The sequence below is a fragment of the Acanthochromis polyacanthus genome, chromosome 13 (genome assembly GCF_021347895.1).
Source record: "Acanthochromis polyacanthus isolate Apoly-LR-REF ecotype Palm Island chromosome 13, KAUST_Apoly_ChrSc, whole genome shotgun sequence".
In the NCBI taxonomy this organism is placed as follows: domain Eukaryota; kingdom Metazoa; phylum Chordata; class Actinopteri; family Pomacentridae; genus Acanthochromis; species Acanthochromis polyacanthus.
Genome location: NC_067125.1, coordinates 39,923,623 through 39,995,711, shown reverse-complemented (window position 1 = coordinate 39,995,711; position 72,089 = coordinate 39,923,623). Strand labels below are relative to the sequence as shown.

The window sequence follows — 72,089 nt, the reverse complement described above, 5'->3', positions numbered from 1 at the left end:
AAATAAACTGACTGTTGGTTTGAAATGAGGAACAAACCATGGGAAAGTCCAGTGTTTTCTTAGACTGAGTGGCTCTGTAGCACTGACTTTTACTTTTACTTCATCAAGAACTGTGTCATTTTGGGGCATTTGCTAAAACAACAGAGGCTGTCTCAGTGAATGGTAACTAAAGTCTTTTCATTTTGTTCCCATCTCCAAAAGTAATTAATGCCATGGCTGTGCAGTTTCACCTTGAAGATCAGTGCATTAAAAACAGCGATTCAGAAATCCATGGCTTCAGTTGTAACAAACTCTATGCATCATTATTTGTCTTCAAATTTGTTTTCCAATGTTAACATACATGGCTGAATTTCTCCAGTACTACAACTTGCCCTTGTGTACTGCAGAGTAGTTTGACAGGCTTTAAGCAGAGTCAGAGGCGTGTCGATGTGCAGCTGCAGACAGTCGCAGAGGAAGGATTTGAGAAAGAGGTGAGGACTTCTGCAATTCCTACAGGAAACAAAGGTGTAGAGATACATCCAAGCTATTTTAAGGAGGAACAGATTATTTTTAATGGAAAATAAAGAATTTACAAATACGTAGTTTTGATACACTGATCTGAACTTTTAGGGGTTTGATCAGTGACCAGAGGGGGGTTTTAACAAATTAAATGTAACTATGGGACACAACAAGCTCTAAGCAATCTCAACCTGTGGTAGGCTGTTTGGTAAATCTCATCCAAGATTCTAAAATTTGGACAGCAAAAAATCACAGAAATATAAATTCTAGAAAGGAAAAACGAGCATAACCAGCGACGGTCTTCAGTCACTTTACCCAGACATAAATGTTTCCTCCCACACACCCACCCTTCTCATATACACACATTCGTGCAGACACGCACCCTTCCCATCTGGCTGCCAGCACAGATGGTGGCACTGGGTGATGCTAGAGGCCAAAAGGACAACTCAAACCAGCTACACACATGCATACATACCCACATCACCCTGTTTGTGAGGACATTCACTGACATAAAGGGTTCTATAGCCCCTCATTTGAACCTCAACCATCACAACTAAGCGCCTAACAACAACCCTAACCTAATCTAAATACACACAAAAAATATTTTACTCTCAAACAGCTCTTTGAAAATCCTCTGATTTTACCATGTATCTGCTGGTATAAAACTCAAAAATGTCCTCACAGAGATAGTCGGAAATCTACACATCCATGACAACAATGTTATACAAATATGCGTCTTATATTACACGTTTGCACAGATGTTTTGTAAAGGGAAGCAGACTGACATACCTGTATACAGACCTACAAGCAAATGCACAGTCATTCACATTCTCCTTTTCCAGTTTTCTGTCTCTCTCTGTCTTTTCTCACTGGTCACACAAACCTATTTGGGCTGATGTTTCATTTATTAGCTCACTGACTTGGTTGCTGTTTGTCAGACAGAATTTCCACTTTCAGGTTGTTGGGTTGTTTTGGCTTTATGTGTGTGTGTGTGTGTGTGTGCAGTGGCTGCAGTCATTGCAGTCACATAAACATGCACTAAATATATATAGTTCCTGTTCAATCTTTCATTGATTTGCAGCTGCTGTGGTCCCATCCTGCAGAAAAAAAACCCCTCTTTCATTATCGATGCCTTCAGCGCGCTGTGTTTTAACATGTGTGGCTGCACCATGAGTGCAGCTCAGGTGCATAGTGAAATCTGCACCGTACGTTTCAGCAGGATGTGCTTTTGTTTTTGTCAGTCAGATGAAGAGAGAGAAAGAGATAGAGAGTGTGTGTGCAGGTTCTCCTACGTGTGCATGCATATGAGAAAAAATATGAATGCATTGTGTGTGTATTATTCATATGGCAGCGTTATGAATGGTGTTCACATGTCCTGAGAGCTTTCCCTCCATACCAGAGTCTGTCCACTGTGTTCTCGAAGCTTCTCTCGGTGAGGGAGGGAGGGTGAAAAAAGCAAGCGGAGGACAGCGAAAGAGAGGGGAGGTGGAGAGGTGGTGATGGAATAAAGTGGGGAGACAGAGGGTAGGGTGGGGGCAGAGACAGGAGAAGCAAAAGGGTATGAACTAAGCAAGTAGGAGTGGAGATAGAAGGAGAGAGTGGGAGACAGAGGCACAGGCAGAGAAGGACAAATATAGAGAGAATGGGAGCATGGGGGGGTAAAGGAGGGAGGGAAATGAGGGAAACAGAGTGGGAGAGAGAGACAGACAGGAGGAGGAGGGAGGGAAGAGGGATGCTGCATTTTAGTGATAGCACAGACTGAGGCTGCAGCAGCAGACAGAGCGATGAGAGAGGTAGAAATTAAAAGAGAGGATTGTCAGACAGAGCACGACAGGATTCCCACAGGTAAAATAGCTGTAAATCAACAAAATATTCATGGAAGGGCATTTTGAATAGCTAAAGACCTAGCGAGGCCTTTTCTTCTGTAACAGCTGCATCAAAGATTTCCTGGATGTCACAGAGGAGCAGTCAACTTGCCAAACCAGTCATCCATCCAGACAGCCGTGCATATGTCCATCTTCCTCCATGCGAGCCTCTAACCACACATCCTTTCATCTCCTCATCCCTCATTACTCCCCCCTTTCGCTTCACTCCATATCCATCCCACAATCTTCTCTCCATTCCACCCACACACAAGATTTTCTCCACAACCTCCCTCCTCCACCCTTTTTCATCCTTCTCCTCCTCCTCCTTCCTGCTTTCTCTCTCCTTCAATATCTCCTCTGCTGTCACTACCACAGATCCTGAGGGCATCTTTTTTTTTTTTCCATCTCCACATCCTTCTTCTACAATTCCTCTATTTATCTCTCCGAGCGTCTTTCTCTGTTGTGCTCGTGTGTTTTCAGGGAACATTTACAGTGTTTTCATCTGTTATTTTGCTTTTTTTCAGACCATCACAAGCGTGTTCTTGAAGAGCCAGCAGCAAGGGTTCAAGAGAGGAGGAGAAAAAAGGAGCAAACTTGTGACCTCAGCAAGGGGAAAGACACTTCTCCAGTAAGAAGAGGAGAAAACAATCCACCTGTGATCAAACTAAGACTATTAGCAACAGCAAGATCCCAGAGAGAAACATCAGAAAGAGTAACTCTGTCTTCCCTTTTTGTTGTCTCTCTGCTTGACTGTCTATCCACAGGCTGTCCTTCTGTCTGTCTCAGCAGGATGCAAAGGCATCATTTTAGTGCCTGGGATGGAAAGAAATGCTGAACGAATCCTGAAGGGTTGTTAGAGAGAGAGAGAGAGAGACGAAGCAAGAAAAAAAGGAGGAACAGAGGAACATTTGCAAGCTTCTGGAAGGAAAAGGGAGGAGAAAGCAGTATGACTCAGAGCACAGCAGCTAGGATACTGTGTATTCTGCATGCAAGAGGAGAGGCAGAGGGAGACAGAGGAACACTGAAGAAGATATAAGGAGAAAAATAAAGAGGACTTGACCAGAATTGAGTCGTCATTAGACAGAAGAAGGACAGGATGAAGACAAGCAACCACACTGGCAGGCAGTGAGTGAGATATAGGCCGAGTGAATCAGCTTGCTAGGGGGAGAGGAAGGCAAGAAGAGTTTAGAAAGTGGAGGGTTTAGTATGACTGAAGCCAGTCGAGGGAAGGTTGAATGAAGGTTTTCTGCAGGGCGGAGAGCGGGAGAAGAACTGCAAAGGACAGAGTTAATGAAAAATAGTTTGAACTCCTACAGAGGAGAATGTCCTGAGTGACTGCCTCTTGCCACAGGGAGAGAACATGACTGAGCTTTGCATGGGGGAGAAGAAGCTTCAAGAAGGTTGAACACAGGAAAGGAAGAAAACGTTAGAAAGTACAAAGGTTAAAAAGAGACCTAGAAGTAGAGTATAAAGACAAGGAGCAAATTAGGCTAGATCAGAGCAAAGATTTAACATTCAAGCAAAAAAGGCAAGGTCTAAGAAGAACAGAAAAGAGAAACGCTGCACATTCAGAACATGGCATCCAACGCGCAACGATGGGGAACATGAAAACTTTAACTGTGACGATAACACGGCAAGAGGTTCCTGTTAAATATTGATGCTGACAGGCCACTCTGGAAAGAACTTGCTCCTTGTACCACAGAGGGAGAAACAGAAGAAACGCAGCTGCTTTTTTATTCTGAGGATTTTTACACCGGAATAGACAAGCTGTTAAATGTGTCAGATGATGGCTGAGAGTGGTGAAGTAGAGATGTTGGCTCAAATTAAGACCAGACCTACAAATTAGCCGACCCCGGGCTTCCTGGAGGTTTTTTTGGACAGCTGTGCAACTTCTCGGGGAGAGTGGAATTACTATAGACAGAAGCACTGGACCCTTTATGTTGCGTGCAAACTGCACAGAGGAAAGCGATCTGTATTTGAGAGAAATGACTGAGACCTCCTGAAGAAATCTGTTCTATTGAAAAGAAGAATACAGATGTATGTTTTGGATTGACAGCCACTCTGCAGCACTGCCACATGAGAAAAGTCGCTGCTGAAGCATACATGTTATTTTCATCCTGGACTGATTGGAGCCGTTTCAAGCCACAGAAAATGGCCTCATTACAGAGATTTGGCCAGTGGAGGACTGCTTGAGGAGATATGTGTGGAGATTCTTTGATGAAGAACTGGAGGCAGGATGCTTACTTTGTTTTTGCTTCTGGGACTCAATAAAGTCATGATGGGTCTTTCCGTGAAGGCATCACGTTAGGAGCTGCCTTCTCTCCGACCTCAATCACCGATTCCTCAAAGATCAAAACAATAACGTAGGAAGACACAATGGCACGGTCTCCATCCAGCTGCCGATAGACCAGCTGTGTGTTTATGTGGGGCAGCGTGGGGGTGCAAGGACTGTCGAGGAGCTCAGCTGTGTTTGCACAGATGCTTGTGTGGGTGTGGATGCAGAGGTGTGTGTGTGTATGTGTGTGTGTGCACTGAGCTTTGAACCCAGCTGTATCTGAGTGTATTTTCAAAGAGTCATCAAGCGCTGTGTGTGTGTCTGTGTGTGTGTGTGTGTTGCCTGGATTTTCCCCACCAGCGACAGAGCTGGACCTGAGCAGCAGCACTAAGAGGGGGGACAGGGAGGGGGAGGAAGAGGCGGAGGAGAGGAGGAAGAAGGAGGCGAAAGGAACCAGCAGGACGGAGGAGAAGAAAAAACTGACAACATGCTTGGATAAAGAGAAGAAAGAAAAGAGTCTTTGGCTGCCCCCCTGGTGCAATGTGTGGTGAGTTCACGTTTATGCATGTGCGGTATGCTTTCATGGCAACCGTGTGTCAGCGTTTGTAGCCTGTTGTGTATCTGCCGATGTTCCCTCAGAAGGCTGGCTGAGGTCAAAGGTGAGAGGTCAGTTAGATGACACAGAGTTCAGGGATATTAAGACAGTTCATGTTATTGGATGCAGGTCACGTGATCTGACAAAAAGCACCTGATATGTAGGTCAAGCCGGTCACATTATGTGTCCATCTACTGATTCACACAGTTTAATGTCGGTCACATGACATCCTGCATGAGACCTAATAACTGAAGTATTGGGTTAAAACCTACAGCATTAATGTTACAAGATTCATCAGAATGTTTATATAGTCCTGCATATAACGATCAAAAATCAAAAAGGTTTTTTCACCTGTCGCCCCACCATCATCTGATAGCCTGATGGTAAAATCAGTCACACTGTAGAGAACTCACCTCTAAGGAGTGAACTAAATTCTATGTATGGCTTGTTTTGCTTGGAGTTTATTTAAATTAACACTAAATGAAAATCAGAAACCTAAGATTTGGGATGTCTGAAGCAGGACTTAGAGGGTCAGTGGACTGACTCTGGGTCTTATCAGTTCATGCTGAAAATGATGGAAACAAAGATTTTGACCTGTTGGCTCTTGAGTCTCTGTGAATAAGCGTCCACTAATGTGTCACATGCTGCAAGGCTTCGCTGTCACATTGTCGTTGCTGAGAACTTGTCAAATTGATACATCCTAACTTCAACAACAGGCTTTATTCACATTTTTTCATGCATATTAATCCGATTATCTCAACAAAAGTATGTGTTTTTATTAATAGATAGCTATAGACAAGTGAGCAATGTAGCTGTAAATGAAAACAGAGCTGTCATTTCAGTGGTTAACACAATACCACAGCTTCAAACTCAGTATCAGTGCTGCTTTTGCTCAGCAGATTGTTGTTATCCCTTCGCTCTTCTCACACTCTCCCCTCCACACAGACGTCTCACTCTTCTCTTGCTATCGTGAATACAAACATGTGGTTGCTCAGTCTTACAGCAAACACACTCTATCCTTCTCTAGCGCCTCCTCACACAAACGCACACTGTAAAAACACACATGCACCGACACAGAGAAAGCAGGACTGTCGGTGAGGAGAAGACGTAACAGTTGCTTGATGGCCACTGGCCTTGTATTCTAGCAACCACGCTAGTAATGGCCCTGAGGAACGTTCTAGTGTCATAAGGATCCGGCTCTCACGACATCGGCATGTAAATGAACTCAGCGTCTGCACGTTTGTATGTGTGTGTCAACAATAAGAAATTTATACAAAACATGAATTACTTTATAGAATTGTTTCTCTACGCAGCAGTAAAATGTTTCCTACCTGTGAAGCATGCAAAAATCTCCTCAGCTGTGTACTGAGAGAGTCTTTGCAGCTTGGACATGACCCAAACATTCTCTCTTTGCACTTATGCGTGTCAATGATCTTTGAAATAGTTCAACAGAGTGCGTGTGTAGTATAGAAACACAAAAGCTATAAGATCAATGATAGAGACTGTCTGTGAAGTCAGTAACACTACCAATCAATGACTCCAGTCGATACTTGCAATTCCTCCTTTCCCCGACCACTACTGGATGTAAAGCCGATAAACGGAGCTCGATGCACCACAGGAGAACCTCTTTCTATTGTATTTCACATTAGTAGCATCTTGTCTTGCTCAACAATGATCACATTGTGTACCTTGAAGCATGAATGTGTTAAAGAGGGGAGATTTCCTCCTCAAGAAACGGAGATCTTATGAGTCTACAATGAGATTCTGTCAAAATCTACACAGAAGTCACACAGAGTCGACTTGATGTTAGCAGTGAACACAACAGAATGTGAGAATCTTAGTAGGAACAGTTTTAGTAGCCTGACTGAAAAGTGTCAAAGAAAGTATAAGAGATGGTGGATGACATGCAATAAAGGTCTTCGGTCAGAACAAAACAATACAGATAAACTGTTAATAAATGGCAGATTGGAAACATGAGAGTTTTGGGAATCCTGAAGGCTGAGAAAAAATTTGGGGGCTAAATTAGATTTTCTGAGGCGGCTTTTATGAAAAAAAAATAGGTCAGGGATGATGTTAGATGACACAATGGCAAAGAGGCTAATAAATGAGATTAGAAACTCTGTTACTGGTGGCACAGCTGTGGCTCAGCAGGTTGTAATCAGATCCATTTAACAGCAAATAGTTGGGCATTTTTATGTTTGTGTTAGGCTAGAGAAAAATTAAGTCAAGTCACTGTTTATATGCCACATTTAAGGCAGCAGTCAAGTGCTTTCCAGTTTTTGAAAAAGATTATGATTGGTGTTGCAAAATTAACCACACCAGTTTACATTGTGGGGTTCAGACACTATAGTGCTATTCAGTGAGATTTTGCCTGAATAATTTACATATATCTAAATGATCTAAAACACTACTTTATCCAATTAGAATACACACGGTATGAAGGCTGATACCCTACAATGCTAATAATTATATTGATTATCCTGGCTAATTTTGAACTACAGTTTTGTCCTTGTAAAAATAAACATGAAAACCTAATAAATCGAAGGATGAGCAAGCTTTGTTTTTATTTTTTGTTTGTTACTTTTATCTTAAACATGTAGAGGTCAGTTTAGGTAAAAGCTTTTTTTCATACTCTATAACAGTATTTAAATGAATACACAAGTAGCAATGACTCTGATCAATAAATGTATTCTGAGACACTAACATATTACTGACTCTTGCATCTATAAGGACATGTCGGGAAGAACATGAGCAATAAAACACGCAAACATCCTATTTCCAGGCTCAGTGATGGCTAACAGCTGCTGATGTACTAGTGGAGTTACAAAACAAAAAGAAAGTCATTGCTAACAAACATAAAACGAAATCAGCAATAATCCAAATCACTATGTGATTGTTGATAGAAAAAGCAGTGAGTTGCTGTCATTTAACCTTCTACAGTGTCTCAGGGGTCTGATTTTTCTTATTCCATGATAAGTTACATTATATAATAACGCAGAGATTCCAGCCATACATCCATTGATGCAGCATCACCTTGGGACATGCTGCTGGGCTGTATGCAGACTCTACAGTCCCTAAACATACGTAACATTAACATACATGCTGGTTGCTGCCATCAGATCATTAATATCCACGTGGACAGACGAAGTTGACAGACGTCTTTATGCATTTGTCGCTTGCACATGAATAGCATTGTTTCGGTGTTAAAGTAAAAACTTCATGACATTCACTGCACGCTCACTGCAGGAGAGGTTACACTGATGTCAATACAAACGTGACATGAAAGTATGTGCATGATAAATGTAAATATAATCCTGTGTTACAAAATGAATGAATTAGGTACGTGGATTAGAAGCACATATTAGAGCACACGTGACATGAAACCCGTCTCTGTGTAATTGCACAACATGGAATCGATCTACCTTTAGCTAATGTTTCAGAGCAAGATCATTAGAGCATCACACAGGGGAAAGTTTGCTGCCATCTGAGACTTTTAATAAAGTTCCCACATGCACTTACATACATTTAAACAACGTCTTTTATCTCCAGTGTCTTTATGACTTCTTCAATCCTCCAACAATCCATTTCACTGCCACCCCTTCCTCCAATCTGTTATTTACCCAAATGAATTACATTTGCTTACAGCCACATCTCCAATTAATACATTTTTAAAGTGATGGTTTGGATGCTAACATAAGAGGCAGATGGAGCAGGTCTACCTTTATTATGTTGACATGTTTGTGCTGTTTGTTTATCATTTTAAGAATTAATTAAAAGGAAGAATGCTAGCAACAGTTTACATTGGTATTAATGTGCAGCAGGCTATTTGGAACAGATTCATAAATATGGAGGCTTATGGAGACCAACAGAAGCGGTAATTAAGTTCCGTATATGACTACGGGCAAAATGCTTTTATCAGTTCCCACAAATGTGCAACCCTGTGATTTTGCCAATCCCCACGTTATCTGCAATAGATTGAAATTTGTTCAGTGTTTGCAGCAGTGAAATATAGTTTAACTCAGACCCTTAGTAGTAACACCATGTCAGCAGAAACCAAACCTCATCTGCAGTGAGCAGCTACATTACCACATTAATATGTTCATGGCTGGGGAATTTTCTTCCCTTGAGGAGGGGCTTTGCTTACTGGACTCTCAGGCATCGTCCTCACACAAGCTCCACTGGCTGACATCTCTGGACATTATTACTAATAATACAGCTGGAACATCAGAAGATGCACCACCTGCAAATTAGTCCTTTAGGAACCCTGAACCTCCTGGTTTTACTGCAGCAAATGCTCATATAGTCTTCAGCTATCACTCAATTAAATCAGTTCATCTAAAAAGATGATTTTTTTCTTGAATGATATGATAATACAGGAATTTAAACTATGCATCTCACAAGCTTTCATTTCCATACGAGATGTTTGAGATTACCTGGAGTTGCTATGTGACCTCACATTCAGGCTCCCACAGCACTGCAGATGGACCGTCTGTAGGGAATTCATATCACATCTTGTCTAAATTAATCTGACAGTGAAATAACGAGAGTAGCTATCTGCACCAATTATGATGAATATTATGCATGAGTTTCATGGTGCAGACTGGGGAAGCCGATGGTGAATTCCCCAGTGCTGCTGTGAGTTTGTACTAACTGCACAGTGTCCTCATTGTTTGGCTCAAAACAAGTTTGGAATAATGGCTATTTGTAAGATACTGGCAAGAGCACATTCTAATTATGAATGTTTTACAATGGCTTTAATCTCATACTTGCTTATAGTGAGGTTTCCTTTTTGCATGAAAAAGCTTAATTAGGGACAGAGAATTCTCCATTTTTTACTTACTTATTTAGCAGGATTATAGTCAAAGTCTGCTTTTTGCTTCCCTATAGTGCAAGAGGAACTTTTTAACTAGACCCTCAGGTTGAAATGGGCAAACATGACATTCCATTAAATAAATATGCCACTAACTGCTTATACTTGCTGCAATAGGCAATTTGTTGGCTAAACATTTGTAGTCACAAATAAAAGTTATTTCTATGCTTTATGGTAGGTTTTGTCATTGATAAGGACAAAAATAATTCGGTTGCAAGACAACTGCATCTGACTCTTCCTGCTCTTTTGTTAAGAAAATAATAGCAAAGAGTGTTGAATGAGTGAAATACAGCACATCGAATTAATTCACATATTCACATTCACAAATTCACTGACTAAATGTGGTTCACTTCAGTTCATAATCTGTGGTCTGGGAAGGAGGGAAGGAAGCTATGAAGAAGGAAAGTAAAAGGAGAAGACAGTGTTCTTCTAGTATCTCAAAATATATTTTAAGCAGTCTACTGTTGTGAATAGATAATAGAATACTGCAGTTGAGATACAGTATGTGGTTTCTATGCGTGAAGTGTTTTGTTTGTTTATGGGGGGCTGCAAGCATTAAACATACACATGCATGCATAAGAAATTCACGACGTACACATATTATACATAAATAATACACATATTGCACTGTAAATGTCGCAAAAGCCCAGAAAAATTCATCAATTTCACACATGTTGATAGGAAAAAATTAAAAAATAAGATGCATGCTCACTTTTGATGAAACAACCAGGTCCTCACAAAGATCACTGTAATTTCAAAGACCTTTTGAGTTTGAAAGGGGGAAAAGAAATGGGCAAGAAACAGCGAGTGAACTTGAATAAATAATAGGAATTTCAGGCATGGAACAGAGGTTACATCAGCTGATCATCAAATCCTCAGATCATTTCTTGCATACGAGTGAATTTCAGCATTACAGGAATTCTATACAATAGCAGCTTTATCCTTTATTCTATTCTATAATACTGCATTTACAAATGAAACTAACAGGAATAGAACTGCCACAACTGATGAGTGGTGAAAATCTCCAAATGAATCAATCTACACCGTACATACATACTTCCCTCCTTCCTTTTCCATCTTCTGTCCCTCTGATATTTGAGGTGTGCCATGCATTCCCTCTAAGTGAGTTGGAAATAATCATGTTACACCACTGAATGGCTAAGCTGCATCAAAAGATTGTGCCATGTCTTCAGCTATGAGTACAGTCGCACACATTCGCTCAGACACACACCCCTGGGCCGCCAGAACAGCTGCTTGATGTTGGGATGTTTACCCAACGCACCAACAAAATGAAAAGACAGGACAACAAGTGGAGGGTAAAGAATAGAAGAAATGTACAGCAGCAGAGACGCTTGAGAGGATGCACTGATTTAGTGTTTACATCTATGTGCACTCCTGCTGCTTCCCTGCTTGTCTATAGAGTCCCTCACTTTGCAGAGAGTCTGTGATTGTTCACAGCAATCCATCATATTGTCTGTGCTCTGCATTTGTCCACGGTTTCATCGGAAGGCAGTGAATTACTGACCAATTTGGAGGAGGTAGTTCACAAGTGGACTTCATTAGAGTCAGTTCAGTGTAGTGGACATCTCACATCCTCTGTGAAATTCATCTTAACACACACACACACACACACACACTTGCACAGAGATATAAATACACAGTGTCCTCATACTAACCTCCCTTCCTCTGTGTGCTCCCAAACTGTCTCAGAGGACTGCAGATAATTCCCTCATCAGCACTAGACCTCATATATTTTTAACACCATTGACACCATTGATCCCACATCAGAATTAATGCTAAGTGACACTGAATAAGAAGGAACAAATGGATGAAGCAAAATAAGGAAGAGGAGTATAATGAATTTAACAGACCATGGTATTTGAAGAACTTTAACGCAAGCTTTAATGGATATATTACGACCAAGATACATACAGATGGCTGCTTATATGATATTGCTTTATCAACAAAAGGGGTTTTATAGGAGCTGGAATAGTTAATAAAAGGATGAAGAAGGAACAGGAAAGAGTCGGGGATTATGCAAGAGGACAAATGTGAGGATAAAGGGAAAGAGGAAGACTGAGAAATGTGCAATTATGTTGGCATTATGTTGGATGTGCACTTGTGAAGTCAGTCTTGCCTTCCAGTCAATGGGATGCAAATAGGTGAGAAAATGTGAGAGAAAGAGGAGGAACACGAAGTGAAAAGAGGCGAGAACAAAAGCAGCGAGACAAGTGAAAGGAGGTATAGAAAGGACAAAAAAGATTAATGCCAATATGGCCAAAAACAAGGACAAAAAGAACCAGAAGAATGAGCAAAAAGGATGCCAGAACAGAAGAAGAAATGTTTTTAAGGAGCATTACTTTTTGCAGATCAGGGTCAGATGGTGACAAAAGTCAAAAATCATTTAATTCTCTGCTGGTTTCTTTTTTTAACTTTTACTCTTTTGTAAATAATATGAAAAGGCTGAATGCATACAAGAAAACTGGATGTGTGCGTTTTTGGCAAATAGAGGAACAATATCCAGCTTGACTGTGTCTGAAATAATCAACCTGTTTCTCTTTCTCCTATCGCCTTGCTCCACTAATGAATTTCAACTTCTTCTGCTGTCTCCCACCCCTGTTTCACCGTTTTCATTTCCAGGCGTCGCGCCCTGTGGGAGTGGGGTTCTGTGATGGTAACCATGGTCCCCGGCAGCCGCTATGTTTGCAGCGCTCACGCAAGAGAGGAAGACTCCACGAATGACCGTGAGGAGCGAATTTTAGCCGTGCTGGGCATCATCGGGACCATCCTCAATCTTCTGGTGGTCATATTTGTCTACATCTACACTTCAGTCACATAAGGATTTCTGCAAGATCCAACAACAAGACACGGTGGCTCCAACCCAACTTTTGCTCACACTGCCACTGCCCTCTTTAAGTATTTATGTTCTTCAAGGGTTTGATTTTTTCTCAAAGTAAGCACAAAGATGTGAGGATCATTGGCAGTGTGTTCAGCTGGATTGTAGCCATATTTATCTACACCTGATTCACTGCTTATCCCTCAAGACAGCTTTGCTCTCTTACCTAAAGATTGCTGCCAATTACAGAGTTGGGGCTTATTGGGGGAACCATCCGGACTTCCCTGTTTATGTTAAACTGCATCACTTTTCAACACAGACTCACATATGCATATTCCAAATGGCTGCTGACACTGTGTCCAGTCTGGTAACAGTCATGCATCTGATTTCATATTGATCTGTAACTGTGGAATAACATTTTCTGTGGCTTCTTCAACTGCTCGAATGGAGCTTTTGATTTCATGGTGACTGTGCTGCATCTTCCACTAGTGTGTGGTTTCTGCTTTTTTGTGAGATTTTAGATATCACTGCCAGTTAAATATATACATTAAAGGTTGGACAAGCAGAAAAACTTTGCATTGACTTGACCAAATTAGTACATCAGGAAGGGGGGTACACTATTAAAACTACTAATATGGACCAAAATTGCCAAATGAGATAGCACAATTATCAAAACTGGGACCCTAAGTACTTGAACAGAACATTGGTATAGACGTTGAGATAATCACATGTCCTCGCTGCTAAATCCTAGTTTCTGTAGTCAGTAGAATCCTTGAAAGGGTTTTACATGGACCTAACGTGTCCATACTTGAGCACACCAGAGGAGAGATTCCTGGCAGTGCTAGGAGTCATCGGTATAGTCCTTAACCTCCTGCTGCTCATTTTCGTCTACATATACACCTCCATTTGATCTGAGGCGTCCAGAAAAAAGCTGCTTAATGCCAATGCTCTTCTCCATGTGGGAGGTTTCTACACCTAACAGCAGCCTAGTGTATCAGTGATCGTATCATGCAGAGACTATACATTTTTTAGCCACACTTGTGTATATATATATTCTGAGCACACCATGATTCTCATGTGACCACTGTGTTACTCTGGGCAGGTTTCTGGCCTTTGTTAACACAATGACACTTAAACAGTATGGTGAACAGAGGGCGATGAATGAATTCAAGGTAGAAGCAGCAAACTGGTTCATTTTATAAATACATTTCAAATTCACCGTTTCCATGGATATTTGTGGCCTACAGTTGGTGTTCTTCTAATAGAATTAGTGTCATATAATACAGTACTCTCCCATATGTGTGCATCATAAGATGTTAATTGATGCTTATATTATAATAATGAAATGTTCTCTATCACGCTTTGACTAAAATAACTGTTGTAAAGACTGCCATCTCTGTAGTGATTCTGTTCTACATGCTTATTTCTACTGAAAACATCAAGTCATGGAACTGGACATTTCAGTCTGTGCAGAAGCTCTGCACATCAGCAAAGATCCCTCTGTGTATAGTTGGTCCCACAGAATAATGGTGTTTTTTCTGCTGCCATGTTTCAGTGATTATATGTGGAAACCAGGCACAGAGCAGCGGCAGAGTGGGCAAAGCGTGAAACTGAGACAATGTCACACAAATCAAAACAGAGCTCTTTTGCAGTGTATCACAAAGGCCTACAGCAGTGGCAAAGAAATCAGGGAGAACCCGTGTGGATTGTCTGAAAGAAGTGGACATAAAACCGTTCTACAAAGCCTCAATGTCTGTCTTGAAACTCACGAAGGCACAACAAACTCCCCGGGATTTGGTTACAACATGTTCACCGGAGCTGCATGTAACTATGGATATGACTTTAGGTTGAAGCACTCCGTCTCTAATGGAGAAATAAACCCGAACACAGCTGAAACTGGCCTGAATCTACACTTGATCCTTGTCATTCTCTTCTCCACCAACAAGCTAACGCCAGAGAAGACATAGTGACACACGGGTCTCTGCTGTCATCTCACATATAGCACAGGAACAGTTTGTACTCTAAAATTAATGACCAGCGAGGCTGACACTTAACCTTCTGCAGTTTTACATGTTGGCTTGTGTGAAAAATTGTTTGACATTTTGATAATTATCGCATATGATTCCTTGTTACAGTGTGTTTGTATGCTCTTAGTTTTAGCACCAGTTTATCACAGAGTGTTTGGTTTGCAAGAAAATCCAAAAGTCACAATCAGTACATTGGAAAATGTTTGTGACGAAATATGTATGGATGAGCACAGTCTATTTTTATAAATTGTAGAAGGTTCAGATAAATGTGCTCATGGTTTTGAAATTGTGGATTAATGAAATAATGAGATTTTACACACAAAAAATTATAAACTATAAGCTGCATTGCTGGGTTCAAAAAGCAGAATTGCATCTAAAAGTTCTACATTTCTGTTACCTGTAATACACAAGAAACTTGCATAAGCTGCTCAGTCACATAGACACACTTATGCATGCTCATTTTTCTGATCTTTAGGACCCTCACTGACAAACTGACCTTAACCACCAAGTTCCTAATTCAGTCTTTGTCACCTCAATCTGGCTAAACTGGAGCCTTGTTTACAACCTGTTTAATCATCTCACAGGTCTTGTTTCTTGCCCTGTTCAATATAATCAATGGAATCAATGACCCAGCTATGATGATAGAACTTAAATTGTAATACACCATATTTCTTTTTTATATTCATATCTTCAGGCCTTCCAAGAACTAGGAACAAACCAAAAAGTCTTCACTTTCAGAACAAGAAAAAATCTCCGCTTAGACCTAAAACTCAAGTTGGTCCTCACAAAGCTAGAAATGTAGCCGCTCACACACTCGCTGCTTGAATCTCCCTTCATGAGTTTAATTTTACACCGTCTTTTCAGCACACATCAGGAGATTCGGCCGTGAGCATACCGAGATCGATGTGACTTGCACATTTACCTCCTGTCACATCTAATAACTTTACAGTGGAGTTTGTTGAGTTGAATCCATGTTAAGTGTGCACCAAAGCACAGTCTGAGCCACCTTGGGTTTGCCAGACATCTGCTGTCACACTGTGACAGTCGAAGCTGCGGCTCTGCAGAAATACACATGAACAGACTTTGAAGTACCTAAAAATGTACCGGAGATATTTTTTGATCTGAGGTATCTCTGGAAGGTCACTTGATGTTTGTGAACAAACATAACAAACACATATGCTGCTACCTATTTGGACAACGGTTTTACAGTACTGCTTTCTAATCAAGGACTGAGAGTTAAATTATTCACCAATACGTGCAAAATTGGTTAGAAGCCATATATAAGGAAAACCTTTTGGTCTCCTGGTACGCTTTATTGTCGCTTTGTAGCAAGCCATATTTTATAATAGCTAAAACTGCTATATTACCATTTTCTGATGCTACATGGTTAGAGTATTAACAGATTAGCATTGATAAAGTAATTACCAATTTTATAACTATATTATTATCACAGAAAAACAATCAGGGTTTTAAACAAAGTGGCAATCATTGAAAAGATCAAAGTGTTTCTGATGAAGTTGTCTAACTGCTCTGTTAAACGACTCATTAACTATTATTACAGTCATTGGTTACGTCTTATAAACCCCCTCTGAAGAAGCCTTAAATTGAATGTTTCAGGCTCCTCATTTTAGTGAGCGTTTTCAATTATGCTAAAAACTAGCAATTCAGACTGAAACAAGTAAAAAACATTTATTTTAAGACAATATTTAACCTTTCATGGCCAGAACAGTTTTATACCAGCTGCAAAAGTCATTAAGACCATAACGGGATCCATTGGACCCACCTAAATCTGGCGATGGTTACATGGTGTATTAAGACTAGATGAAAAGTATAATTAGAAAAACATATTTTTTTAAAAGATTTCTAAACAGCACTAACTGACATCAGTTAGAAAAAGGCTAAGGTTTTGGATTCGATGGCTTTTGATAAGTCGACTGAACAATGTGGTTGCAGTACCTGAGCTTTGTCTTTTATGTGTTTTTGGTTTTCGGTTGAGAACTGTTTTAACACGCTTACTGCTAAGAGGACCAATGAGAGGAGAGAGCCTTGAGGGTGAATCCCGGCCATCTGCTGTCCCAACAGACCTCCTCAGTGTACACACACACATACACACACAAACACACAAACACAGTAAGCATGAGCATCTACTTTTTAACAAAGCAGCTCATACTCTAACTCAATATCGATTTTTTTCTCTACTGGAGAAGGGAATAGTTTTCACTGCCAGAGGAAAACAAGTGGGACTCCTGACCAGTGCCTGACTGTTAAATCGAAACACTGAGAGGAAAATGAGTCTGGATTCAACACTGCTCATTCTGTGTGCGAGCCAGTCTGTTCAGCCAAAGCAAAGACTGACTCTCGTGTTTTTTTATGACGTGCGAGCCGAATTGATTTTTTGAGCGCACTGGACACAAGCTGCCTGAGACTAGACAAGAGAAAACAATGTGGAGGGATTATTTTAATGTTATTTCAGAGCAACAAAGCTGAATAATAGCTGAGCTACCTTAGAATTTGGCAACAAAATAAGTGCCTTGGGCATAACAGATTCCAGCTTCACAGTATTTTCTACAGCACAATTCCACTGAGAGGAAAATAAAGGCTGAGAAAGGTCCTGGCATGCATGAAAAATGTGTGTTTGTTTCACTTAGCACTTTTCATTTAACTGTAAATTATTTTCTGAGCAGGCAGCACCGGCGATTCACAAAACAGGTGTCAGAAAAACTGAGAAATAATCTATTAGCCAAAGTATTGTGTGAAACGCTGACAGCAGTTGCTGCTGCTGTGCAAACAAACTCTAGAAGCGAAGTGTTGAGAGCAACTACCTGCTGTTTCTTGTTGCTTCTATTGTAAGCTAGACTGTCAAATGAAAGTAACCGTGTCTGCCAGAATTCATAGCACTGAGTCAATTTCTGATGAAGCTGATAAAAGGTTTGATACAATTCTTGAGAATTACTACTGAAAATATGTTTTGAGATCTGGTGTACTTTATGTAATGTTTATATGTATAGTTATAGAAATGTCAATAAAAATGAAAACCGCCACTTTCAAAGAGTTTCATTCTCTAACTCTTGTGATGTGAGACTACTTGGGACCTCTGATGTTGGATTTGATGCCCTTCTACTGTCTCTTTGTTACACATACATTCAACTTACATGAGATGCCACATATTCTGCAAATTTAAGATGCCCTTTTTGGGGTACACTAATTTAGAATCTTCAAGAAAACAGAGCTGGCATATTGTTAAAAACTGCAAGAACTCAGTAACGCAGTGTACAAGTTAGAAAAAAATGACATTTACATCTTTCATAGCTTCACTGATGTGTTCTTTCTAATCGTGATCGGTCATGGATTTGGTCTGGAGAACTGGATTAAACTCTGACTGTGAACTGTTGTGTGAATTTTAATTACCTTCACATATCAAAATGAATATCAGATTTTAAGTTCTTTGTGAGATCTTTGTGTACTTGACAATGGGCATTTTTTTATGTAGAGAATAAGGGACTTGGATAATAATTGTTGACTAGATGTTATGATCTACCGTACATTCAGATATGAAAATGTGGCAGTATATAACACTAAGTTATTTTGGTTCTGCTTCCCTATTTAGGAATGATCTTTGAAATGAGCTGGAATAACTAAATTAAGGCTACAATGCAGTCTTGTTGCTAATTCACATTTTCACTTTTTATCAACCAGATTTAACTTGATTTCTTGGTGCGGTTGCTCCCTTTAGCTCCTCTGGGCTTTTTTCTCCCCTTCGTGTTTATTCTATCTGGTTTGTCAGTGGGATGCATCCTAATTCCGTGTCGTCTTGAATGCACAAGCAGTCAGGAAACAAGGTTATCACCCACAGAGCAGAGCCCTTTTTAAGTAGTAGCTTTGGCAGACCTGTGCTGTTGTGCGCAGCCATGTTCAGCCAGCCATATAAACTAACAGTGTGTCCTCAGGCGCCCCATGAGACAGCCACTGACCTGGCTAATATGGGTGCTGCCCTCTGTGCACACACATAAACACACAAACGCAAATGTCTGTCCGCAAACAGCCGAACAGACTCATACAACACCAGCCTATGGTCGCCAGCGTATTCGATTAGATGCATAATCTGGTATGATTCAATAACCTAGTGTCTCTTTCCTGCCTTCGCTTTCTATTTTACCCTCCGCACTTTCTGTAGAACAAACATTCATGCTTTCTCCTCAGTGCCTTGGTCCATTGTTTGCTGTGTTCCCATTTTAGTCTTTAGTTAGTTTGCCAGCTCAACCATGAACCCCGTCCCTGACTGCGAGCCTCAAGCCACTGTCACTGGAACAGGAAAAGATGTTTTATGTAAACAGTAATATAATGTCCTACTTGCCTGTTGAGTGTAACAGTTCCCTCAGAACTTCACCCAGCCTGGAAGGAGAATACCCACTGAGTCACAGTTTTTTTTTCCTCTCTTGAATGTTTCTGACTTACTTTGAACGTACCCATCGGTCTCTGTTTCAAGGTGCAGTGTTTGGAGAGATCTTAGACATTTATATTACATTTCACTTTGAAGGACTCTCCCCACTGGGACCAGTCAGAGAACTAAGAAGAAAGAGTGTCACAGCTCCCTTCTCCTCTGCCCTGTCTGTCTTGCTGTCTCCCATCCGCTCCTCTGCCCTGTCTCTCCCTCTGCAGTTCGGTGCCTGAGTGGAGTCTAGCTTCTCAGCTGACTCCACTCAGGCAATCAACAACCTCTACGGCTCCCGGACAGCTGACAATCATCTACCTGATTACACCCCTCAACAATAAGTACCGGCTCAGCCTTCCACTCGCTGCCAGAGTATTAAACAAGAACCATGCAGTTCAGTTTTGCTCTCTAGCCTCTTACTAGTTCTGTTTTGAGTTCCTGCCTTGTTTTTTTACATTGTTTTTTCCTTCTGCCTCTGCCAGACTCAGCTGTCTGGGATCCCTGCTGTCCTCCTTCCCTCCGGCTCTCCCCAACCCAAGTCATCACCGGTTTTCTCCTCCTAAACCCCCCTGCTCATGCCTGGACCCTCATTCCTGCCTGGACCCCTTCTGTCCCTGCCTGGACCCCCCGTTCCTGGTCAAAACCCCCCACTACGCCAGCCGTTCCTGCACTCTGGTTTTCCCCCATCTAGCCACCATTTCACCCCCCAGCAATAAAACCCTTCATTCCAACCAGCCTTGGTGGTGTGGCTCTCTGCTCGGGTCCAGCCCTCCTCAGATCGTGACAAAGAGATTATAGTCAGTTATGTTATTGTTGATTGATACGTAATAGTCAAACACAATTCCCAATTACCTTTCTTGTCTTGTTTCGAGACTCAATTTCTTGTTTACTGTTGAACACCATGGCAATATTTGTTTAAATATTAGTATTTCAGTGCAATTTTAACAGTACTGTGTTTATACATAGTGATATAAAGTTTGTCATGCGAGTTTCTGATTAACAGATTCCTAAAATGCTGATACTGAGAGATAAAATGCAACTATTTTTTCAATCACATTTCAAAAAATCAGTTCTAAGAAGACAATAATGTAAAACACTACAAAAATTAGGCAGTGATGTCACAAAATCCTGGAGCCTTTTGGCTGAAACCAGGGAATTCAGCCTGAGTACTGCTTCCCTGGCTGCTTGTATATTTTAGAAGCGGCTTTCAGAAAAATATTGATAACTTTCCAAACACTTCATGGGTCCTCGGCTACATTAAAGGGTCTCCACATCTTTGAGATCTTCTCACTGAGGCCTCTTTACTTTCCTTGTTGCCAGAAAAGAAATGAACATGCTTTTTCTTTCCGCTACAAGGCTCTTAAAACCATTAGCCTGAGGAAAACAAGCTCACTGAGTCTTCTCCTTCCCAAAACACATTTTAACTGCTCTACATAATGCTAGGTTACCTCTATTTTCTGATTTATCCATTTCTTTTCATGTTTACCTGATTGTCTTGTCTCACGCCAATTTATTTTATAATCTGTGATGTCCACAAGATGTAACACTGTGATTTTGAAAACCTTGACAAATGCTGCAGATATAATTATTTATACACTATATTGCCAAAAGTATTCGCTCACCTGCCTTGGCTCTCATATGGATTTAAGTGACATCCCATTCCTAATCCATAGGGTTCAGTATGACGTCGGTCCACCCTTTGCAGCGATAACAGCTTCAACTCTTCTGGGAAGGCTGTCCACAAGGTTTAGGAGTGTGTTTATGGGAATTTTTGACCATTCTTCCAGAAGCTCATTTGTGAGGTCACACACTGATGTTGGACAGAGCCTGGCTGTCAGTCTCCACTCTAATTCATCCCAAAGGTGTTCTATCGGGCTGAGGTCAGGACTCTGTGCAGGCCAGTCCAGTTCATCCACACCAGACTCTGTCATCCATGTCTTTATGGACCTTGCTTTGTTCTCTGGTGCACAGTCATGTTGGAAGAGGAAGGGGCCAGCTCCAAACTGTTCCCACAAAGTTGGGAGCATGGAATTGTCCAAAATGTCTTGGTTTGCTGAAGCATTCAGAGTTCCTTTCACTGGAACTAAGGGGCCAAGCCCAGCTCCTGAAGAACAAGCCCACACCATGATCCCCCCTCCACCAAACTTTACACTTGGCACAATGCAGTCCGATAAGTACCGTTCTCCTGGCAACCGCCAAACCCAGACTGGTCCATCAGATTGCCAGATGGATAAGCGCCATTCGTCACTCCAGAGAAGGCGTCTCCACTGCTCTAGAGTCCAGTGGTGGCGTGCTTTACACCACTGCATCCCACGCTTTGCATTGCACTTGGTGATGTACTGCTTGGATGCAGCTGCTCATCCATGGAAACCCATTCCATGAAGCTCTCTGCTGAAGCACTGTTCTTGAGCTAATCTGAAGGCCACATGAAGTTTGAAGGTCTGTAGTGACTGACTCTGCAGAAAGTTGGCCACCTCTTGGCATCCGCCGACCCCGCTCTGTCAGTTTACGTGACCTACCGCTTTGTGGCTGAGCTGCTGTCGTTCCCACACACTCCCACTTTCTTATAATACAGCTGACAGTTAGGAGTGAGGAAATATCGAGACTGGATTTGTTGCACAGGTGGCATCCTATCACAGTTCCACGCTGGAATTCACTGAGCTCCTGAGAGCGACCCATTCTTTCACTAATGTTTGTAAAAGCAGTCTGCATGCCTTGGTGCTTGATTTCATACACCTTTGGCCGTGGAAGTGATTGGAACACCTGATTGTGATTATTTGGATGGGTGAGCCAATACTTTTGGCAATATACTGTATGTAATAGTATTGAAATGCTGATATTGTAATCTGATCAAAAAAGGACCACTTCTCAGTCGAGGAAAGGCAGCAGCATATTTCCACTTTCTAATGCAGTTTTTTTCTTTAAAATACAGTAAGCAATTGCTAAAAAAAAAAAAAAAAAGGATGTAACATTTGTCATTTCCGTCCCTGTCACTGGGATAGTGTTGTTTTTCTTTGTCACTTTGATGCTGCAATCTGATGGTGTTTTCAGTGTTTGCCCTCATTCCAAATTACTTATCACTCAGGAAGCCCTCAAAGCCTGGAGCTCAGTCAGCACAGCTGGGACTGATGCATGCACAACACACACAAAGAGCACACAACACACAAACACGCTGGGTAGGGAGATAATAGATATCTGGAGAGGCAATGAACCCTTCTTTAAAACTAGTTCTTCAAATAAAGATCACATTTTCATGTCTCTGGGGCCTCATTACTCATGTTACTTTCATCCCACAAGGATCCCTGATCAATTGATTACTCGCCTCTTTCACTCCCTCTGGGGTCTAATTCCTCTGGTCCTGTGAGGGGAAAAGGGCAACAGTAATTATTCCAATGATTCTGAAGCATTAGCCAATGTTTGGATACATGTTAGAGAGAGAGAGGATAAGCTGACCAGAAAGAAAAAATGAAATGAAGTATACATGGATACATTGTAAGTGTAGCAATGTAGAAACACTCAGGCAGTTTATTAGTTACACTTAAACTTAAACTCATGCAATCTAATACAAAAAGATGTTCAGCTTTTGTTCAAACTGTTTAAAAATGGTGCTGATTCCACTGTATGATCCTTTATTGGGATGTTGTAAGTGGTGCTGCTGAACTGCACTGAATTTTGGCTCAGTTAGAATAAAAGCACCTCTGCACATGGATTTATTGCTGGGCTGTTGTATTAGACTGCATTAGTGTTAGCTACATGCAGCTAATAAACCGGCAACATATCATATTTTTCACACTTCATGTCTAGTAATTTTTCATAATTTGATAGAGACCACACATAAAACAAATAAATTCATCTTCCAAACACTGATCAATAGTAGAACAGATCAGACATTTGTGGTTTTCAAAGACATTTTTCCAAATATTTTATGTTACTTTCGTCTAATTTTAATTTGTGTGGATTAAATGAGTGTTATTTGTCTCTCTGACAATCCATCTCTTTCACTGGAATTTCATTTCTGTGGCCAAACCTTCAAAAAAAAAAAAAAAAAAGAATCATGAGGCCAAGTTGTCTGTAAGAGACCCCTTTTGAAAGGTGCCATTGTGTAGTTTCTGAAAATGTGATTGTTTAGCATGTGGCTAAAACACAACTCAGAGAACATCAGTTTAAACCTGCACCAGAAAAAAAAAATCAGTCTATAACAAATGATCAGTGATAAACTAAATAAATTTTTTTTGAAAGAGTAATAAAATTTTGTGTCTTTTGATTAACGTTCTCGTTAATCTGAATGAACTGACCTTCATGGTTTTGGTAAAATGAACTGCATGGTTGAATTACTGAAGTTTAAATAGTTATATCTTTTTTCCACACTGCTAAATCACTTTGAACTTGCTTAGACAGCTCATTCGTGACTTGCTGGCTGTTACGAGGTGAAATCAGAAATGGCCTGCAAGAGTTTCATCATGACCCTAACTAACACCTCACCTCTTCCTCTCAGCATTTCCTATAATGAAGCCTCAGTGGATGCCTATAATAGAGGTTATCGGGTGGCAAACGCTCTGCTACACTGTCTTCTTTAAACATAATAGATGTGAGTCAGCACTGTGCTGTGGATCTGGTCCTCTTAGCTTCTGAGCTGAACATTGAACAGGGATGCTTAAGGGAAACTGATTCTGTGGAGTAATGTGGAAAAATGGAGTAGTTTGACATGACAGTGTCTTTATCCCCACAAAGGGCTTTCACAGTTTCTCTGTATGTTTGCACACCTTCAGCTACAATTGGGGAAATCTTATCTATCACACTTAAAAATAGCAATAAATAATAGCAATAGATGTAAAGAAGAGAGCATTAGTGATGTCACCACAAAGTGTCTGTGGCCTCTGTAACATTGCCCACTGGACACACACACACACACACACACACACACACGCACGCACACACACACGCACGCACACACGCACGCACACACGCACGCACACACGCACGCACACACACACGCACACACACGCAGCTACAAGCCAACTATATATGACCTGACACAGAAATAGTGGCTGGGCAGCTGAGCAGCTTCTTGGCCTCATGTGCCACTCTGTGCTTTCAGATGTACAACAAAGCAGCATCCTTTTAGTTTCTCATTTATTAGAGTCCTGTGACTCCGGAGCCCCAGGAGGAGAGAAGACTTTAATTTAAGAGCCACCAGTGGAGCAAACAGTCCTGCCAGTCATCGTCTCTGTGAATATTTGGATCTATTTGTTTTGGAACTGGACTAAATTAGGGTTTAAGGAGTTTTTGCCGCTGTTGGTGTGAGTTTGGAAGGTGACAAATGGAGCCCACATTGGAACTGAAGGACAACACAGGAAAGAGAAACACCAAAGAGGTAAATGAAGCTGCTACAAATCTGGCTTTGTCAAAGGAAAAGCTACTTATCATTTAAATTTTGTAGCAGCAGCAGCAAATACAGAGCCGTTGGTACTTTACTCATAACTGGACTTTTCTGTGAGGCTCTGAAGGACATTTTACTCATAATCCAAGAAATTTCCTCAGTAAACCAAGTTGGAAGAAGCCTCATGGATTAGAGGTGAAACATCCACAAGAACCTAAAACAAAATTGCCTTTAACCAAAGCCGCTATGTTTACCGTAACCTGGATGACTGAGCATCTACACACAGATATTCTCATGGCTGTGTTGTTTACAATGCCAAAATATGAAAATACGAAAGACAGAATGAGACTCTAAAATGTGTGCAGATATGCATCTTACTTCAAATGACAAATGAATAGAATAGAGCATGTTCATGTCGCTTGGAATAAACAAACACACGGCATAGCACATAGTTACCTGCTATATTAAACACACTGACTGTACTGTGGGACACAAAATATGTACAAATATCAAAAACCTAAATAAATGCAAATAATGGTAAATTAAATGCTGCTGAGCGACTCTGGACCCCACCGATGGTGACCTGATCTTGTATCAACGGTCGTACTGTAAATATTTCAATTTTTCAATTATATTTATATAGCAACAATTACAATTCAGATTGTCTCAGGATGTTATAGAAAACCCATGTGGCCTGCACCCCCAGAGCAAGTCCCAAATATTTGTGTGTTTGAGTTGTACTCAATCATGAAACACACCTTCACACATCTCATACCCAATCAAATATTTAAAAAAACACCTGTACACGTATTTTATTGTTTATACCTCCATGTTATACCAAGTTCCTTCTTAAAAAGTCTGTACCTGTAGTTTTCTTTCCCATGTCCTGTGTTGTTGTGTGTCCTGTTCTGTTTGTTTAAAGTGAATAACCATGATTTTACACATTAACAGAAAAAAAGTATACACATAATATACAATAGATGCAGGGTAAAACAGAATGTTTCTTACTACTACTGCACATACAGCAAGTTTATGTGACTAATACTGACCTAAACATAACTAATATATTAAATTGGATGTCAAATATTGCTTATATTACACATAATTACTATATGTGGGTTATAAAATGCATACAAACACACACCTCACTGTAAATGAACATACAATAGATACGTTAAGCAAAGAGCTGAAAAATGTTTTGCGAGTGTTGTCATGTGTATCAATGGCGCCATCAGGTGGCTGAAATATATATTACTAAACTTTGTCTAGTCTTTCCTGCTTTGAGCACATATAAATGAACACAATCCTTATTTCTCAGGCACTCGAACCTCTAAGCGAATGTCCTGAATCAGCAAGATGCAAGGTTGACACCGAAAACCTGCTCGGCCTCGTGGGTATCGTGGGAACAGTCCTCAACTTGCTGGTGGTGGTGTTGGTGTACGCCTTCACCCATATCTGACATTTCTACAAACACATGATGTGGACATTTTTACCCCCTAATGGATGACTGCCATTGTCTGGAAATGCGAGTGTTAATTTGCTGGTGTTCGGCAGAATGATTTAGTGGTATTCTGACCTGTATAACTGACCTTTGTGGACGTGTTTGTAACTATATGTCGGTTTCCTTTCAGCTAAAGTCCTATTCAATGAGGAAGCTACAGTTGGACCAACACCAGGCAGTACTGTTTGCTTTGTTCATTTTCTGAGTTGATAAATTTTGAACGTGTTTTTACTAAATGTGTGTGCAATAGAGTATATTTACACCACAATTTCCTGTATTGAAAGCTGCAAAGTCACTAGATTCATTGACCATTACCTTCATTTTCATGCATGTTTCTTGCTTGTTTTACAAAGTTTTGTACACTGATTTTTGACAATAAATTTATATTTATACCCTTCAGTCGAAAAAAAGTCATCAGCACTGTTTCAGGTATCTCCACATTTATTGTCATTGAAAGCCTCACTACTGAACCATCGTTTTGCTTTTGGGAAATGACATTTCTGGAAGCACAAAAACAAAAAATAAAAACAACTTACAGCTTCCTGGCTGCCAACAATGAGAAACAATATTCAGGACTGAGGAACATTTGGGATTTAACATTACTGAGTTAATTGTATTTTTACAATTTTAACACAGAAGAAAAATAAAAAACAAAACTATATTAGTATGAAAAACTCACACAGGCCTTTTACCTTGATCTGCCACAGAGGACGAAAAACAGCAGAGCAGAGACATAATAAGATCATCAAAAATCAGTCAAGATTGGTTTCTGAAATCACATTGAGTTACATTAACTGGACTGTAGGCAAAAACAGTGGGATGTAAATTTCTATATATATATAAAAAAAAATGTATGACCTTAACTGCAAAACATGAGATGACGTGCATATTTTTCTTTGACTTCTGCTCTCAAATAAACCCCCAAAACTCAAGACACAAGGACAAGCAGTACCTTACAGATAAATATACATGTAGTGTGAAACTGTCCAATATATGTATTTATGCATGGGCGTTGTCTGTAAACACAGTAGTAGAGCTAACATGCTATTTAGTCCAGCTTGGGTCCGTCTCTCGGATATTCAGTGTAAATATCATAATGATATGTGTATTTAAAAGTGCATCATTTATGTCTTTAAGGTACAGGAGCAGTATGATTATTTGGACTATTGATGTTAATATCAGGCAGTATTTGACAGCTGGTGATGATGTCAATCTTCTCGGACACAGCCTTCAGGTCATCCAGGATTAATCTGATGCTGTGAGACGCGTTGATGATGGCGGTCTGTGAGGCATTCAGCTGAGATGTTGCAGTGCGAATCTTTCACAGAAACAGAAACAACGTTGTGATTGATTTTAAGCGTGTGACAAAGCTATCATTACACTTACAGTAAACACTCGTTTGTTTGTTTAACGTCGAACATCTACTCAGACAATTCCCAGTTCCATCACATCATTTCCTGTTAAATCTCCTCATGAATCACATCATTTGTTCCAACAGGTTTGCACTTCAGCATTTTTCTCCATATTTGCAGCATAGTCTGACTGCTTTTCTTGTATAGAATAATATGTATGGTGCTTACCTTTTATTATTGTTGCTATTCAAGCTAGAGAATAAGAGCACTAGCATCTGTGGGAATGATGTAGCTTGAAAAGCGCTGTGTCCACATACTGTATTTTATATATGTCACAGGAGTGCCTTAACTCAAACACTTCATCGTACCTCTTTGGTGGCATTGCCGTAAACCTGCTGCACCATCAGTCCCACATCAGAATAAAGTCGATTGTTAGACTCCTGCAGCTTCTGTTGTAAAAGGGTGTCACCTGTAAACAAAAAAACATACTTGAATTATTAAAACGTAAAGCGGATTGGTTTCCGTTTCATCGTTTAATACCCATTTTATGAAAATCAAAAAATTACATTTTAACAATGGAGAAAGTGTGCATGCCACAATAATCCACACTGAAGCTCGATCATGCTGCAAAGATGCCAGGTTTAAACAGCAAGTAAAGCTGTCTTCACTCATTCTGGGGCAGCAACAAAGAATATTTTCAATGCTGTTAAATCTCCCAGTGTCTAGTTGTTCTGGTCTGTAAAATGTCAGAAATATTGTTAAAAGTCCCAGATGACATCCTTAAATGGCTCGTTTTGTTCTCAAGCCAAAGACTGTCAGTTCACTGTCCTAACAGAGGAAAGAAAACAGAAAATGTTCACATTTACAAAGCTAGAATCAGAAAATTCTGACTAATATTTTTGGTTAAAAAATATACTCAAACCAGTGAACAGATTATCATAATAATGGCCAATTGATTTAATAATTGGCCACAAATCAGTCAATTGCTGGCACTCTAATTTATCCAAACAGCCAGATGATTCTGTCACTGGTGACGACTCTGAAATGTAACTGAAAGCCAGTAAGTAAAGCTGGTAAAGTGGACTCTTGACTGGACAGGAAATATTATCATTGGAGTACTAATAATTATCATAATTATTAACAACAGTCCTCACCGTGTGGCTTGTGTGAGGGGCTGGGCCTGTCTTCCACTACAGACTGTATATCAGGGTGGTCTCTGACTACAATAAGAGGAGGTAAGTCTCTCTTGAGTATCTGAGCGCTCTCCTGCCTCGGTGCAGAGCTTCGGGCAGCATTCTCCGTCTCATCCTCACTGTCCGTTTCAGACGCCTCCCCTGGAACCTGAAAGCATCCATACCAAAACTGAAATGTACATTCATGACCAGTCATAAGCTGATGTTTAAAAACACACACTTTTCCTCGATGCTGAAATTCTGGAGGATTTCTGACAATAGTTTTTTGTAGAAGAATTATGAAAACAAATACTGAGGTATCTGATACAGTACTTTTTCCCTCCACAGTTTAATGATGTCAAATTCTAAATTCTGTCTCAAAACTAGTTTTAAATTTAGGGAAGCTTGTTTCTACTAAATGCAAAACAAGGGGAGATTTCACCACATTTTATCAGGTCCAGATCAAAAACAACTACTATCTATAGACTGGTCAAATCAGGACCAGATTATACCAGAGAGGCTAAGGACTCTTTGTAACATAGCTCTGATTTGCTCTATAGTGACAAAAGAGTACGTGAAAGACAGCGGTTTCACATCCCTAAAATATGTGGAGAAAATGGAACTGAAGGTTACGAATCGGAAACTAACTTCATCATCGCGACTTTTTATGTGCATCTCACTCTCAAACACACACAGGAGAATGTCTGCAAGCCAACCTTTGCTCCGACGGTGGTAGTTTGGTTGGCTGACAGTGAGGTGATGTAGACTTCATCATCAGAGTCTGTTTCAGACGCCTCGCCCTGAACCACTATCTGGTACCTGCTGGACATGACTGCACAAACACACGCAGTCAAACTCTGTAAGTCAGGCTCACAATGACTAGCTCGTTATTGAATATCGGTGATCTCGAGAGTCCAATTAGTAACGCCATACTTAGGCTCCACTTAGCCGTAACGTTTACTCAGCTAAATGCTATAAGGTACAGTTAGACAAATCATAAATGATAAAATATAAAGTGGTTTTAGGCAATAAAACAAATGCAAAAAGTGTCAAACCTTTGCTGTAACATCAAAATACACATCACGAGTGATAAGGAAGTGGCTCGTTCTTCAAAACCCAATCAGATCTGAGCCAGCAGGTCATGTGACTAAGACGTTTCAGGCAACAATTGGAAGACATCCCAGCCAGAAACAAGAGTGCGTTTGTATGTTATACTGGCGTTCACCGAATCTTAATGCATTTTTGTACTGGGTTTCGTGAAATTTGGAAGGCACAGGGATTATTGTTTAAAAAAAACAAGGCTCATTGTTGTCTTTTACCTGAAACAAGTATGTCATTACTGGATGTGTAATTTCTATGCATGTACATGGTTACTGTGAAGTATAACTCGTGCTAACACCGCCTGCGCCCATGTGAATTCAAAGGAATGCACAAGCAAAAATATCGAGTGCACCCCAGGAAGCAGAGTACTTCGTATGTTGTTGCCAACAACAATTTGACAGGTAGATTTAACTGTTCACTCTGTGGAATTTATATAGATTAAACCTGCGTATGACATACTTACATGCCATGATTTTCTTCTCTGCCTCTCATATACTCATATAGAAGAAACTATCACAACTTGGACAGTGTTTTCAACATTAGCTATGTGACGCTAACCTTCTAGCTAGCTAACGCTAACCTTCAGGAGATTTTTTACACACCATTTACTGTTGGTTTTGGAGCACAGCTGGAGAAAGTAATTAAAACTGCTTAAGCGTTGTACTGAGCTGTATATCATTTGTGTCTTTGACAGGAATGGCTGACGACGCTCTGTTTGAATTTCTCCATATGGAGATCGTGTCTCATATTTACAAGGAGCAGCAATCTGGTAAAGGAGAGATGGACAACAAGGTGAGTTCGTTAAAGGCCTGAACAATAAACTCACACATAATATACAGCAAAGCCTTAAGTAAGACGTTAGGCTGGAATCAAAACACTGTTATCATGTTATCTATCTTTATAGCTACCAGTAAAGTATCTACAACTCACTGTCACACTTGAGCAGAAAGCATCATACTGATAGACTAACGCAAACTGTACTTACTCCCTTCAGGACAGAGCTGTGTGTGTTTCTGTCCTGGAAGGCATGGGCTTCAGGGTGGGACAAGGACTTATTGAGAGGTAGATGACAAATATCATTCTGTATATGCAATAAACACTGTGTAAAATGCATTCTCCCATATATTTGGTGTCTGGTTTGATGTTCTCTCTGTCTAGGTTGACCAGAGACTCCCCCAGCTTTAAGGATGAGTTGGATATAATGAAGTTTATCTGTAAAGACTTCTGGACAAAAGTGTTCAGGAGGCAGGTGGACAATCTCAGAACAAACCATCAGGTAAAATGAAAGTGTAGAAGAACAGTACGTCTGAAAATCTGATTTCAAATGCACACCATGCTTTTGGTGCTTATGGGTGCTGTTGGTTCAAATTCTCGGTTACTTCTTGTGTCAGAGATTTCTGGCCTTCAGAGCAGAATTATTGACCTTTGTTGAGAAACTGTGACTTTATGTGTGAGATAGAATTACACTAGCCTAAATGAACCGTATCAACCATGCACACACAAGAGTTAATTTTAACTGAACCGAACAGGTTAGATGTGAAATCGCAGATATGCACTATATATGAAATATTTGCATCCCTGTGCAGCTGTGGACTGAGTTACGCATTGTAATAATAAACATGTGTAAGTGGAATTCGATGATGCACGCCAGAGATGGTTTAATCACATTGATCAGTGGTGGATTTTCAAAGGATTGCAGTTGTTTTTGCTTAAAATCTTTAAAACTATCTGCAGTAAAATAGTCTCTGTAAAGGCAGGTGTTGGTAGTGACCCTCATCACGGCTCTTCACACAACCAATCGACCTTTTTCTCACCTCATCATTCTAAGGAAATTTAAATAAGGAGAACAAGCTACCCTGAAAATTCTATCACTTAAGGAAGATGCATTGCTTAGCTAGTTAGGAAACTGTATGCTGCAGTAGGTGTAGTTACAGGCAAATGGGAGAACCACTGATGCTAATGCACGGGAGTTTTGAAATTATTTACAGTGTTAGCGGGAAAGTATGACTCTCCTGTGTCATCAAGCCATGATTTGTGCCCCGCCCAAAAAAATCTGAAGAAAAAATAAGCTGAAAAACAGTTTAATGATAGAACACCACAATTCAGTACGACCTAGTTCACAGTCTTACCCCATCTTTTAAGTAACACGTGTGATGTGCTTAGAAACAGACTCCTATGCTTAAAATCTAGCAAGTGTCAATACACTTCCTTTCTCCTTAAACATTATTCAAAGTGATTTTAAATCCAGCATTGCTTACATCCATGTCTGTCTGTGCCTGTGTTTGCTGCATATTTTGGTGTCTTACCACCACCTGCTAATGCGTAGAATAGCGACAGAGCTAATGGGAGGAATTTGCACTGCGTCAGCCACATGTGTGCACAATCATGTACGTCCTAATGTACAGATATGACATACACAAAATATGTACACGCTCAGAACAAACAGCTCCATAGTGCAACTAAAGATCAAAAGCTCCATATCCAACCTTTCCAGATAATCAAGTACTAAAAATATGCAATTCTGTTTGAAATTTCCTGTTGTTTGTCACCGGGGTTTTGGTTTCTGTCCCACCACAGGGTACATATGTTCTTCAAGATAACAAATTTTCCATGCTGACTCAGCTTTCCAGTGGAAAACAGTACCTGGATCAGGCTCCTAAGGTTAGTATACAGTCTTTAACACACAAATAGACATTTATAATGCTGTTACATGGAGATCAAATAGATGTAGGCGCTTAAGGCTTTGTATTTTGGCAGCCAAACAAACAAACAAAAAAAAAAGGAATTCATGTCATAGTGTAGCTGAGGCTGATTTGTCCATGTGTGTGTTTTCTCTTAGTACCTTGCTTTCTCGTGTGGTGTGGTGAGAGGAGCTCTATCTAACCTCGGTATGGAGAGCGTGGTGACAGCTGAGGTCTCCGTCATGCCATCCTGTGAGTACCATCATAGTTGTTCAAATGCGAGATGCATTCATTGAAGGCAAAACAAGCGGTTCACCTCTCCTACATTTTGTTTTAACAGGTAAGTTTCAGGTGGTCATCCAGAAGTTGTGACCTGATCCTCTTTGCTGCCCTGGGGCTAACGAACAGCACCAAAAGATCGGATGGTAGTTGCTGTTGTCCCACTGAGCAGTGCAGCCACAGAGGGAATCAATTACCACCCAGACTAACGCCACTGGGTAAACAAGGACTACCCATATTCTGACTACCAGATACCCCGGACAGGGTGAAGAGGAAAAGCGAGGACTTAGATTATACTTGTGGCATCTTGATACAGGAAAATAATTAGTTTTATTCCTTAGCCCTCATTGACCTCACTCAGGCTAGCTGTGGAAAGCAGTACAAGTTGTCAGTGGCTGTGAATGTAAAGTTAATCATGAGGTATATATTCTTTGCAACGTGTCACAATGTTTCCTCTACAGTTTGATAGGATTGAATCCTCAGTATAAAGTAATTGGATTTGTGAAAAGTAAAAGGAAGTAAACTGAGGCAGAATAATGAGCAGAATCTAGGATGAGGCATAATTTTGGGCGATATTTCAGGACTGTCAGCTGCTATAAAATCTATTACAGCGTCCATGCAAATAATAGCCAGTGACCCTTTGAAAGTCATTACACCTGGCACATCAGCTTCTTTATGCAGCACTTGTTTCTCTGCAGACACACTGAGAAGCTGCATCCGGCTCCTGGTGCTTTGCTCTGCCTTCTAGCAGATTGCCTGTAGGAGTTGAGTGTTTCATGCAGGCTCTAGGTCATTTAAATTCAATTTCAGACAAAATGCAAATCTAGAATGAGTCATTAGTTTCAGGAGTTTAGGTTTACTTTATATGTAGATGTAGTTTCCTGTGTAGCTGTAGCTTATATATCTCAGAGTTGATTGTGTAAACTAGCTCTAAAGGTTATTTTTTGCACCACGATGTACATTTTTTTTCTCCTTTGTACAGCATTTTTATGTAAACATGTCATATTTGTACTTTCCTAGCATACAATAAGCCATGGAACTATTTCACATGGATTTCTGGGTTACATTTGTTAAGGACATCTTGCCTTGTTAAAAAAACAAAAGGAAAAAAAAATCCTCACAAAACGAGTCTTAAAGCTGAGACAGTGTAAATATGTGCTGTTTATTTATTTTACTTCCTCACACATCTATAAGCATTTCTAATAATGTTGAAACAGGAACACCACAATAAAACAAAGTCTGTTGAAAAACAAAAGACCGCAAAATGACCACAGTGATCACGAGGAAAACGAATCCACTTTCCTGGTAAAAGCTGTTGCCTCTAAACACCACTAGAGGGAGAAATAAAGCTGTCTTAACTTCATGTGTTCTGTTACCAGTTCACTGCTTATTGTGTGTTCTACCTTGCTCTCTCATATCTCTAGTTTATCTATTTGATGTACTCTGTGTGTGTTGTGTGTAGAAAGTTGAACAAAAATGACTGTACAGTGCCATAAGAAAACAACACAAATTATGTATTTGCGTGACATTTTCTAAAGAAACGATTTTTAACAACAAATTAGTTGAAAATATTTTTTTGCAGAAGCACCACAGTTGCTTCCATTAATTCTTCAATTATTTGTTGGTATCGTTAGTCACCATTTATGTTGGTACGTACTCTGTGCACACTCTGTTTTAGTAAACAATAAAGTCTGTTTTTACATTTTGGCTTAAAAAAGACTTTAGATCAAGATTCAACTGTACCAAAAAGTTTTACCAACACATTTTTATGGCACTGTAAAGAACAAAATACATGCTGAAGAAAAGTCTTTAGTTTTTTCTTTAGTTGTCCTCAGTTATAATGTTCTCATGTAAATGCATTACAGCATATTTCACAGTGTGTACTAGAACCAGCAGCCCCATCTCCCATCATCCCTGCTTAAGTTTTTAATATTTTCTTGTTTTTGATCCATATCATGAGCTTGGTATTAAGAGGTGCTACTCTGTGTGCACTTCTGAAATACTCAGTATCAAAGCTTTGTCCTTGCTAAACTCTCATTTTAGTGTTTACAGGAAGTTAACCCCGGTTCAGTCAAAACCATATCAGATTTTGAGCAACACTTTGTATGGCTTCACATTAACATGATTGCAGTAAACGGATGGATTATAGCGCTCACGCTGGTTTTATTTCCTTTTCTGCTCTAATAAAGTACCTCTGACTATGTTCCAGTACTTCACTGCCATCACTGTAAAAAGTTTTACACAATAAAGGTCTTTACATGCAACTTTATTCATTCAGTGTGTCCCTCTGGCTCAGGTTTGGTTCTTAAAAACTGCTCTGTTGATGCTAATTTCCATAATTGGTGTTGCTGCTGTGACAACACTCATTACTGTCACACACCAAAGTTGTATCTGTTTGTATTTTAACCATACAAGGAAACACGCTCGAGCCTCTGTTTTTAATTAAATGTTCGACATAATAGCTGTTACCGTAAATGACAGCATCACAGCGGAATTTGTACATAGAAGGGCGGTCAATAACAGGAAAAAACATTCAGATGTCGCCAACTAATGCAAGCCGCCTCATACAGGTATACGTATGAGCAATGAAGTTTAGATCATAGTGCACTAAATTTAAGCATCCTGTGTCACTACAACAAAGCAGATGATGCATAGGCAAACAACGATGATGCTTGAATAGCTGGCAAAATAATGGAGGGAGATGAAGAAAAGAAAAGAGGCACTTCACCAATTTTGTACTGTACTTTCCTCAGCCTGTGAAAACATTCATAAAACTGCATCAGGGTTATTATAATGCAGATCATAACACCAACAAAAAGCATGCATTAGGGAGGGAAGTACAGGATTTAATGCTTTTAGAGACATTTCACGGGCTAAAAGTCAGGAAACCTCAGCATTAGTTACACCACTTTTCATAATTCTTTTTATAAACTATCCAACTTTATGGAGCTTTAATACTACCTCGCTGGAGTTATTCTTAAATATATTCCTTAGTCTATTTTAAAGTCTGGGTCTGCCCTTGGAACTGTGTTGTGCTCTTATTCCAGAATGGAGGACTTCCAGACAAGAGTACTTGAATGAGCTGGAGAGTTCAAGTAAAGTTAAATAAGACCTCTGGTTTTAAGTACACTGCCTCTCTACCCCGCTGATATGCACAGTACATCATAGGTGACAGCAGGATGTGTGCTGTGTGGACCTTTTATACAACTGCAGGAACACTGTGAAAGAAGAAAACAGTCAGGAAAATTGAGTTAGGCGCCTGCATAAATGTGCAGCACCTGACTATAGCCCACTCTTTTGCCCATTTGTTGCAACCCATTAAACACTTAGCCCAAATCTCCTCTGGAAAGAAGAGGAGGGGGGGGGAGAAATCAGAAGGAGGGATTAGAGAGAAAGACCAGGAGGGGGTAGAATTGTAGAGAGACGGTGGAGGAGGAGATTGAGAGAGTGGGCAAGAGGAAAATGAGATGGGGAGAATGAAGAGCCTCTACAGGAGGCTGGAGGGAGATGAAAGGTAGAAAAGAGAAGTTTATTAGAGGCTGGGGGGAGTTGGGGGCGAAGAGGAAGCAATGTAAGAAAAGTGAAAGATGATTAAGGTGTAATAGTGAGGAGGAAAGGGTGAAGCTGTTGTATCTGCGCCTAAATGTCTCCAACGGTGTGAAGTTATCTTGTGGCTGGTTCTTAGGGACAGTGAAACTGAAGGATGGCAGTGAGGCTTCAGCAACAGCTGTTTTGTGCTGCTCTGCACAGCTTCACTCCCCTTCCTCCAGCTTTACCCTGCATCACAATGTCACCAAATACACTTACAAAGAGGAGCGGTGAATGGAGGGAGGGAGGACAGCAGAGGAGGAGGAGGAGAAGGAGGAGGAGGGAAGTGTTCAAGGGCCGGAGGAAAGAAAGGAGGTGTTGGGGGTGCACAAGCAAATTCAGCATTCATTCTCTCAAATTGATGACTTGCTACAATTCAGTAACACTGTCCACATAGACTGGCTGAGGTCTTTTGTAGTGTGAGAAGCCGAGAGAGACAGTTGATCTGGGTTAGGTTTCCTGAAAGCTCCTCACTACGGCTCACTTTAGTTTGTAAGACTAGGCAGGAACAAACTCAAATGCACTTTTAAAGTCATTGCTGGAATCTAGTGATAAAATAACCAATCTGAGTATAGCATAACAGTTAATCTTGGCCCATGTGTCCAAACAGCAAATACATTTAAAACATTATTTGTTGTGATTAGCACAAACGTAGGTTTCACTTAAACATTCGGGGGTCTGGGTGTTTTCACTCACAAACACTTAATATGCTTCATTTTCATACATTTTTATGTACCAATTTGTTCATTTTCTGCATCATGGTATGGTGGGATTGTCATCATTTATGTAAAAGAAAATACACAATATAGACACAATAAGTAAACATAGGGATTTTTAGGTCCCTTGCCTCTTTTGTGTTTTTATTTGGGAGACAAATGGACGTGTTGTAAATACTACACCTATGGTAGTTGCATTAGGTAGGTAACAGAGCACGCTTGTTGTCATTAGGCTGATTTGAATAACATTAAAGCTCCCATATGATGAAAATCCATTTTATTATGCTTTGCTCTTGTTGTAAAGTAAAAGCTGTGAAGGTATGAAGATGCTTACTTCTGTTATTCCTCAAATCTCCCTGCAAGCTGCTACCTACCAGCTAAAAAGCTACAAGTCGTCTAGTTCGCTATGTATAAGTATGCCTCTTTACTGAATGTCGCTTGTGAGGTTAGCCACTCATAAACAGCAGCCGACTCACAGTGGAAAGAGGTTAATTTACTCTGTAAAGCTGCTTTGGCTTCTAAAATGTCTCAGCCACGAGCAAACACATCAAATGTTCCGGTGTTAGCTGCAAGAGTGAACACAAGAGTCTTCATGCACTATCAGCATCTGGAAAATCCAGTGGATTACTTAGACTTTTGATGGCAGTGTCTCCACAGCACCAGGAAAACCCTTAGTGTTTGAATACCGTGTAGCCAATGTGGGTAATGTTTCCCTTTGATGTGATCGTATGCCTACAGGTCAGAGCTCTGTGCAAACTAACACTGAGCGACATTTGGAAACAGTGAAAACGTTAACACTATTTTAAAACCAATAAACAAGCCCCGTCTTGGTTGCTGTCACCAGTTGTGCTGTTCAGTGTAACCTAAACTCAGCCAATGTTTACATCTGCTTGCTTCTCTCCTGCTCCCTGTGCTCATACATACTGTTTTAATACAGCTGAATTCCCAATGTAACTGCTCTCATTTACAGACTTTTTTTCTGTTCCTGCCGTCAATCAACACAATCAGAGTTAATAGTAACTGAAACACAGCCCATTAACACTGCATATTAACCAGCAGTCACTTCAGAGCCATTTCCCAGACGCTCCTCTGTACCACTAAACTACAGATTTCACAATGGTTATGTTGTCTGACAAACTCACCATATACATAGCTAAAAAGCATTTCATTTGGAAAGAAAGCTGGAAGTGATAGAGAGTTCTGGCCCCACAAGCTCATTCAAGTCTGTGTCATTCAGCTGCCATAACTGTTTTGTGATGCATTGTCAGTCACAGACAGAGAGAGTTTTCTTCCTGAAGGAGGCATAGAGCAGCAGCAGACACCAAAAAAGCCCGTTCAGAACTGGGCTAATACATTCTCACGGTGAAATAAATCATCTTTGCAGTGTTTGGGGCTAAAAAAAAGAAAGACACATTCTGGGGACTTGTGAGACATTCATTAATTTGCTAAAAAGGGGCACAATATGAGACCTTTAACATAAACAGTCTACTTTTCTATCAGCAAATGGTATAGCTAACTGCTAGCGAGCCACTAAAATGTCAGATAGCACCACTGACTTAAAAAATCCATTGTGCTTTTTTAATAGACAATTAAGATTTACATTACAAAATGACGTGACAAATTGAAACGTTAATGCTAATTTAGTATTCATGCTCTACAGTATTATACATTAAACAAACTTACTGGACAAGTTTTAAATATTCAGACACCTCAGTCAAGAACACCTAAAGATGAGTAAACTGCTGCAATATGCTTCAGTGACTCAAAAAGTTGGCCTTATCTTCCTCAGAGTATCCTTACAAATCTGCATGCAACCTCTGTATGATCTCACAGGATGACGCCCACTTTCATCCTCTCAGACTGTCCTTTATCTCACAACTTCTTTTCACGTTTTTTTTCTTCTTCCCCCGCTATTGCCGCTTTCTTTTTTCTTCTTCTTGCCGACTCATTCAACTTCCTCCACTCATGCATAGTAAGAGTGAGATTCTCACACACACAAACACAAAGTTTGTCTCTCGGGCCATATGTTGACCCGCGTGGGCCTGAATACAGCCATCTGCCTGCCTTTCCTATGTCCCACAGGGCAAGAGTGTGGGAGAATGCCTGTAGGACACAATGCATCTCACACACAAACACACACAGAATCCATACGAGCACACCCATGCCTTTAACCCTTTCACAGCCACTAATCACCCCAGACAGCCAGCCCATCTCATGTTAACACTGACAAGATAATAGCCCTTGTGTATGTGTGTGTTTGTGTGTGCGCATAATGTGGAGATTCCTGCAGGGTCAGCAATGAATCTAACACCCTGGACTTTGATTTTCATTTATTAGGACTGTCTTGAAATGTGATGTTAGAGATCAGATTTACACTGAATATAGTTTGGCTTATTAAGGACCTGGTATTAAAGAATGTGCTTCTACAACTTGATGCTGGGCACCACAGTTAAACTACTGCTCAGATTAAAGTGGTGTAGAAGCTGGGAAGGTACGTGGATGCAAATAAGAGAGGAAGGAGGAAGGTTGGAATCGGTGGAGGGCGAAAGGGAGAAAGGAACCGAGCGGGACCCCAGGATTGGTAAGATTAAATCCTAAACAAAAGACTTCTTATCTCTACATGAAATCTTAGTGGCATTACTGCACACGCCCACCCACTCACACACACACAGCAACACAAGTGTCCTGCTATCCTACAGCACAGCAGCTAAGACAGGCATGACTTGACAAACTTGCTTAGATCAGTTCTGATGTGCAAATTTGCACTTAGAAAATGCAGAACTGCACCTGAACTTTTTAGAATGCAAGACCACAACGGAGTGTATTTCTTATTTTGAACCTTTCAAAGCTCACTTCAGTCTACAATGAGCTGCTTAATGGTCTGCGCTCACTTAATTATTCACACAGCGTCCTCTGGTTTTTATCAAGACCTAGGGAAAAAAAAAAAAAAAAGCTAAAACCTTGACGTTATAAAAACCTGCCAAGACTTTTATTGATCTTCAATTGAGACTGCATCACATCATGGAGCAAATGAGAGTCATTTTCTGCTCCTAAGCGCTATTTAACCCTGAGAGTATGCAGGGAAACCCTTTTGCACAGCATAACTTGTTGATGAAGATAAGCTGTCTAGTGTCTGCACACCCAAGAAACACATGGTTTCTATGACTGGAACCTAAAACGGTGGACTGTCACAAAGCTTAAAACAACACAGTATTTCATGAAAAGATATTTCACAGGCTTTCATTAATTAACTTCAAATATTGAGTGTAGATACAGCTAACCTCAACGGTACAGGGTCACCGGGGAATGTGAACGAAAACATAAACGACAGTTCACTGGTTTCTTACTTCCTTCCTTCCTCCCTGCACCTTGCACGTAAAACCTCACATGTTGCAAATTACACTACAGCCAGCATAATGTAGGAAACTTGAGGGAAAGTTGCAGTAAATGTGATGATTGAAACTTCTGCATTGCTTAACAGAAGGTTGCTAACCGCATGTGTCAAACATGGCAGTGTAGATTGAACCTGTTGATGCTTACGTGAAACCCTGAGAAGGTGACAAAGCAAAAACAGCCAGTTAAAAAAAAAAAAGAAAAAAAACTTTATTTCCGGTACAAAAAAAGCAAAAGAAACCAAAATATATTAAACTTGATACAAGCATTAACAACTCAAAGTCCTCTATAAATACGTTAAAATAAATTAAAGAAATTAACTTACTAAAGATTATCACCTTTACCACTAAACAGGCCTCAAACATGTTGATGAAAAGGCAATTTTAAATAGACCAGGAACAGCTCGGTGGCTGTTCTTCTAACCAACTACATCATAAACACACAAAACAGCCAAGTAACATTTCTAAAACACTAAAGCATACAGACCCTAAACCCTACAGTATGCCGTATCTACCTCAGTAAAGCAGCAGACCTGGGAGCACGGTGCACGTGGACGTGACCAGGACGCTGCACATTCATAACAGTACAAAGCCGTAACAGGAAGAATTAATACTGAATGACGGAGAGATGCAGTGAGGTGAGAGTCACAAAAACATGAACATTCATCAAAAATGTAACAGTGCTCCCATGGACAAGGGAGGGGGAAAAAAAGCCCACTTTTGGGAATGTTTGTGTTTAAGATGATCCTAGATGCATTTCAGCACCACAAATGAAAACAGGACTTTAGGAAAGACTCACTTTAACTTTCATTTTAGAGCCAAGTGCCTTGCAAATCAAGCTTTGCCAACAGCATTTCAGATTACACAAAATGAAACGGGAAATACCGGCATCTCATTTCTGTCTTTGACTTTTAGTGTCGATAGTTCATCGGTGCAAAACAAAGCCCAATAAATTCATACCATTGCACAGTTAATGATGTATCTTTAGCGTGACGTATGCAAAAGTATGATCGACATCCTCCTGTATTGCAGTTCAAATTGGGTAATTTGACATCGTACTGGTTGCAGGTTGTCAATAACGCACGAGAAACAGAACAGTATTTGCAGTAACCTTACCAACAAGACATCTCCACACATTCCAGCTTACTCTTCTAAAAGAGAGAGAGAAAAAAAGAAAAGACTCTCACCCCGCTCTCATCTCTCCAAACAAACAAGCAAATCTTGGTTCAACCATGTAACATGGCCTGTTAAATAACACTACAGGCACGTTGTTTAAAAACGTAACATTCAGGTTCGTGGGCCAGCGATCTAAGCGTGACCTCAGACTGTACAGTTATGAGGAAAAATCTATTTCCCGAGCTTATAAACAATCCTGTGTACAGTTAATTGAAGAACAACAACTCCTAAGCATAAGTCACGTTGTGCGTTTGTCCCACCATAATGGAAAGAAAAATCTGAGCTACAAACAGATGTCTTTGGCTTTGTCACATTCTTTAGATCAATACGATGCTGATAAATAAATGAATAGTGTGGCTGGGCTCACCAACGAGCCGATCACGCTGCGATTACAATTACTTCACAATTTGCCATTTCAGCATTCTATTTTGTTAAAGCGTTAAGGCTTCCAGCACGATTAAACATCTACCTTGATAGTTCTCTGTTTGGTGGCAACACGCACATTTTCATTTCCGTATCTCTGTGGCTTTTGCACGTGACCGTGACATTTTAACCACGTAAGTCTAACAAGGTTATCTCAGTGTTTTGAGTCAGTCATAAAAGTTCTTTGTTTCCTCTGACGCCAAGCAGGTGCGAAGAAAGTCTTCGATGTCAGGAAGTTGTGTGAGATGAGTGTGCATTTATAGGTGTGTGTAGTGTGTGAGTACAGTGTGTCTTTGAGTGAGAATGTGTGTGTATTAAATATGCTTTGTGTGAATTTTTGCAAATATGTACGCTTCTGTTCCAGCACACTACTGTTTAAAGGCAGAATCCAGTCGCATCATCAGGAACAGACAGCTGACTGAATACCGCTAGACGTCTGCCGTTGCCTTCGTTATTGCCACCGCAGGATTCAGAGCCACTGACTGAGCTGGCAGAGCTGCTTCCATCCTGATCCTGGTCTGACAGAGAGGTGTAGGACAGGGATCGGGCACCCAGCGGTCCTGAAGGGACCCCAGTTGCACCGGGACTCTGTCTCAGAGAAGGAGAGCCGGTTGGAGACAGCCCACATGGAGAAAAGCCAGAGTCAGGAGAAGGCAGGAATGGAGAGCGGGGATCGGCAGCAGTAGCCTGGCCTATAGGGGGTTGGTACTGTTGGGCAAGAGAGGCCTCAAAGACAGAGTCCATCCCCAGGAAGGCATGGGAGAGAAGGTCAGTAACATCAGCACAGGAAAGGGGAGACACTGATGGAGCACGAGTAAAGGAGGACGTGGCAGAGGGAGCAGGACCAGAGAGGGCAGGCTGAAGGGCTTGTTGAGGAGTAGAAGGAAACCCAGCGAAGCTGAAACTCTGTCTGATGAGAGGAGGTCTGTGTGAGCGAGAGGAGGAAGGAGGCTGGTGAGGAACGTTTGAGGAAGAGGGAGAAGTCGAGGAGGACCGAGAGTAGGAGTGTTTCTTTTCTTCCTCACTGTTGTGGACAAAGTGACAGCGAATCCCGTAGGGGCAGAAGCCGATGGTGTGAAATGTACGACACGGCTCAGTTTTATACTTTGGATGTCTGTTGAGGTCACGGAGCTCCTCTGTGCCATGGGCGAACTGGCACTTCCCACCATACTTGCACAAGCCGCTCTCAGTGAAAGATCGACACAGTTCAGTCTTATAACGCGATGAGGAAGAAGAGGTGGAAACAGATGAGGCTGATGATGAGGAGCTAGTGTTTAGTGCAGTGGGGCTGATGTCACTTTGGGAGCTCTTCATGTCAGCTCCAGGCCAGGACAGCATTGCTCCTGTGGTGCTGCTGGTCTCCACCATGCTGACAGAGCGCTGGGAAAGGAAGCCTGACTTTCCCCACTGGGAGGAATTACCAAGGTGGGAGGACAGAGGACTTTCTGACTGCTGCCCCATTGGCTGGAGGTCAGAAATACACGGTCTGCAGGATCAGTGGGCAGGCAGGAGAGGGATGAGAGGGAAAACGATGCGTTTCTACATGGTTCACTGATGTAACCTGGTGTTCTCATGGCCAGATTGAGGGATGGTGGTGGTCTGTTTGGCTCCCTCAGGTCGAGGTTCTGTAAATGCTGTAGAAAGAACCAACAAAAAAATCCAACATTAGCCTTTACATTTCACTATTTACATCCAGGATCTTGTATTAAAAATACTTATAACATGTTTTTGTGCAGTGATTGTAAACTGATGACACTGCACTTAGAAACTTGTGAATCATTAAAGCACAGTCGTGCAACTGACTAATAGTCACAAGGTTGTAACTGTTTACTGCTTCCACACTGAACACTCCACATTAACCAAAACAAGGCTTTCTTTCCCATCTATCAGTTTACTTATTTAACCAACATGTTTACAGATCATTTTAACTAGCCTTCACAGGTTTTCAAACTGTTTATTGCTTATTTAACATGTCTTAAAATCCTCTCCTTTTGCAAGTATCTGGGACATTTCTTGTATTTGTTGTTGTCAGATAATTCCTGACATGGGTGATGGTGCTCCGTGTCTGTGTGGGAGTACACATGAAAACTTTTTCAACTTGAGCCAGATATGTAATTGTGTTTTGGTAAAATCTCTCTCTTTTTTTGTAGACACTACAATATTAGCTGCTTGGTTCTTTAATGTGGAATATGTTTAATGTAAACCTCTCTTCTGTTTGTTTTCAGAACTGTCCATCTTGAATTTGCTTTCTTTTTTCTATAGAAGCATGTGCAAGACAAGAAATGAAAGTGCAAGTAAAACAGGCAGGCATATAAGAAAATTATTTTCTGATGCAATATTACGGCAGAGTAGTACACTGTAACACGTGGATCTGTATTGGAAGCCTTTTTTATTTACTCTGAACTAATGAAGCAGTAGTTGAAACCCAAAAACTAGGCATAAACAATAGTCATAAAAATCCACACTAACATGACTTAAAAGTTAGAATTAGTTGTCAGCTGGGGCAAGCTACAGTGCATTGGTATTAAATATATACACTGCAATAAAACCCTCGTAACTGTAAAAACGCTATTACACGACTTGCTTCTACTTAGTAGCATCCACGGCTAACAGCTACAACACGGCTGGACAACTTCTATCAGGCACAAAAAGTTAGCTGTGGGTGGATGTTTTGATTCAACTTTTTAGCGTTATCTACAGTTAAACATCCAGTTTAACTCGCAAACTGTTAGTCACCAGTGGCATCGTTTATCTACATTATCCAACTAACGTGAACCCCTCAAGCACAAATTAAGCTAGTTAAGTTTAATGACAGTTTAAAGGGCCCATGTTGTGATGAACTGCAACACCAGCCGCCACATCGCTGCCACTTTCAGACATGTTAGCTCCACTTTCAGACCACAAAAAACACTCAAAACGTCGATGCAGACTCCAGTAAAGGCTTTTTACACCGCTAAACAATATCATCCGCCAGCCGAAGGTCGAAAAACACGAAGAGACAACAGCGAGCTGAAGTTACCAGCTAGCAGGCTAACACCCCCGCCCTGCCCGACCGAGCCAACTTTTGCTCCGCTCAACTTTCTTTGCGCTTTTCGTTTACCTTGCACATCATTTCTTCCAGCTCAGCAAACTGGTTCAGGGGGTAAGATGGCATTCTGCTGAGCTATCAAAACCGTCGTCCGATCCCGTCTGCCCCGGCAGCGATAGACGCGGGCAGTTCGCTGGCATGAGTTGGTCAGAAGTTTCTAGTTGTGTATGCGGTCGGTGCTAAACAAGCCCAAGACCCAGACCACGTGTGGATTTAAAACCTAACAGCGCTTTTAGCCACTCCCCCGCTCTGCTGCCCGGGCTGCTCTCATCAAAGCCCGGAGCCCCACAGCTCTGAGGGGCTGAAAGGATCCAGGAAAACTTCTGTCTTCTTAACCCCTGATAGCCCAAAGCCAGACACACGAAATATGTATTATAAAGTGCAGTTTGATATGACTTTGTTTAAAAAAAATCTAAAAGTTTAATGGCATACAATGTCATGTCAATCATGTCCATGTTGCATGTGTTCATATTGTACATCTATCGATCTATCTTAGAGATTTTATTTATTATTTGCTGGAATGTGTGCTACATATGTTCAATATAGATCACCTAATTCATGAAAGAATCCTTGCAATACCACTGATATGTGCATTACTGTTATTTGTAGAACTAGTACTTATGTGTATGTGGGTCTATCTATCTATCTATCTAGATTAAATTTGAATGTTTTCTACATTTAAAAGCCCTATGCAACATCTATTTTTCTACATGCACTCACATATTTGCTTTATTGTTGTTTTTCTACATGGGGACAAAGCTCAGTATAGATAAGATACACAATGTAGACAATAATCTGCAATAATAACATTATCTCGGTATGTCTATTTTAATCTATCTATCTATCATGTAATACACATAGCCTACAGACAATATATCATCAATATAGATCTCTTGTTTTTAATCACCTCAAAAATTGTAATTTTTTTAGTATGTTGTATTTGACTGCAGTATGTTACAATATATTGTAAATATTCCACACTGTAAATAATTTTAAGTTTGTTCAGCTTAGAAATGTAACATGCCACTTGTGTAACTGGTTTCAAGTTGTCTTAAGAGTTAAGTTAAAGTGATAAAAATAAGTTCAATAAACTTAAGATATCATGTTGAATCAACTTGATATGCTTTCATTAACACTGAGAACCTAAAGTTTCAGCAGTTGAAGCCATTTTTCAAAACCAGAGTGAGTATAAAGATGATCTGTGACGCTGCTGCCAGTTGACAGTGACAAAAATCATGAGTCTACAGGTGTAAGGACTGCTTTCAGTATGAACTTTAGTCATGATTAGAGCTGCTTTAAATATTAGAAAAAGAAACAATCATACCTTAACAAAGACTGAGTAAGTTCTCATTTTGTCTGGTTTTTTGAAGTTACGAGACAATGGTCTCTGGGGAGTTTTAGCTCTCTAATAATACATCCTGGGAAGCCCCTTTATGTGCTGCTTTTGTTTATTACTCCCCAGAGCAATAAACTTCAGTTTACAGTCTGAATCAACGGTCCATTCATTCAAATCATCTGAAGTCAAAATGAAAAGTTGAAGCATTCAACGTCAAGTTTTAAACTTCTTAAGTGGTCTGAATATAAAAATTTGATATTTTAAGTTCAGTTCACTATAATTTAGCAAAACTCATGTATGTAGATTCAGTACAGTAGAAACAAATATGAGTCGATTTAACCAGATGTTTTATAGTTTATTATATATCTCTATAGGGCTTGGCTGAGGCACATGAAAAAAAGTATTGGTTGAAACCTGTTTTTTAACATATATAATACACTAATGATTATTTAAAAACAAAAATATGTGTATTGGAATGTATATTGTGTTTGGATTTTAATTTGTTATAAAGTTTTTTCCATCCCTTTTCCCCTCCTCTCTTAATTATGTCTGCAGAAAGCTGTCTTTATGTGACCTAAAACTCTTCATCAGTAACAAAGAGCAACAAACACCTGCAGACATAGTTTTATCTTTTTGATAGGATAGAATAGAATAGCCTTTATTGTCACTGTATCGGGTACAACGAGATTAGGATACCAGTTCCCATATGGTGTCAAAGCAAAAACAAAAAACAAAAAAACAGCAATAAACAGTAACAATTTAAAAAGAACAATAAATATATATATACAAGGGCATAAATGCTATAGCAGCATGAGTCTTTCAGGTGCCGAAGGAATGTGAGTGTCAAATGTTATTCAGTGGTCGATGTCTTCGGTATTTGTACGGATGGAGGGGGTGAACAGGTTCGATTGGTTCTGTGATAGTTGACTACAGTGATAGCTCTTGGGAAGAAGCTATATCTGAGTCTACTTGTTCTGGTTTTGTGTGACCTGTACCGTCGACTGGATGGCAGCAGGTCAAACAGATGGTTACCGGGGTGGAATGGGTCGTTGATGATGTTGCCAGCTCTGCTGAGGAAGCGAGAGTTGACGATGTCCTCCAGGCTGGGCAGACAGCAGCCAGTGACCTTCTGGGCCGTGCAGATGACCCTCTGCAGCACTCTTCTGTTTTCTGCTGAGCCCCCTGCGTACCACGCCGTGATGCAGTAGCCCAGGATGCTCTCTATGGTGGCTCTGTAGAAGGTAACCAGCAGCTTCTTCTCCAGGTTGTTTTTCCTGTCTTGTTTTTCACTGCTGAGCCTTCTTCACCACCATTTTGGTGTTGGCAGTCCAGGACAGATCATCAGAGATCATTTCATGCCATCTGTAGTTTCTATGTATGTAAAACATCATTAAATAACAGGTCGAATTTTTAATTACTCTGTCTCTAGATTACTTTTATACCATTGCTTTGTTCTCAGTGCTTCATGATAACAAAATACAATGAACAAAGCGCTAGTTAGCTTAGCCAACTGTATGCAAATCAGTAAGAATGTGGGATTGTTTTGTCAGCATATCTGTAAACAGGATAATAATATTAGGGATTATTTGAGTTTGCCATAAAGCTATGACATATAATAATGTTTTCCAGAAGAGGAATGAAATCCATGATATTCATGTCACCAGAAGCCTTGCCTTGTCTGATACTGATGTGTGTCCTTGCAATTCAAATAGGCACATCTAATGCAATTTCCACTTATTCCGTAGCTTAAACTTGATACCTTGTGTATCTGGCGGTAGATTTTAGTAAAGCTTCTTTAATGAAAGTTACTGAATTAAAATACTTTTTCCAAATGATTTTGGGTCAGATAGGAGTTGCTTTTATCAGAGGGGATGGAGCAGCTAAGACAAACCAAAGAAAGGTGACAAAACACAAGAAGCCAAAGGAAGACAAATACAACTGCATGTAGACAAACTCCAGTGAGAAAAGACAGCAGCAAGGACAAAATAAACTCATTCAGAAGACAGGAGGGCTGAACACATGGGTAGGGAAGGCAGCATGGAGACAGCCTTACCCTATGAGACAGACAAGGAGGAGCGAAGTCTTTGATTTCAAAGGTAAAGGCAGATGTGTGAAAAATTCCACTGCAGAGCAGAGCCATGAGAATATCTGACAGTCTCACTAGCCCATAAACAAACACATCTTTGCAAGGATTGAAAATGTGGGAAAAAAGTGTATTTCTCTCAACTCAACCCTTACATCTCCCTAAAGCTGTAGCCTAACCCCCAATCCTAAATCCGAGCCTTGCATGTAAAACTACACTGGACACTGATAATAAAGGCCTCATTCTTCTGCCATCACCGGTGAGACAGCTGGTTCTCACAAAGGCAGAACATGCACATTCACTCATACAAGGTGTTTCTTCTGTTTTACCACGAGTGAAGTTGTCGCACCTATGGGATTGTAAGGAGAACAGTGACAACATGCCCAGGAGAATGACAGGCTGACAATCGGCTGCGACTCCAGGGACGTGCTTGTTCTGTGCAGGTCAGTGCTAAAACAGAGATTACAAGCACATATGGTTGACATAAAATCACCAAGTGGTTTGCAAACATAACAAAATGTACCTTTTTGAAACAAACTCTCAATTAGGGACAGACATTCTCAGAGGGTGTTTGTTTTTTGTCGCTTTGAAAATCAATAGTGAAAACACTGCACAAACACTGCCGACCTACTGCATTGCACTTAAATTGATTTTGAACTTAAAGTGATGCCAAAGTCTTGCACATAATCACAGAACTACAGCTTGAAAAGGTTGAAAAAAAATCAGATGCTCAGCTGGTCCTCTGAGAAAAAGCCTGAAAGTTCTTGAAACCAACTTACAGCTGTAAGCTCCTTTAGAAAGATGAGTTCAGCTGGGAACAAAGGCTGCCAAAAACCATTGTTTTGGTCCAGCCAAGTGGTTACCATTAAGTGTGTGTGTTTTCTGTGCGTATATGTGCATGTGTGTGCTTTCAACTCTCCCACCCCCCAGTATGATGTAATGGTATAGGCCCCCCTCCATACGGCCTGAAGGCTGTGTCGGCCACCTGTGTTTTGACTTGTGTGATTTGTCTATAAAGCTGAAGTGCTAAAGAGCCCTAAAGAGTATTCTGCTCTATCTAGGTAGCTCTAGGACTGGTGAAATGTAAATATGACATCCAGCATGAAATCTGGCAGTGGTAGTTTGTTGTGAACCTTTCCTGGCCTTCATTTTATGTGTCTGGCTCTAAAAGGAATCCCTCAATTTTATAATGTCAGGTTTATACATTAAATTCTGTCCATGTCCAGTTAAGATGAGCTGCATCAAAAAGTCAGAGTCTGTCAGAATATGTACAATACCATTGATATGCGCAATACTATTATTTACACATCCAGAGGAATTTGTCCAATCTGAATATCTGAGTAAACCACTGCTAATGTATATTTTTGGCTTATTTATTTTTATTTTTCTAATAATATTTTTTAAATGCTTACACTTTCCCTTTACTGCTGTAGCAATTCAAACTTCCACACTGTGGAACTGTGTCGTATCGTATCGTATCGTATCGTATCGTATCGTATCGTATCGTATCGTATCGTATCGTATCGTATCGTATCGTATCGTATCGTATCATGTCTTTAAAAAGCCCCTGAGCGAAATTTGTTCGGAAACAGATCACATCTGAACAGAAACCCCCCACACTATGTTGTGAATACAGAGGATTGCTGTGGCTGCTTCTTTGGTTTGGGTACATTTTAATCTGACCAACAGTTTTTGGGCTTTGCTGTAATTCTGCATACTAAAAAATTGCCAATGATATTGTTCAGTACGGTCAGGAATAAATCTGAGCTCAAATTGCACTTTTTAGATGAAGATTTTTGGTGGCATTTTTGATTTCAATGGAGAAGTGATAAGAAACAAAACTCATATCTGGAAACTGAACTGGGAACATCATGCTAACCACCTCACTCAGGACAGTCCTCCAGATGACCTCCAACTGTTGCCTGAGGATCCCACTGTATCTGTGCACTTTAGTTGTACTCATATGTTCAGAGTTTTAGTGCTTTTTAATGCCAAATGTGAACAAGGCGTAATCATGTGGTGACTGACCTTTGGTTGCTAACCCAGGCGTGAGACTCTGCCCTAATTAGTTCATCGTCTTAAGAGGTTGGCTCTTTGTGTTTGTTTGTGTGTTTATTTTTTCCTTTTGTGTACCCCGAGACCATTGCTGTGAACAACAAGCCATTAGCAAGATGTCAACACCGCGAGCGCCTTGAAGGTAAGCAGTCCTCCTCTGTTAATTCGCTTAAGCAAACAAACGTTATCTGTAAACAAGCTAATTGGTCAGCAAGTCGAGTTTACTCCTGGAAAGGAAAATCTTTTGGGCGAGTTGGGGATTATGGGAGCAGAGACGGGCGGGGGAGGGGAGGGGGGAAAAGAGAGGGGGGAAGGGAAAGGAAAGGAAAGGAGGTGAGAGATTTTAAAAAGAGAGTTTTCTTGCTTCTTGCTGAGTCCAGCTGGGCGAGGAGGCCTTTGGAGCACAATGAGCTCAATGAGCTGCAGAACCAACTAACAAACTAATGACCCGCCCTCCACACACACACACACACACACACACACACACACACACACACACACACATACACACACACACACACACACACACACACACACACACACACACACACACACACACACACACACACACACACACGGTGAATGGCTGGGATAGAAGGGCTTGTTAGGAGGACAGCGATGGGGGAGAGGAGAGGGAGGACGAAGGAGCAGGATTGGGGGGCTATTCTGCAGAAACAGGGGCAATGAGAGGGAGGCACTGAAGGACTGAAGGTAGAAGATTTACTGGCAAGAAAAATGGTTTCATTAGGACTGGATCTGCAACAAGGTTTATCCAGAGATTTGGGATTAATCAACCAGATGCATAAAAATGTGTCATGGGATGCATTCCTGTGCTTTGTCACATAATCTTCCTGCGGTTAAATAATTAACTAAGTCATTAGGAAAGCATGTGCTGATTCAACATCTGTTGCATATTAGGAGAGATTTGCAAAGGTGACATGCCACCACAGACATCTGATGTTAAGTACCATTGCTGCACAACTAACCATAGAAAAAAAATAAGGTGAAACAATGAAGTGAAGCATGTTATCTTTGAAATATTCGATAAAATGTGCGATGATCAAACACCCTAGAGTGTTTCCATTACTGGAAAGACTAGGGGGGATGTCTGGAGGGTGAGTGAGCAGAACTCATACACACACAGTTGACTTTCACTACAGTGTCAACAGTGTGTGTGTGTGTGTGTGTGTGTGTGTGTGGGTATAAATCTGTTGGCAACTTGCTGAGCAAAACAACTGCCCCGCATTTGATGCATGTGCATGTGTGCATGAGAGATTCATGCTCACACACTTGCGCACGCAACCTATTGAAACTCTCATGATTAAGTGAAGTCATTCCTCTACAGCCCCATACAGGCTTCTTCAGATAAGAGGCTACTATTACCAGTGAAATAATAAAGGGGAGGAGGGGTCTGTAGACCTGATGAACATCTGCTCCTCTTTTCTTCCCCTTTTTTCTCCCCCTCCTCACCACCTTCCTTCTTTCACAATATACCCCCTGCACCACTCACTTGTGTGTGTGTGTGTGTGTGTGTGTGTGTGTGTGTGTGTGTGTGTGTGTGTGTGTGTGTGTGTGTGTGTGTGTGTGTGTGTGTGTGTGTGTGTGTGTGTGCATTTGTGATTACAGAGAGCCTTTTGGTCTGTGTTTCACAGCGAAAGTTTGGGATTGGGAAGTGAGTTTCCCAGTTCCTAACTGTGCAGCACATTTTTAACAAAACTGTGAACTTCAGTGTAGCTAATCAATGTCAAACTAATAGAACATTTTCATTCAATCTTAGGATCTTTTGTGGCACAACGTTTTAAAAATTATTGCAGTGATATGAGCAAGTGCAATCCAGAGACACTTTTACATTATTTTATTACAAAAAAGCTATATTTTCTATATAGTAAAGAAAACAGAGAACAGTTTGATAAATTAAGTAACTGCAGCTACCTAATGACAACCACAGTGACTGCATTGGAATATTCAGCAATAAGAACAAACCAAAAACACGATGACTCTCTCTTTTTTCTGTTTAATATGCCCCTACTCAAGACCTCCAAACACACACCCAGAAGCGCCACACAGTTGGGTTCTCCTCACAGGGCAGAGGTCATAATCCAACCTCTGACACGGTCTTCTCCCTCTCCTCCTCTCCTCCTCCTGGAATTCACTCCTGTGGATTCAATTAGGACGCAAGAAGAGAGGACGGTTTAAAAACATGACAACAGTGACGAATATCTGCAGAAACGACTGGCATGGAAACAGAGACAATGATTCTGGGAGGAGAGAGCGATGGTGGAGAGTTGAGGCACTTGTTGTTTGAACTCATTCGTTTTGGGGAGAAGAAAAGGAGTCAGCTGTGTTTGTATGTATTGTGTTGCAGATATAAACGCTATACGACCAAAAGTAAGGGGACAGTGACCCATTTTTGCTTTTGGGCAGTTTTTCATACTTTAGGCTTTCCTCCTTAGTTCCACTTGAGGGAACTTGTAATGATATTTCATGGTATATTTTACTAATATTTATCTTTTCCTGTGCATCATACTTCTATTTACTTGTCTTAGTTTATTCCTGTATTTTGTTATTTAAACTCCTATTTGTGTCTCCTGTGTTGTTCTATATATTTACATATCTTAATATGTATTTTACAGCTTGTCTTGATGTAAACGTGTCTTGATCCAGGCCCTAACATCCAAAACCACTGCTTCCCCATGGTGGGGATAACCTTTTAAACATCACATTAATGGTTTTGAATGTGAAGATCAACAATCATGTTTGATGGAAGTCATGCTTTAGGCCCTGTAATGTCATGTATTAAGTAACAATAATCAAGTAGCAGACAACAGGAAGACAAACTTGGTGAGTCACAGCTCAGTTTCTCATTCACTGCAAAGTAATACAGCCGTAGTAAAATCAGCTGTAGGTCCAGCTTTAGAATGCTGGTTTTGTAAAAGTGTTTGATGAGTTTGTATAGCTTGGAAGTGACTTAGATGTAGAGAATAAAGGGGAAATAAATATTTACATCCTGTGAGATTACACTGGGCTGTAGCTGTCTTCTACTGCCCACTGCTGGATTAAAGTGTGATTACAAATCAACACTGTGGCCGTCACAGCTGATCTCACACTCTCCACAGAGTGATTGAATTAGACTTAAAATGCTAATCAGATTGGATCATAAACCAAAAGTGTCACAGAAATGCCTTTCATGTCTTGTAATCACACGGTTGCTACTGCGCTCTAATGTGGCTGGAAGTGACGAATGCAGACTCTCTGCACTCTTGGTTTGTATTATGAAATAGTTTTTCTCAATTCTGAGATTTTTGTCGTGAAGCAAACCAAGGAGAGAAGGAAGGAAAAAAAGGACAAAGGTGTTTCATTACAGGTTGTCACAGTGACACATTCAACATGTCAAAGATCGTTCTGTAAAAACGTTATTTTGGATTGGCGATTCGTGTGTCTTAAGAGAGTTCGCTGTTGCTGTACATTTAGAAGAATTTCTCAAAAAGACCTTTTGTTTATCTGACTCACCAGCGGGGGGAGTTGTTGCACCATTTCCATGGCAGCGGTCTTCACCACCGAGTGGTTTAATTTGGCTAAATCAGCTCCTATGCAAAGTAGTGAGAGACACCATCTGCACCCTCAGGCTGTAAATGTGTCTTTACTTTTTTTTACTGAGTATATGACATTTCACACATTAAATAAGTGCATGTTTGTGACACATAGAAGAAAAAGGCCGTGGCAGTGAGCCAGAACTGCTGAGTGAACACAGACTGGCAGATAGGGGGAACTTGCACAACTCAAGTCCCTGGAAGCCAGCCAGACACCAGTGTGTGTGTTAAGCAACAGTTCCTGGAGATCCTCCTGAACCCAAAACAAAACAAACAGCCAAATCTTTGTTTCAATAACAGAGGGATGGTTTATCACTTTGTGTGTGACCAGAAGGAACAGCAGAGATTGAAAATGTGTTCCTCTCAGGAAGCAGGAAAATACATACATGGACTGTGATCAGAGGCTTCCTCAGAAAGATCACTGGTCTCAAAGCTTCAGGTTTACAGTCTCTGATCAAATCTTAGAAAAAGCAGAGATTTGTGAGAAATTAATTTTGATGAGAGAGAGGAAATGCCGCCTTAAATCGATAGCAAGAACATGATAAGCCAGGCAGAGACGGAGGAATGAAGAGGAAGAGAGGAGAAACGTCTATAGGGAGGGAAGCAAAAAGAAGGCCTCATGAAAAAATGTCACAATACATCATTTAATAGAGCTGTGTGTTGTATAATTAAAGAAAGCTAAAAAAATACTATATTTAAGTGTGTGTGCCTTCATATAAAAGCCAAAAGAGCAGCAGATTTTCTCTGTGCTTCCATTTTGGTCAAGGAAAAATCCTTCCTAAAAGAGTTTTTATTTAACTGGGATGTCAAAAGTAACTGGAACTAAGTAGAACCATCTATTTTGGAAAAAGCTTTTGGTAATCATATCCCACAGCTGACATTAGTCTGAGAGAGGAACGGGATCTCTAACGTCAAAAGAGTGCAGAGTGATGTCAGCTGTTTGGAGACTGAAGTGCAAGCAAATGCAGACCGCGCGTCACGAGTGCTTGTGTTGCGACATTCATATTTATTGAAACTATCTAAGAGGAACACAGATAAAACACCAGTGCTCTGCTATGCTGATAGTGCCAGACATTTCTGTGTGTAAAATCCCCCAATATATATCACCTTTCATGTATTGGCTTCTGTGTGAGGTCTGGTGAAGACGAGGAAAACACAAACTGATGGCATCAAATCGATAGTTCTCGTGATGACTGACGGAGAACGGGAATGTTAAATGCTTGAAATACTGCTAGGAAACAATCCAGTTAGATCTTATTTGGTGAGATGAAGCAGTGATAATGATGAGATGACGGGTGCTCAGGTTCCTTATCAGATTCTTTGTTATAACAGACACGTCTCTGGATGATTCAGACTCTAAATCTGCTGTTTAGGAATGCGTCTGGAATTGCTGAAGCCACTGATTTTTTTAAAGCTCACAGAGACACGATGTTAAGCAAAATAAAGCACATTTAAGAAGTTATGCTGTGTGCTGGATCCCCCTGCTGCACAGAGATATTTCAGCACAGATAATGAGGTCCTTTGTGTGGTGAAAACAATGGTTCTATAAACGGATTTTCTGTTTATTTCTGTGCCTATGAAATTACCTAGGTAGCAAATGGCCAAATTATATGAAATAATAATATTCAGTGTGAAAATACTAAAACTAAAATATGATCATTTTACAGCCCTCGAGGCAGAACAAGCATAATGTGTGTATTTGTGTAGATTTTTGCTATTTAAACCATAAAAACACTTTGCAGTGATGCCATAGAAGAACATATTTTAGTTCCATACAGAACCTTATAGCAACACAGTTCTTTCGGGACAAATTTCTTCAAATGGTTCTTTAAAGAAACCCCAAATGTGCCTCAAATAACCATCAAATAATGATCCCTTTAGGGCCTCATCATTGGTGCTCCAAAGAACTTTAAGGACCCAATTCCAAGCTAGTTCTTTGCAGTCCCACGTTTTCTATTTTGGCAACAGGACTTGATTACTGTTCAGTCAAATGTAAGAATATACGTACATTTACATATTTCATCTTGAGGGTTTTGGACTGTTGGTCAACATATCACAAGATGTCAGTTTGTGGTTTTGGGAAACTAGTTACTGCTCTAATTTTCTGCTGTTACCTGCCACCATGAAGAATCTTCAGTACTTTAAAGAACCACATAAAGCATTTGAAGTACTATCCCCCCAAAAAAGAGGGTCTTCAGCTGGTGGTGATGCCTCGAAGAACTACAAAACCTTCTGAGGAACCATAAAAGAAGCGTTAATTAGTATTAGAATATAATCAAAGGCTAGGCAAAGTGTTTATATGGTGTCATATCTGTGTGACGCTTATGCTGTACGGTCTTCATGAGGCTAACTTAAGGTTAAACAGCTTGTGTCTATATTATCAGTGTGTTTATGCATAGTTGTGGGTGCTTTCCAGTGTTTGACTGTATCCCTGTCCAGACAGATATGGAGCAGCAGCTTTTTTGTTAGACTGTCTGTTTATAACTCAGACCAGTGTAGTTCAGCTGTGTTTTCTTTTAATCCAATCACATTCCAATCTCTATTCATGGCAGCTGTGGGAGGTTGATGTGAATTCATTGCGGGCCACTTTTTCCTTCCTTGGAGCAGATTAGGAGCAAAAGTAATCGTAGTAATAATACTGCAGTGGTAGCTGATATGTGGAAGTGAGCGTCAGTGTGTGTGTTCGTGTGTCTGCATGCACCTAAATGTCTGCCAAAGGATAATTCCTGGTCTGTATACTCTCACACTTGTGCTCATCCGACTGTATCCAGGCAACAGCTCATAATATTGATGAGAGTGTTTGATCAGAGGGTTATTGATGGATTTGGTGCCTCATATCAAATGACGTGTTCCACATTCTTTAATTTATACATCAGTATCGAGGAAATTTACTGAAAAAAAACTGCATTTTCTGTCTGCACCTGCATCTCATATGTGCGTTTAAGTGTCGTTTGTCTCAGTTTGTCCCTCCTCTTCAGAGATTATCAATGTAAGAGTTTTTTTGTACATTCCTCTGTGTGTGTGTTGTTTGGCTGTGTGAGCTACGTGCGCTCATGTTTATCTGATGGGAAGTGCTTCTGCCACACGGTTTCCTGTGGCAACTTCCCCCAGTAGTTTCCATGTTTTGTAGCAGCCAGCGAGTCTGCTGGTGTGTCTTTCTTTTTTTTTTTTTGTCTGCAAGTCCGCTCAAAAATGACACCAACCAACCATGGTGTCATTACTTAAGCTTCATTCAATTTTTTTTTGCTCGTGTGTCTTTCATTGAATCAAGGGAATGAGGCTGCCAGTAGTTTCATGATGTTCCTGTCTTCATGAAATGTGCAAACCAAAGACTCACATGTTTGCTCTACCAAAAAATGAAATGTGACGTTCAAAGTTTGACCTAGATCAATATTTATTTTTGATTATTGATCACATTTTTTTTCATATTCCTGAACTATGTTGCTTCTATAAAGGTTCATTTTGCCAGAAATGGCATACATCTTAAATCTGCCATTTTGATCCAGTTCATACATTAATTTCATTGTAGTCTAAAAATGAGACATCCCATGCTCTTTATGTCATGGGCAATTGCATTTACTTTGGCAACTTTCCGGCTTCCAAAAGGATTTAATACACCTTCTGAGCTGTAAGTTTGGATATAATGTGACAGCTGGGACCAACAGGACACTGGTTTTGTCCCTGATAGCTCATTTTTAACTGTCACTTTTGGAATCACTAAATACTAGGTGGTCTCTCAAAGGTCAGAGAGGTTGGTTGGATCAACAAAACATAGGACTTCACATTTCAAACCAATAATATACACTTTCCTTTTCTCACTATTGTTCTAAATTCTTAATGACACAGTTAGCATTGTAGTCATGATGACAAAAGTCCTCTATTTAAACTGTAACTTAGATCTTTATCAAAACCAGTTCAAGTTGTGTTTGTGCTGAATCCTAACCAAACAAAGGAGGAGAATATTCTCTGCTGTCAGTAGAGGTGCTAATTCATGTGCTTTCATTCTAAAATGTCATTTAAAAAGTTAACAAGAAGTTTTACCAAACTTGGACCGCCCGGCGAGGTCATCTGTATGTCATGGACATGAGCCAGTGACATCGGACACCACATTTACAAAGATGACCCCTGTGACCTTGAAAATGAGGTCAAGGTCACCAAATGAGAACTTGACCTGTGTGTTATTATGGTACATCTGTGTACCAAATATGGTGAGGATACATCAATATTTTCTCGAGTTATCACACGGAAACCAAATTGTTACAGACAAACAAGCAAGCAAGACCATGCAGCTGAAAACAATACCTTCCGCAAAACGATGTTTTTCCAGGCGGTAACAATCTCCCTTTAGATGAGCATTCTTCAGAAATAACCTCCGTCACATGACCATTCAATTACACTGGACATGTACGTGCACAGCAGCTGTTAGCAGAGACTACAAGGCCACAATCGCCTGTATTGTTATCTATGTAGAATTAACCACTGATACTAAACTGTCCACTGGCACTGGTAGGTGATATCTTTGCTGTCTTGTGGGAAACAGTCACATATAGGAACATGAAGCATCAGGTAATAAATGCGGTGAGATGAGGCCCAATCAGAAAGCGAACATGGGTGTCTGTGCCGTTGTCGTCTGTAAAAGTCTCCAGCTCTGCCTGTTCAGACTAAAACAGATCTCGTCAGTTAGTGAAACTAAACCGCGGTTGGCAGCATTTCCAAAAGTCTCCTAAAACCCCAGAAAATGTATTCGGGTGGATGTAGCCTCACAGGGCTCAGACGGCCTATATGATAACTGAGGACAGAGGACATGTTGATTTGTAATGATAGCATGTTTAGCAACACTTGGAAGACGTGTAGGAATATGTAGTATAAATGTATTTATTCTACTTTAAAAGTAAAACCGAACACACTTCCACATTTCGTTTTTTTTTTTTTTTTTTTGGAAGCGTCTCTCGGTGATGTGATTGTCTGGGCTCCTGAAGACTGTTAAAGCCAGAGTCTAAACATTAGGTCATGGTGAATGGTATTTGTGTGTTTAAAGCTGCAATAAAAACATACCTGGAGACTAAACTAGAGTCTCCCGAGGGCAAACAGGGAGGGGAGCACCCACCTCTGGGAACAGCTATTAGGAAAAACCCCGTCAATCCCATCAGCTGTTGCTGTTGTGAACCAGCATTCATTAACTTGCTGTTTGGCTGCAAACAAAACATTCTGCCCAGCGTCATCAGATTCACCATTTCCTCTTTTTACAGCCGTCATTACCTTAAATCCACCTCACACAACAAGTAACTTCCCAAAAGCTCAGCCCATGTCCTGAGCACGCATACACTGCATGTACCTAGTTCCTAGTTGTTGCAACGCACAACCACATGTAAGCTGACCCCTGCACCCGCATCTTCTGTTCGCATGAAACTGTAATTTCTTGATTTCTTGACCACTGCTTTCTTATCGAAATAGAGTTCACAAAATTCCAGTGGGAAATATTTGGTGTAAGCAGAACATTAGTCTGCATATTTACAAGCAGTTTATGCTGAGACTACAACGTGCTGTTTAAACCGCATGGTGATTTTTTTTATGTTTTCAACACAACAACAAAATATCGTTGTTATTAGTGGACATGAACACAGAAAATTATTCTTGACAAAGCAAAGTGGCAAAACTATTTAGAATCACAGGGTACCAGCTTTTTCAGAGCTTTCAACAACATCTTACCATCTTCATCAGCAAACTTATGGTGATTTTGTCCCACATACTGGACATTAATCGACATTGCTTTGCTGATACAAGCATTCAGCACCATGTTTTCCAGTGACAATGGCGTGTTTGTGGTTAACATTACGTTTAGTCTGATGGCCAAAAAGTTAACTTTTGATCTTATTAGACAAAAGAATCTTCTTCAAGTTGACTTCAGAATCTCTCACATACCTTCTGGTGAACTGTATTTGAGATTTCATATGATCTTTTTCTAGCAGTGGCTTTCTCTTTGCCACTCTCCCTGAAAGCTTTGACTGGTAAAGAACGGGCAACAGTTGTTGGATGCACAGTGTCTCCCATCTCAGCCACTGAAGATTGCCATTCCTTCAGAGAATCATAGGTGTCTTGGTGGCCTCCCTCACTAGTCTCGTCCTTGCATGGCCTCTCAGTTTATGAGGATGACACTTGTGCTGTATTCCTTACATTTCCTCTTGAAGGATTTAACTGTACTCCAAGAAATAATCAGTGGTTTGGATTATCTTGTGTCCAGCATCTGACTTATACTTTTCAGTAACTTTGTACAAAGTTGTCTTGAATGTTCTTTTGTCTCTGTGGTGTATTATAGCCAGGAGTGCTGATTTACCAGAGACTTGACCTTCTAGATACAGGCTTTCTTTTTTACTACAATCACGAGACACATTTACGACTCTCAGATGATCTCAGTTTCAGTAATTGTGTGACATCTAGGAGCATTTGGCAGGTCCTGTATTAAATTCAGTGAGTCACTTGAAAAGGGATGAATACTTGAAGCTATTTATTTAAGATTTTGTATTTTAAATTCATTGACAGTAGTTTGTTAGCATGCCCTGTGACAGACTGGTGACCTGTCCAGGGTGTCCCCTGCCTTCGCAGTCAGCTAGGATAGGCTCCAGCACCCCCCGCGACCCTAATGAGGATAAAGCGGTGTATAGAGAATGGATGGAGAATGGATAGTTTGTTAACATCTGATCTCACTTTGACATTAAAGAGTGTTTTTTGTATAATCTTGTCAAAGTGTCATTATATTGACCATGATTCAATGCTGAAAAGCAATAAAAGGGGAAAACTTCCAAGGGAGGAGGGTACTTTTTATAGGCCCAGTTTGTGTTATTGTGTCCAAGTCATGTGGTCTTCATTTATCACGTTCTGCTCCTTTTGCTCTCTCCTCTCCTCCTCTCCCCCCTCCTCTCTCGCCTCCTTTCCTCTCTCTTTCCATGATGCTTATTTTTATAAGAAGGAATTCTGCTGGTCTCGGCACTGCTAGTGTCACTGTGGTATGTATTCCTGGGAGGGCAGCCAAGGCTAAACACACATATGCCATATCCATTCCTTTCCTTTCAATAACCAAACTCACCACACACGCAGACATAAACACACACAGACATGCACACCTTGCTAACCACTTCATTTTCTGCCCACCTGTTTAAACATAGCAGTGTGTGTGTGTGCATACGTGTGTGAGCGCTTCCTCACAAAGAGGCCTATTGTCCTCCAGGCTACGATGTGTGTGCTGTGTCATGAATTGGCTCGTCAGCCACAAGCCCACTGCTGATTTTAGCTTAAAACTAAAACACAGGATCTAAAATAAAATGGCCACGGGCAAGAAGCAGCTGAGCTTATAGTACCGCTCCCTCAGCATCACAGCTTTGGTCTTCTAAGGACCAGGACGTAAATCTCGATGTCTTGAAATCTGTGATACAGAAAACATTGTCAAAGGTAGAAAAAGAGGATATCGTCTGCTGCAGAAGTGGGAGGTTAGAGGTAAATTGATTATTGTGAATATGTGAAGGGAAAAGGAGAATAAATAGTGTAAATCATTTGCAATAACCCAGTTTTTGATGTTTTATTTATGAAGTAAAATGCTTATGTATAAAAATCATGTTTGTGTAAAGCAGACTTGCTTTTCTCAATAATAATCTAATAATATAAATATGATATAAAATAAAAATCCAAATGATGTCTTTTTATTCATGTAGTTGGAAACAAACATGAATGATTCACTTTTTTTTTTTTTGCTTAATGACACACCTGCTGATTGATTTAATTAAGACTTTTCAGCTAAATAGACCCACAGTAAAGGATTCTCTGGCCTGTTGAGGGCAACAGACATAGAATGTGACCATTATAATAACTAATTTTATCTTAGGCAGTTATGAAGACCATGACCTTCAGTGCACACAGGGGTAACTTGCTGTGGAATGCAAAACATATGAATCAGCATCTGAACATTGGAGGTCACGGTTCTCTGCCTAAAAACAATGGATTGCTGGTTGGAGGTGAGATGCTGCCCCATGTGGAGGTGTTTAAGTGTCTTGGGATCTTGCTATTGAGTAATAGGAAAATAGATCATGAGATAGATGTACAGACTGGTGCTGTGTCATGGTGACGAGGGAGCTGAACTGGGAGACAAAGCTTTTGATTTACCAGTCCATCTACATTCCTCACCTATTGTCATGAGCTCTGGATACTGCTCAAAGGAATGAGGTCATAGCTCGAAGCTGCCCAACTGAGTTTCCTCCATAGAATGTTTTTTCAACCTTAGTGGTACAATTAGGAGGCAGAACATCTGGAGGGAGCTCAAAGTACAGTTGTATATAGAGGAGGCAGCTAGGATGGTCCAGGCATCTGTTTATGATGCTCTCTGGAGGACTTCCTTTGGAGGTTTTCTTTGCAGGAGACCCTGGTGCTGACCCAGAGCTCACTGGAGGGATTACATATCTCATCTGGCCTTGGAGCGCCTTGGAATCCCCCTCCCCTATTCTATTTTATTTTTGTTCCTTCCCATCGTTGCTCATAGGAGAGCCAAAGGCAACTTTGGATTGTTGGGTTTTCTCATAGACTGTATATAAAGATGGACATAGCATCTGGCTCCAGAATTGAAGCCCACCCGGAAGTGTCAAAAACTTGCAATATCACGCCGTCCGCTAGGGTTGGCTCCAAAAAGCTTTTTCTCCATAGACCCCAATTCATTTTTGGAAAAAATAAAATTTGATAGACTGATGTTCTACAGCTCAGGATTTTTTTCCCGTTAGTTTTCATGGTCAAAATGAGAGATCAGGTGGCCGATCTTAAAATAAATCAATACTGAATTTTAAATAAATCGTTAAAGTTGGCGGAGCCAGGGGGCGTGGCTATACTTGATAGACAGCAACAGAAGCCTCTGCGGTAAAACGTGGGCGGGATAAGAGAGTCCTCAGCCAATCCTGCCCCTAGTTGCTCTCTGGTCTAGTCTGTTTGATGACACTTTTTACATCACTGGCTCCAAAAAATCCAAAACGGTGACCAGGAAGTAGCAAAATCCGGGCTTAATTTTCTTGGCATTGAAACCAACGGGTGACGTCACGGTTAGTGGGTTTTCTGTGTCTACCTTGCTAAGCACTGTGAGATGACAGGTTGCATATATAAAACTGAACTGAATTAAAGTTTTGTTTGAAGTCAAATCAACTTCTGTTTATTTTAAACATTCACTGTCTTTCCAACTTGTACTAAAAAGCAAGATTAACGAGTTATGTTGGGCAGTTCTAAGTGCCACAAAAGTGTCTCTCTTTAAACCTGTTAGATCATCATGGTAACCATAGACTGGGCATCTCACCTGCTCCAGAGCAGGTTATGTTTAGAGCTGGGGGTTTAAATTACCTGTGAGAAGCATCACTCTTTCACTAATTTGTTTCCTGACCAGATTCTCTACGAGTAATGCAGATTCCCCGCTGAAAGAATATGTTATATCTGCAAATCTGTTGTTTTTATCCTTGGTCTTGATTTGCTGCCATGGTTCACTTGACAGTTCTGGTACTGCAGCTAATAGAACACAGATTACAAAACTGATCAATCCATTGGTATTTATTACAGAGAATGCTCAATCAACAGACAATAATTTCACTTTGATCCAACCAAAAATTCAAGTGATTCCAGTGCATTCTTCATTATCAGGTCTTGTCAGCCCTAAACTGACTCGTTGAGTATCTTGTTAAATAAATGAATTAGATTTTTTTTTTATACAATTCTAATGTACAGCTGTGTTGAGGGTGAACCGAGTAGAAAAATAAACTTAGAAACTGACATGATTAACAGATTTCTACCAGTATTCCTCATGTGAATCATTTGCAGTGACAATGAGTTCCTCTGGACTGAAGTAGACCACAAACTTCAATGCATTTTGTGTGAAGAAAGTGTAATGATGGTCCCTATTATAAGAGTACAAACAGAGCCGGATGAAGAAATTACAAAAAATAGAATAGAATAATTTTTGCCTTGAGGTTTAGGTTTTTAGATTTTGTTGAGCAAGGCACCATTAGCTTCCCCCTCACGTCTTCACCAACTTCTGACAGTTTGGTACTGAGCCGGCAGCATTCGGTGGATTATCAAAGTCATTTTTGTTCAAAACAACTTCCTGCTGTGTCTGGAAACAACAGTGGTGAGTGACGCCAAACAGCAGTCTGAAAAACCAAAAAAAAAAAAAAAAAAGAGACAGATACTAAAACCCTCAGTAGAGCTGATAAAACTGTGTTGGTGATAATTCTCTGTTCCATTATCATACCAGTATTGATTATAAGACCCACAGCTTAAAAGTGAGCTCCGAGGCATAAGTGAGGCACCCGTGACATCCTACTTTGACTTTTGATAAGTTTCTAAAAACTAGAAACTGTTTTGAAATGTTGCCAGAGAATTGTAAGCTACTGAGACAAAAAGGATGGATTTTATTTTGTCTGGCCATGACTGCATCTGATTGGGCTTGAGGCCTAAAGACATGTTTCAAACTGTCACTAAAACAGCTTTTTAACTGATAATAGACTATTCTACATTCTGTATTAATATTAGAACACTCTATGTATCAGTCCACATTTTACAATGCAAGTGCCTACCTATGAAATTACTTCTTCTAGACGAACATTACAAACCACCCCCACAAAACATAACCTTTTATGAAACTCACACATGAAATGAACTAATAACATAAAGTACTGAACAGTTTAAACACCCGGCCTGTCCTTTGTTGATGTTTGTAAGTCATTTATTCTTTGCCACAGAAAGCTGTTTGTCTTCTCATGCGCTGATCACGCCTGGGATGTTAATAAAGACGCTTACATAGTGCTAATTTTTTTTAGCATAATAACAAAAGAACAAAAAAACAGGAAGCGTGAAGTCTAAAAGGAGAAGCATATACTGAGTGTGAGGCTGAACAGGAAGCGTGCAGTGTACATGTATGGGCCAGCCGGTTGAGAAAGATCTGCTTTAATAACACAAACAGATGTGAAACTGTCTGAAGGGACTTTCTTCTTCTGCCCAACGCACTGATGCAGCCGATCACATCGACCTACACAAGGGTCTGACAATTTTGGCACTGAGGCACAAAACTATTATCTAAAATTGATTGAAGGTGCTTACGAACACGTGTGTGTCATAATATGGGCCATAAAATGGTTCTCAAACTGAGAGTTGGTTCTCTAGGGGGCAGAGTGGAATTCCAAGGTCAGAACCTATGACTGGTGGGGAAATGTGGGATAAATGTGGTGGGAAGAAATAATCGGAAGCATGTAGAAACATGCCCTGTGACAGACTGGTGACCTGTCCAGGGTGTCCCCTGCCTTCACCCGAGTCAGCTGGGATAGACTCCAGCACCCCCCACAACCCTAGTGAGGATAAAGCGGTGTATAGAGAATGGATGGATGGATGGATGGATGAATGGATGGATGGAGAAACATAAAACATTTTCACCCCAGCAAGTTTATCAAGCTTCAGATTAGTGAAATGTATCCAGATGGTGTACAATACAATGTGAAGCACAATTACAGGTTGGGACATATTTTAATAGGTGAGAGAAGAAAGAAAACAAATGATACATGTAAGGTAACAGTTAAGTCAAGAATGTACTCGTCAATGTCCTAACATAGAGTAACATGCTTCTTTTAACAGAAACCCATGAAAAAGTGAAAAAAAAAACCCATCATTTTCATCATGTAATTTCCTGAAGTACTTTGAGTTTGACTGATTCTCACTATATTATTACAATTTGTAGGAATAAAATACCTTGATGGGCCTCATAGTTTTCTTTTACTTCCACAACCTATGAACATCTGCCCTGCATCTGAAGCAACACTTTTATTAATGTCAGCTGAACTGACTTGTGTGATGATAGAATAGTATATTGCTGCACTTTCCATTACTTAAGAGACCATTTCTGTCAGACTCCTGTATAACTGATAGCTTTACAAATGGCTGCCTTCCAAGTTGTAAATCTGAGTTTTCATATCTGCGCCACAGCCTGTTGGTGTCATTTCTGCTTTTCAGGTTGTTTCGTACGTACTCATCTAGATTCACTTCTTGTTCTATGAAATCGGGAGGTCAGAGTAATTAGATTATAACATATTTTAAAGCTGCTTTTGGGGATCAGAACATGATATGCTTTCCACATTGGCACTCATGACTTCCTGTATATGCGAAGTTTTTCTAACTTTGATAAAAATGTTAGTTTTTCATCTTTCACGTAACAGAAGCAGAACCCACTACATTGTATAGGAGTTGAGTGCAAAGAATAGGGACTCTTTCGATGGAAGAAATTAAATAATATTTTAGGGTTAAAAAGTGTCATCCTCCCCTTTGGCCTTTCTGAAAGGGGTTTTCAAGATACTGTTGAAACCTAATAAATGGTGTTCTAGCGAATCGGAAGTGGAGCGCGTTGTCATGAAATCCACCTCTGCTGCCAAATCAGACCAGCCAGTGAAAGTAAAAGCTGCGAGAGTAAGAGTGGAGTGAAAGGAAAAGAAGAAGTAGCTAGGAAGGCTCAGCGAAGGGGGGAGTTCAGGGAATTTTTCAGCTGTCTCCCTCGCAGAAGTTTACCAAATCGTCTACCCCTTCCTCCTCCTCCTCCCCCTGTCTCCTCCCCCTGTTCCTTGTCTTTGCGTCATGAAGTCGGAGGAAAGCAGGGCAGCGGGAGGAGGAGAAGTGGACTGAGGTCTGTAGCTGAGGAATGTGGCAGAGAGAGAGAACATGGCTATAAAAGGATAGCACTTCCCCTCCGCCGCTGTGATGTCACTACTCAAATATTTCCCCCTTCCTTCCCTTCCAACTCTCACTGACTGATGCTGCTGTTTCTCCCTCATTTTCTTTGGATCACTCATGGTCCCTTCCTTGCAAAATAAGTAGGTAACTATGTAGGTCAGCCCGAGGAGGAGTGTTTGTTTTGATGCACAGACAGAATAACTAAATGCGTGGCAGGTCACGGTGCACATACAATGTTTAACCACCTCTCAGGAGCTTTAGTGCATTCTGCATCGTTGCTAAAGACATCTCGATCTGGAATTCCATTGCAGTCTTCAAGTGCACTATAAACTATGACGTTTTGGCTCAAAACCAAAGTAACTCAACATTTAGCATTAGTCTAGTTACGTCAACTTCCAATGAAGCTATGTTGAACTAACAAACCAGACTGAATTCAGGGAAGTAGCTTTTACTCTGCACTTACACTTATTTAATGATTGGTAGCATGACCACATTTTAAAGTTGATTACTCATAAAAAATGAAGTAGTGCTTCCATGTTATTTAAGAACATTATGTAAGAGATTAGAAATTTCAAGTGTTATGTACTTAATTACAGTAATTATGAACTCAAGTTGTTCCAGTGTTAAGTATAAAGAGGCGGTAATTTGAAATCCTGGCATGAAAGTGAAAAATAATTTAGTTATCAAGTCAATTTCAGTAATCTCTACTTGAATTTAGTTTTCAGTGAACTAAAGCAGAAATTTTAGCTTAAATCACACATAATACAAAGTTGATGCTAATACCAACATTATGTCGACACAACCCATCATAATCATTTTACAAACATAAAAGGTTTATCAGAATCTGTAAATCAGAATTTTTATCTTTCAACCATGTACTTGATCAGGGTTTGGAACTGGTTTCCTTGAAATACTTATTAGAGTGTGGAAGCACACAAGAGTCACATAAGCCACAGAGTTCTTAGTTAGCGATTTGTTGGTCTGCATTGTTAAAACCTACAAAGTACAAAGAAATTTTGTGTAAAATTATTTGGAAACTTACTTTTGAGGAAGTAAGCATTAAAACAGGAAGTCTTGCAGTCACTGTCACTGAATCCAACTAACTTTAAATCAAAAAATAGGTTTTTGAAGTAAAGATTAGCCAGGCTCGAAACATAGTTAAAAACCAAGAACCATGACCAAACTGTCAAATTATGTCTTATTTAAAATTTTCAGTGTCGTAACAATCAGAAGACGGCACATATTTTTCTGAATCCGAATAATTCAACTATAAATGAATGAAATACATTTTCATTTATAAAAAATCTTCTCAAATCCCCATTTTCCCCCAAGTATTGAAGTCTGTCCTATTTCTTCATATTGCATGTTGGCTATCCCCCTTCTGATTGCACGTGAAGATGAATCATGGCAGTGACTAATAAAACTTCACTCTTCGACGCTCGTGGGTGAAGACCGTTGGCACCACGCCGAGCATTATGGGAAACCTATAACATCTTAAACAGCAGAGGGCGCTAATACAGCAGTAAAGCGAATGTGAACTTCTGCTAAATAACACAAATAAAAGAATAAACTGTGTGACCTTCAGACATGATCACTTGTCTATAAAGATTCTGTCAGTTTAGACACATTTCTGCGGGTTTCTGATGTGGGAGTTGCGTCTCTGTTGTTGGTGTAGCAAAGTGAGTTAACTACTAGGCAAAAAGAGTTGCAGGAAACTCTTGAATGAACGGGAGGTTTCAGTGGGAGTGCTGGGCCAAAGCTCAGATAACCATTTTTCTAAGTATTTCAAGGTGCATTAACCCCTTGGGTTTTCATCTTTTCCAAGAAAATCCAATGACCCACTTAACAAAGGAGAAGTTACATAATGTACGTCGTCATTTTGTGAATAGTTGACGAAGGTTTGGGGTTGAAAGATTACCCAACCATTATGCTTAATCTGCAGGTTATGACAGACAGAGAGGGAGGGAGGGAGGGAGGGGAAGGGGGTGTGGTTTTTAGGAGCCGTAAGACAAAAATCAAGGCTGAAATCTGCCTGACACGCACACGCACACGCACACGCACACGCACACGCACACTCACACTCACACTCACACAGTTTGCAGCTTGGAATGTGGCAACGTGTTATTTCTGCACGATCTTCTTTCCAATCTCGGTTGCTGATTGCCTCGGGTTGAGAAGTTCCAACCGAACTGGCCCGACCAGCAGCAAAGTTAAAAAACTACTGACAGAAACTCGTCCTAGTACCAGGTGTTAAGAACTAATTCAAACTCTTCACAAGTTGAAAGACTTTCCAAGCAGAATCCCTCAAGTTTCCCCTTGAAGTGAAGTTTCACCAAGTCAGTTTAAGTTCTAAAAAGATTTAACACCTGGTCGTGATTAATGGCCCTTACAGCCGAGTTGTTCTGCCATTTACTTTTTTTTGTCACAGTCTGCTAGCAATTATGGCGTGCATGAATGTCCGTTTTGTCCTCCAGACAAAACTGTTGCTCAAGTGTCTTCGGATAACAGTATCTCAATCTGTTTGTCACCTTTAGACGACATCATATGTAATTGCTTTAATAGATCTCCACTCAGGGTTGAACTTAAGGTGTGTGTATGCGTACGTGTGTTGTCTGTACAGCGCTCAGGATCAGGTGACATCGGTTTTGACAGCAACAGCTTTGTGGTTGATCATTAACAGATCCACAGAAAGTGGTGACAGTCTTAATTCTCAGGCAAAAAGAATCCAATGTAAAGGTTGGATCAGGGGCTTAAAGGGTAAACTGAAACAAATAGCAAAAAATGACATAATGTGTATCAGTAGGTAACATGCTCCATGGGACGAGGTAAACTTCATGTTAACTACATCAAAAGTCTTCTTTTAACTTGATCTTGATCCCACGTTATCAATGTTCCCCAAGAAGTCACAGTTTTATTATGTCCAGTTGGCGCTTTGTGGATTTTCACATATTATGGCTAAAGTTAGACTTGTTGGTTTTCTACTTCCTTACTCTTCTGCAGAATTTTGTTTTCTATGAGCTGTGCTGTTTGGTGAACTTTAACCAGTCTGGTCTCACAAGAACAGGCCAGGAAGTTAATGTTTGTGAACACACAATCACACACTGATCACTTCTTTTTGCCTTTACTGTTTACACTTTGTGGTCATTGTCCATCTCCATAGCAACACATCCGGCTATTGGTCCAAAGGGGAACAAGACTAGAGACACAATGCACAGTGGCAGTGGAACTGAGGTCGAGCAGTGCTTCAAACATGGTACATTGAAAAGCGACACAGATAGAGCTTAGGGAGTATGTTTGATATTTTTTAGTCAGACTTTAGCTTTAATCGTAAAGGTGAAGTTTTCAGTTCTAATATAATACACTTTAAATTCAGCAAATACTTCCACACAGTGCTCTGAGCTTTCTGTTGTGTGTGTTGAAAAAATAAATCAGATGTTTGTACTCAGCTTGGGTGATAAAATAGATGATAGTTTCTATTAAATTAATCAATTAAATGCATTAGATGCAAACCACTTGCTTCCTTCCTGGCTCATAAACAGCCTATCATGTGTCTTCGTAATGGAGGTCCTTTGCCCTCCATTGCGGCTTCCTGCAGGCCTTTCAAGACACACAGTGAGCCTGTCTGCACCTGCAGACCTACGGCAGTGGTTACCCATGACAGACAGGCTTTGTTGTCAAAAAACAAAACAAAAACAAAACCCTATGTTTCCTAGCACCTCCACCTCAGTGATGCTTTCTCAGCAGCCTGCTCTGGGGGTCTCCATCCGGTAACACCTGGTCCAAGTATCTTCGTGTTTTACTTGCTCTCTTTATTTAATGTCCATCAAGGTAAGATCCTTTCTTTATCCGTATTCATTTCTATTCATATGTGTCATTTTAATAACTTGTGTATATTTTTCATTGCTAGCAATAAATGTTGACATTTACTAAAATAACACATTTCATTGGTTGGGATGGGTATGGATTCTCACCACAGAACAAACCACACCAGACTCTGTGTGGAAGTCAATCAAGATCAATGAACCAGACGCAGTGGCTAAAACTATGAGAACGTATTTGATGTTAGCCAAGGAGATGAGTGCAAGACCAAAATTTCTGATATATTTAAAGCGTTTACAGACGGGTGACAAATTAAAGGACAAACCAACATAAGATGTCTTAGAAAGATGCTGAGCCACAAAACAACCTCAAGGCACCTTGGCATTGATTGTATAAGTGTCTTTGACCCTACTGAACCCAAATCCATCGTCCATTTGAAAGGCACAAATAATGAAACTGAAACAGATATCTCCTCCACCCAAATGCTGCTTATTATTTGGAAAAAAATTAAATTGACATGTCTCTGCAGCAGCCATTATGTTTTTCCAGACAGATCCATATCATTGTGAATGGGTTCAGTAAAAACGTCTATTTTACTTGTTCTCAACACAATATTTAATTGTGATTACTATCATCTGTAGTTGCTCAAAACAAGTCAGTGCAGAGAAAAGCAGTTTTAATTGTGTGTTTATTTCCTATATTTTATGAAATGAGAACTGAAAGTGTTTTCTTACCTTGTATTCAGTCAATACAATTAGTTTAAGATGTAATAAGCATCAAGGTCAAGGTAGTTTTTAGTAACCCAGAGGGGCAATTTCTCCTCCACACTCTAAAAATCATGCAATAGACCAAAGATGTCACAATAAAATGAAGTAAGATATAAAGACAACAAATAGATTTAAATAATAAAATCGCCATCAGTTAAAGACAAACGGATATGATGATAAATGCTAAATAAATAAAGAAAATTAATTAATATAAAATGGCACGGTGCTGTTTAAAAGGCCAATGGTGGGAGGGACAAATGATTTTTTAAGTCTGTTGTTCCTGCACCAAATAATTGAAAAAAAAGTGAAATAACTATTACCATCTGGAAACACTTTACACTTAGCTCGACCGAAACAGCTCATACCATCTGCAAAGTGTCCAAGACCGCAATGAGTCATGGCGGAGATGTGAAACACCTGTCAGCATCTGAAAAGCACAACTATGTGCATTTCAAACATCCAT

At 40.4% G+C, this 72,089-nt stretch overlaps 3 protein-coding genes and 2 long non-coding RNA genes across 6 annotated transcripts; 2 read left to right on the top strand and 3 right to left on the bottom strand.

Moving 5' to 3' along the window:
* Window positions 1–2,025: 2,025 nt before the first annotated feature.
* LOC110959384 (uncharacterized) lies at window positions 2,026–18,015 on the top strand. Its single transcript, XR_002596224.2, has 3 exons — window positions 2,026–2,343; window positions 2,888–5,185; window positions 12,744–18,015. It is a non-coding gene; the product is annotated as an uncharacterized LOC110959384 (long non-coding RNA).
* An 8,687-nt stretch (window positions 18,016–26,702) lies between these two features.
* Window positions 26,703–29,976, bottom strand: bloc1s3 (biogenesis of lysosomal organelles complex-1, subunit 3). 2 transcript variants are annotated; one of them, XM_022206216.2, is made up of 5 exons: window positions 29,859–29,976; window positions 29,520–29,635; window positions 28,786–28,972; window positions 28,000–28,100; window positions 26,703–27,597 (listed from the first exon to the last, which is right to left on the bottom strand). In XM_022206216.2, the coding sequence occupies exons 2-5, from the start codon at window positions 29,631–29,633 to the stop codon at window positions 27,412–27,414; spliced, it is 588 nt and encodes a 195-aa protein (XP_022061908.1). In that variant the 5' UTR covers window positions 29,634–29,635; window positions 29,859–29,976; the 3' UTR covers window positions 26,703–27,411. The 2 variants fall into 2 exon arrangements, with proteins under 2 accessions (XP_022061908.1, XP_022061916.1); XM_022206224.2 differs by lacking the exon at window positions 29,859–29,976 and having other exon boundaries at window positions 29,520–29,852.
* A 199-nt stretch (window positions 29,977–30,175) lies between these two features.
* trappc6bl (trafficking protein particle complex subunit 6B, like) lies at window positions 30,176–35,133 on the top strand. Its single transcript, XM_022206204.2, has 7 exons — window positions 30,176–30,305; window positions 30,599–30,696; window positions 30,899–30,966; window positions 31,063–31,180; window positions 32,482–32,565; window positions 32,744–32,837; window positions 32,926–35,133. The coding sequence occupies exons 1-7, from the start codon at window positions 30,230–30,232 to the stop codon at window positions 32,955–32,957; spliced, it is 570 nt and encodes a 189-aa protein (XP_022061896.1). The 5' UTR covers window positions 30,176–30,229; the 3' UTR covers window positions 32,958–35,133.
* Window positions 35,134–42,333: 7,200 nt separating this feature from the next.
* zgc:114130 (uncharacterized protein LOC570332 homolog) lies at window positions 42,334–45,538 on the bottom strand. Its single transcript, XM_022206193.2, is given in 3 exon segments — window positions 42,334–43,587; window positions 43,590–43,793; window positions 45,260–45,538. Coding segments are annotated over 3 exon segments (1,311 nt in total). The 5' UTR covers window positions 45,314–45,538; the 3' UTR covers window positions 42,334–42,534.
* A 7,181-nt stretch (window positions 45,539–52,719) lies between these two features.
* LOC127536785 (uncharacterized) lies at window positions 52,720–54,365 on the bottom strand. The gene is made up of 2 exons (XR_007945985.1): window positions 54,232–54,365; window positions 52,720–52,876 (listed from the first exon to the last, which is right to left on the bottom strand). It is a non-coding gene; the product is annotated as an uncharacterized LOC127536785 (long non-coding RNA).
* Between the last annotated feature and the right edge of the window lie 17,724 nt (window positions 54,366–72,089).

Excerpts from the sequence above, each read along its gene's own strand:
- bloc1s3 (XM_022206216.2), bottom strand. The coding sequence starts at position 29,633 with ATGTCCAGCAGGTACCAGATAGTGGTTCAGGGCGAGGCGTCTGAAACA. Across the intron at positions 28,101-28,785 it reads CCCCTCACACAAGCCACACG|GTGACACCCTTTTACAACAG; the intron begins GTGAGGACTGTT and ends TTTTGTTTACAG. Across the intron at positions 27,598-27,999 it reads ACGGCAATGCCACCAAAGAG|ATTCGCACTGCAACATCTCA; the intron begins GTACGATGAAGT and ends TTTCTGTGAAAG.
- trappc6bl (XM_022206204.2), top strand. The coding sequence starts at position 30,230 with ATGCACAAGCAAAAATATCGAGTGCACCCCAGGAAGCAGAGTACTTCG. Across the intron at positions 30,306-30,598 it reads TGCCAACAACAATTTGACAG|GAATGGCTGACGACGCTCTG; the intron begins GTAGATTTAACT and ends TGTCTTTGACAG. Across the intron at positions 32,566-32,743 it reads ACCTGGATCAGGCTCCTAAG|TACCTTGCTTTCTCGTGTGG; the intron begins GTTAGTATACAG and ends GTTTTCTCTTAG.